Source organism: Dendropsophus ebraccatus, chromosome 4 (genome assembly GCF_027789765.1).
Source record: "Dendropsophus ebraccatus isolate aDenEbr1 chromosome 4, aDenEbr1.pat, whole genome shotgun sequence".
In the NCBI taxonomy this organism is placed as follows: Eukaryota; Metazoa; Chordata; class Amphibia; order Anura; family Hylidae; genus Dendropsophus; species Dendropsophus ebraccatus.
Genome location: NC_091457.1, coordinates 46,464,671 through 46,536,759, shown reverse-complemented (window position 1 = coordinate 46,536,759; position 72,089 = coordinate 46,464,671).

Here is a 72,089-nt window from a genome sequence, read left to right as displayed (position 1 = left end):
CTTCTAAAAAAATGTAAGTGTAATTGGAAAATGAGGAGAGAAAAAAAGTATCAAAACTTTTGGTATGTTTCTAGGACACGTCAAAAGTTTGTTAAAATGACAGGTAGACATTAGAACAGTGGTCCCACATAGTGTCATCCTCAAGTATGGCACCAGGACTAATGCTAGAAAAAAGGCCCTTTACTTTCTTTTTCACAGTCACCTGCTGCTCAGACGCCTCTGTAATAGATCGCCATAGAAATTTTCCTGGGAATAAAACTGATGGCATAGTTTGAGGATAATCCACACCATTGTTGTTTATGGGGACAACCCCAGATACTCACATAATCAGTAGAGTACACTGTTCTTATGAACCAAGCTCTGTCCAGTATGGCAGCCCTTCTTCATTAACCTACTGGAGTAACTTCAACAAAAGGCCATGGGTAATCCAACAGACACCACATCCTCATTCTCATTCTCATGCTCTGTTTTTGTTATTAAGAGACCCGCTAAGGAAAGTAGACTGTATTTAACCAGAAGTCCTATGAGAATACTAGAACCATGTATTTCACAGTCCCCTCTGGTACTTTTTTTTACCTTTATTACAGGGACCTCCAAAACCAAAAGTACAACAAGTATTGAACTTAAGGGTATGTACAAGAAGATTAATTTATAGTATATCTTTGCCATCTCCCCAAAGAGGTCTAAGGGACAAATTTATGTTCTTCTTTTGGTAGCCAGCCAATTATCATACTGGGGAATAAGATGATGGATGAAAAACAAGGGAGGGGCAGATGTTTTGTGGGCATTAAAAGGTATAAACACAAAAGTGGAGTATAAGATGTCTTGTAAGTCTTGTCCATGGCACTCTCCGTCACCTGTTAAGTAATAATGGCATCTCTCTCTCTCTCTCTCTCTCTCTCTCTCTTGCGAAACATAAGTAATTGTATTATCATCTTGGATGTACCTGTCAGACTGACTGAAGCTCTGATTGATGTACTTTACCTGTGAGACTATTCTTACAGAGCAGATGAAAGCCGGGAAGCAGAAGCATCTGACATATTTCTCAGACATAGCGTGTGTTTGATCGCATGTTTTCATCTCATCTTATCAATCAATCCGTGTTCAACAATCCTTATTCCAAGAGATACCAAGGTATATCTCAGTGGGTCATTTTGCAAAGCTCCTCTGTCATTGTCCTAGAGCATGGGGGAACGGCAAAGAGTTTCGACTAAATTGCATATGTCATTATAAGGATGGGAGCTTAGTTGTTCTTCTACAAAGAACTAAATATATACCTTCTGTTCACTAAACTATCAAATAGATTTATTTCTGTAAGTCTGCAGCCACTACTAAGAGGAATTTATTGTTTAAGGAATTGCATAGCAAACACTGAACCTACTGTGAGCGCCTCCTAGTGTCGGCTGCAGGTAACTAGATTGTTATCATTTTAATCTGTGAAGGAAAACAGGGATTTGGAAATCTTTACTAGAAAAAAAAAGTTTTTTTTTTAATCTCAGTTGACTATCATGCCTTTAAGGCTGTATTAATGATTGCTAGATTATTTGTGTGTCCTTTCACTGCCACCAGCAATCAGCTGCACATCCCCTATTATTAAGAGAGAAAAAGAGCTGATTCTCTTTGATTCTTTGACAAGTCAAAGCAACCTCATCAGCTGGTAAACAAGCACCTCATTCTTATGCTTTGAGGCGCAAGGGAGTGTTTGTTTGGGTGAAATCCCTATCGGCTCAGTTAGTGCAGTGGTGTGGTATCTGTGTGGGTCTAGGGTCACTTGGGCACTTGTCACGGTAGCCTAGAATGGTATAGGACCCACCAGGACAGTTTGGCCCCTCAGCAGCACAAGAAAGAGAATAACCCAAGTGTGCAGATGTGTGTGCAGGTGCGGAAGAGATAAGGCAGAGTCCAGTGCTTTAGAAAAATAGAACATTTTACTTGGAATAACTAAGGTGCAATTCAAGAAAGTACTGGTGGCAATAATACGGTACTGTGCAATACAGTAGTTACAATCTTGTCATAACTCTTGTAGTTATGCTTGTAATTGAGGTAGAGATCAGATGCTTGTAGTAGAAAGAGTTGAGGAGAGGAGTTGCCAGAGGGGCTCTGCCCAATTTAGAAATGTACTCTGCCAGAATAGTAGAGGTGTGTAGAAGAAGAGAATAGAGAATACTCATACTCACGGATGACTTCTAGTCTTGACCAGCTTATGCCCTCTAGTTTTGAGCAACCTATCCTAGGTGGGTAATACAAGCCCCAGGCCTTGTTATCTGGGTTCAGCAGACTCCTGAACCTTCCCAGTTTTCCTGCGCTGCACAGTGGAATAAATAGACTTTTTTATACCTTTGTTCCACTGGGGTCAGTTCCTATGACTCTGAAGGTAACTGCCCTGCACTTTTTATTCTATTTGGGTAATACAAGCCCCAGGCCTTGTTATCTGGGTGGAGCAGACTCTCAAACCTTCCTAGTTGTCCTGCACTGCACAGTGGAATAAATAGACTTTTGCTAGTACCTTTGTTCCACTAGGGTCAGTTCCTATGACTCTGAAGGTAAAAGCTTGGGAAAAGCTTAGCACTGCATAGTGGTTCTTTTGCTCATGAAGAAGAAGCTGTAGCTTGCTAGCTGTGTCTCTGTCAAAGGATTTGGCCAAAGCCAGGCTTTGGCTTGGCTTCTGAAGAGACTGGTTTGTTGAGCTCTCTCACTGAATTCAAACGACAACTGACTACTCCTCCCATCAGGAACTAAGTCCTAACTGCAGGGATCTATCTCACCCTGTCTGTGATTGGTGGGCTGTGTGTGAGCAAAAAACAGAACAAAGGAGATAGGCTAGAGAAAGGAGGGAAAGCACCTGTGAGTGGTCAAAAAGGCAACACATGACACATAACAGTTAACCCCTGGAAGACTTTAGCTGTGCATAGAACAGGTTATACAGACACACAGTAATGACAGCTAGTGGGAAAAAATGCTAGTTAATGCGGGCAACTCATCCTACTTGTGTGAGCACGAGAAAGTTACCTTACTCAGGTGCAAAAGAACTTAGGGGCCTGTACCGGGTTACTACACTCAAGGTAGAATGATAAGTAGAGAGAGGTGCAGATTTGCCCCTTCTCCCTGGTGTCCGCCTCCCATACGCCCCGCTTGCCCAATCAATGGGCTGGTGAAGCTTGCAGGGGCGTGATAAGGCAGAGAGGAGGCGTGGCCTCCTCCCGCTCCTCATTTATCATGATTTACGCATGCCTGTAGTAGATGTAGATGCAGGTGTAGATTTTGTACACCGGGCGCAGATTTGGGTGCACGGCAGGTCAGATTCACTTAGAGGCGTGTGTCTCTTAGTTTATCCTACCAGGGAAAAGGGGGCAAGGATTTATACAAGACCTTGTACGCCGGTCTTTGTAATTCCCCCACAATGTGTAGAGGGACATTGTGGACTGGCTGAGTACCAATGGAGTACCTCAGCTTATGCTCTTTGTTCCACTGCAGACCAATCTTTTTCTTAGATAGGCAAGGTATATCCAGGTGACAGTTACCTCTGGGTTTAGCACAGCATAATTTTGATCTCACAAACTTTCACAGGAACTGTTCTCACTCTCTTCAACTCCAACTAAGTAGAACCCTACTACAAGAAACTAAGCAACCTTTATAGGGGTGACCAGGACTACCCTCCTATTGGTGGGGAAAGTGCTTGAAGGGAAGAAGTGCAAGAATGTGATAGGAGGAGAAGCGTGAAACAACTGAACCAATGATTTGGACAGAACTAAACAGTGAAGAAAATTAACTATTTGCACAGCTAAAGGAATGCAAATACTATAGGAAGAGTGAGACACCAGCAGGCTTGGACTGGCCCACAGGGAAACAGGAGAATAGCAGCACTAGGATAACATATAATCCCGCAGCACTGCTGTACATGCCTGCTACTCACTGCCTCTATATCATTACCTGGGTTTTCTTATTATTATATAGAGGCAGGGAGTGACCAAAGTGACAGGCAGCAACATGTAGTATGCAGAATCATAAAAGCTCCTCTCCTCTCCTCTGGGACCCTCCCCCATCTCCTCTAACATCGATAACATACACAGCTCTGTAAAAAGTTCTGGTGTATCTGGTGTATGCCAGGTGGGCTTCTAGAATTTCCCTGGTGGTCACAAGGTTCCCTAGTCTTACACTGGACACCAGGTGGTGCTAAAAGGCACAAATCAGCCCAGTGTGTGACACCTGACAGAGTTACCTTTTTACAGGTGAAATAGAACGTAGTGGCACAACTGTACTGGTACTCTACATAACAATGAATGTAGTACTTAAATATAGTTCTCAATACTTCCCACAGCATCTAATAAGCACATTTAGGACTGATTCATCTGGAATGGAGAAAAAAGATGCTAGAACCATTGGCATGTTATTTTCAATACCTTTCAGCCCACAGATGTTATTTACATCCCATGGGGAAATTAGTCACATACTCTGGATCTGAGGGGTAGAAAAGGTAGACAGCTACCTAGGGCACAAAAAAGGAGGAGGAGGTGTACATCTAATTGAAAACAACATTTTAAACCAACAATACTGCATCACTTACTGCTAGTTTTTGGCACCACTTATTCACCAGTTACTGACAATGCAGTGAGGGATACCCAGAGAGGAGCCAGTACTGCTATAAGAAGTCTGCCTGCTCTAACTTCCAGACTGCTGCTAAACCATTATTTATAGGTAAAGTTAAAATTGCTGACAATAAACCACTAACCAAAATGTGTGGTGCTCCCATGCAGACACAACCCTACAGCGGCTTGTCACAACAAATGCCATGGGAAATCCTGTTGCACAGTTCCTAGGTTGAAGCAACCTCACCTATCCCAAAATTACATCAACAATAGAGATGAGCGAAACAGCTCTATCATGTAGCATTGGATTACCGGTGGCTGAATAAGTTGTATGCAACCTTTAGGAGTTGTGAACAGGACATAAAGACCATCACCTGCCACCAAACCTGACGATCCCTTCTGGGCCATCACTTGACATCACGTGACATGGGAATTCTTCTTCATGGAAAAAAAAAAGACATCCCTTGAATATAAGACCTAGCACATCTTTGGGAGCAAAAATTTAATATAAGACACTGTCTTATTTTCAGGGAAACCCAGTATGTGGGTAAAATGGCTTGTATTACATATTTTTCGCATTCTTTTTTGTTAGATTAAAACAATGTACAGTGTGTTTCTTTCTTATTGTGTGTTGCCCTCTCACTTTTTGGAAGTGACAAGCATATTGCAACAGATATATAAGAAAGTTTTGTTGCTGTTTCAAATGGTTACAGAACCAAGGCAGATTGCTAGGTTATAGTTTTGCCCCCTGTTGCTGAGCTTAATAGAGAAAAAATGCCAAACCTAAAGTGTAGCATAGTGTAGGTATGGTAGTTTATATTGGCCCATGGTTTGGAGATTAAATAAAATATTTGGCTTGGTCATTTATTAATTGAGGAAAATAATCCGATATGACATGATCCAATATCACATATCTATTAAAACATCTTTTTTTTCCTATTATTTTATCTTTTGGCTAAAATTTAATAGGATGAACATATTATCTTAAGCATGTAAGAAGGGGAAATGTGGGCTTTATTAGGCTATATAAATGAACTTATTTTTCATTTACCATATCTGTTTGAGGACAATATTTGCACATATCGAGGTGAGAATTGGGCTGCAGCTCGATCAAATTTTTAAAATCTCAATCTGTTGAGTAATTTTCATAAGCAGCCAATAGGAAAATGTTTCTATTCTTCCTGCTACATCGGGTGGTATTTAGTGCAAATGTATTTTAGGGACTCAGTTGTCCAGCTGAGCTAATATTTCTCACATGAACACAGCACAGACAGGAAGACAAATGTGAACATTATTTTGCTCATTACAATGCATAATACACGCACAATGCACATAAAGCTCTGGTCATACTAGCCTCATTGCTATGGTTTTGAATGCAGTCATATTAGCCATGCTATATCAATTTTTGCTCAAATACCAACAATCCTTGTTGACATAGGATATGACATGTCATCATGGTTGCTGTATTGTTGATGGCCACAAAAATCACATAAGGCTGTTCTGTTGTCATCGAAAGCATCGGGAACTGCAGAAAGACCATTGTGAACAGATTTGATGTTAATAGATGTTGTTTTACAACCTATGTACAGTTATCTCTCAATTTACAGAGGAAGAAGATACCTAGAGTAGAATAAAATGGTGACTTGCTATAGATATACACGAACATTGGACACCTTGACAGAACTCACACTCACCCTATTAATTAGCATAAAATCAAGCCCCCAAAACTGCTTGATTCCCCATTTTTACTTGGCCTATACTTTGAGGTAATAAAGTAGGCAACCCTCATATGTCCATAGACCATCATTTGCTAAAGGAATGTATGCCAAAAGGATTTCTACGTGGTCAGTTTACTAATTCATTAAACATGGAGGCTGCAAGGGATTATGCATAATCCCAGCCATGCATACACGTGCACGTCTCTCTGTGATGTCGGCACACACCTCTCACACTCTATATATATACAGTAGTATGACACTTCCTGGATGTGTGAAGGGAAAAGAGGAAATGCTGCAGACACAATACTGAAAAGCAGGGAAAAGGGAGAGCGCAGTTTAGGAGAGAGTTACAGAAAAAGAGAGGTAGGTAGAGGAGAGTCTATTGTGGGTGGGTCTGTGGTTTGGTGTAGGTGAATGAAGTTAAGCCCATTGTTAACCCAGTGTGTGGGTGGTGTGGGTGAAAATAACCCAGTGTTCCATCTTAGTGGAGTTCCTGCTTGGTGGAGAGTTGAATTACTGCATAGTCATCTGTCTGTTCTGTTTATCTGTACTTTGCTGTAAAAAATATGAGAAAAAAATTAATAAACCACACACAAATCCCAATCAAACCTTTTCCAACCCCTGTACAATAAAGTCAAAGTGTGGCCAGTATTAGCGGCAGACGTTGCACACAAGTTTGTCCAAGTTGAACACAGGCCTGTGGGAGTGGTGTTCCAACCGGATTGGAGGAAGGTTGTAGCTTCTTGTGGGCAGGTGTTGACAGTTGACTACATCCTGCAAAGTTACAGCTCCACAACAGCTAGTAGCCAATCCCAGAGACAGCATTAATCGTCAGCATTGTCACATTTTATTGTTTTTGGTGACATTAGGTTATGCTCAATGCAACTGAGCAAGGTATTTAGGTTATGCACAATGTAACTGAGCCAGAGAGTTCACATTTCATTATATTGTTTCATAGTATATAGTAGTGTGTTGTATATAGCTCTATATAGTTCAATAATATGTTTTGGTTAGTAGAAGTTAAAAATATTTGGGGATATATTGAAATTAAATTGACACATATTGGTGCCACTTAAAGTAACAAGGGATACGGAGGATGCCACTCAAGAGAAGATAAAAGGGTACTCCAAGGGGGAACGGAATGTGTTAAATGGTTTATCACAAAGGGAGAGGGTGTGTTACGAGATGCTGGAGGCATGCAATGTGCTGCCCAAATACTGGCCCCAAATTAACCTAGGAGGCCAGAGTAGTGTGACCTTAATTCGGTGTTGCTGCCGCTGCTCCTATACTGGATCAATGTTTACTCAATGAGCAGCAGATACTCATAGCAATATTCCTTCTAACTGAAATCGAATATTTATTAAATTAATTATTAAATTAATCCTTAATTAAATTAAATTTGAATAAATTGGCAGTTATATTGGTGCCAGTTTAACTAATAGGAGGTACAAAGGGTGCTGCACAAAGGGAGAAGAAAGGGAGATTGGAATGTTTTAAATGATTTATTAGAAAGATTACAGATTTTACACCGCTGATCCACCATTGTTGAATTATGCAAATTGAATTTTTGACTGATTCATTAATCTCTACTTATTTCCAAATAAGTCCAAATAATGTTTGGACTTCCTTAAAAATCCTTCAAAACAGGTACTGTACATTTTGAACTATTGTGGAAAGTAAAAGGTGCACTGTGACTTGTTGTTATGAGCATTGAAGCTAGTTGAGGCTCAAAGATTTTGAAGAAGTTATAATTGGTGACAAACCAGCTCCAAAATACAGAATATATGGATATTTTCTGAAATGCAATATGGGAATTTTGTATCTATTCAACTGATTTACATAATTTGTTTTTGTACAGATGTGCTATGTTTGCTTATGTATGGTTCATAGCTACCTCAGAGATCAAATGTAATAAATGTCTGAGAAATGGAAGCATGAATAATCTAAACAGCACTTTATCTGAGAACTGAAATGACATAGGAGATGCATAAAAGAGAAATGAGCCTCCAGCGATTCCTGCGGCATCCTGACGAAAACAAATTATTTGTATGCAATAATAATATACCTAAAACCTTCTGTGCGGTTTGGTATAAATTATGTGAAGTGTTCCTGCAGAAACCTCTATAGGTTACAGAGGAAATAGATAAGTAGTACACAGACAAGTGTCCAGGTGATTAAATGAGCAAGCCACTTAGAGAATAAACAGAAATGCAATGGTGAATTCCAATGTCTAACATTGCTAGTATATTATTCTTCTGGACACAGTGTCTTTTTTTTCCCATTTAGGCATCAACGCATAACTTGCTTTTATATATAAACTATCTTATGCCATGCATAAAAATCATGCAATATTCTTAATAAGCATAGAAAAATGAAGGTAGTCAGCTCACCTATATGCAATTTGTGGTTGTGGTTTATCCAGGTGGGTGCATGATTCCAGCAGCAGTAAGCTGTAATCTTAAGGTGACAGTATATAAGGTAATGGTCTCAGCACTCCAAAGTCATATAAAACATTGTCTTTATTTCATATTAAAGTGGATAAAAAGTGCAAGGGTGCTACATAAACATTTACATAGTCATAGCATAGTGGATATACATAGCCACACATGTTAAAAACAAATAGCATCCTATCACAAAAAAGCTGCGCACATGTTAGCAATTGTATACTATCCAGCACTAAAGGGGTTGAATGCAATTGAATAAGCTGTTTAATGCAGCGCTTACACGTACCGATTATCGTGCGAATTTGCGCGATAACGATCAAATTTAAACGATAATCGTACGTGTAAACGCAGCGAACGATCAAACCACGAACATGAAATTTTTCTTTTTGATCTTTCAACATGTCATCAAATCGTCGTTCGGCGTTCGCAAAAAATTTGCCGGTCGCTCCGTGTAAACAGTCATCACGTGATAGTCCCGCCGCCCGCCGCCCGGCCCCCCGCTCGCAGCCCAGCCCCCCGCTCTTATGCAGCCCCCTGCGCCGGCTCGATCGCTGCCGACGTTCTGATCGCCACCCCCGCCGCCGCCACTCTGATCGCCACCCCCGCCGCCACTCTGATCGCCCCCCCCACTGCTCCGGTCGCCCCCCCCCCCCCGCAGCCGCCACCGCTTTCGTGCCCCTCCCTCGCTCCGGTCACATCCCCCCCTCGCCGCTCCGATCGCCACCCCCTGCTGTCGCTGCTCCTGTCGCCACCCCCCCGCCGATCCGATCGCCACCCCCCCGCCGCTGCTCCGATCGCCCCCGCTGGCCCACGGTCATACGTTACCTGCTCCGCGCAGCAGGTCTTTAGACATCCCCGACTCCGCTCTTCAGTGCACTGATTGGCTGAAGAGGGGAGCCGGGAAATTCAAACGCCTCGTCTTCAGCCAATCAGTGCTGCCTTGCATTGATCCGGGCTGCGAGCGGGGGGGCCGGGCTGCGGGCGGGCCGGGCTGCGGGCGCGCAATCGCAAAACGATTTTTCCGTACGATATATCGTACCGTCTAAACACTGATCATTATAAAAAAAAAAATTGTTACTCCGACATCGTTAATCGTACAATCGGGCCAATTATCGTTTCGTGTAAATGCAGCATAAGAGGGGCTTATTGTGTAGCTGTTGAAATATGAGCTTAGACAGCTGGAGGTGAGACTGGGAGACCCTAAGTATGTCAGGTGCTCTTTCCACACCTAGGAAAGGGCCTGCACTTCTACTGTTAGTGGAAATCCTTCATCCAGGAACCCGAGCAAATAGGCTTGATGACATTTGGCTGAAGCCAAGCTGACAAGTTCAAGGGGTAGTTTATACAAGGACTCTTGGACATTTCTAGGAACTGCACATAGTGGTTTTTAGCCTGGACTAGACACATATTCAAAAACTTCCTAGCTAACAGAGAAAGATGCAAACCCCAATAGAGAAATGCCAGGATTACCCCTAGTGCCCCACTCATAGTCACACAATCTGATTTCAGGCAACCATAGCCCACATGCCCACCAGAGACAGTAAAAAGTCACTAAAAAGGGTGCTGCACACCACAAGGCCCAGCCAACCACTCTCATGCTGCTGCTTCTTAGTATCCACTCGTTCCAGAACTACACAGAGAGAGGGAGGTCTAGCCACCTACAGCCTTTGCTACTACTACTACCACCACCAGGGGCCTAGCTAGGATTCACAGGGCCCCATAGCAAAAAACTGTAAAGCCACCCCCCTCTCCTATGCACAAGACAAAGCACTGCATATATATAGATTCCGTGATGTGGCCCAAAAATAAAATATCCTGCGGCCAGAGGCAAAATCCTGCCTGCAGCCACAGAATTGACAGGAAGAGCAGAGATCCAATGGCAGCTTGCTCTGTGAGTCCACTATACTTAACCCCTTAACGACTGCGGGCGTAAGTGTACGCCCCCAAAACCCGTGCCTTAACGCAAACGGGCGTACATTTACGCCCGCGGTTTCCCCGATCGCTGCGTGTACACACGCAGCGATCGGGGAAGATGGCCTGCTATAATGTATAGCAGGCCATCCCTGCTTGTCGGCACGGGGGGTGATTAACCCCTCCCGTGCTGACGATCGCCGCTATTGGCTGATCAATTCAGATCAGCATATGGCGGCGATCTGCAGCTTTCCGGGTCACCGGTGACCCGATGGCCCGGAAAGCAATGGCGGTCGGTGCTGTCCGAGGACGACACCGACCGCCATTACTGTTAAAAGTAACGGTGGCCACAATGCCACGTCCCGATCGCCGGGACCGGCCGGCCAGGAGCGGCCGGCCAGGAGCGGCCGGCCGATCACGGCGATATAAGTACCCCATGAAAGGGTTAAATACCTGCTGTGGACACCTCAGCTAGGTAGCTGAGGTGTCCAGAGCAGGTATTGACCCATACTCACCGGATCCAGCGTCCCGATCGCGTCTTCCGGGTTCCGAACGCGACTTCCGGGTTCCGAACGCGTCATCGTCTTCGTCGGCGTCTTCGTCTTTTTCCGGCGGTCCCCATCGGTAATCATCGGCTCCAGCGTCGTCAAACTTCGGCTTTTTCCGGAATTGGCGTTCTACTGCCCCCTAGCGGCTGATAAGTGTATATAATACACATATCAGTAGCTATAGGGTTGAAGAAAGATATATTTTTTTTTTTCCCAATTTTTTTTTTCTATTTTCCGCACCCTATCGCCGCTGAGTGCTGATCAGCATCGCACGTAAGTGCGCCGCTGATCAGCAACTCCTCCTTTTTGGCGTAGAGTGTTTTTTTCCTATATCCTACAGCCACGGTCTGCTTATAAGTGCCGCACATAAGTGCGCCATTTATCAGCAACACCGAAACAGCCAGTGAGGATGAATGGGGGGGTCCTTTGTTCCTCCATTCATCCTCATCCTCATCATCCAATGACGTATCTGGGGGTAGCGTAGCATACGCTGCCCCCCAGACACGTCTTTTCCGCCAGTACCGTCCCAACAAGAGATCACGGTATGGCGTGAAATTCTACAAACTCTGTGAGAGTACTTCAGGGTACACTTACAGATTTAGGGTACGTGCACACTGCGGAATGGCGAAGGATAACCCTTTGTGCATTCCGCAGCTGGCACCCGCCGGCGGACTGATGCAGGCGCGCGTCTCCACCCGTGTCATAGACTCCATGTTATGCTTGGGCGGATTCCATCGTCCGTCCAAAGAATGAACACATTTGACGGAGAGCGGAATCCGCCCGTGCATAGAATGGAGTCTATGACACGGACGGAGACGCGCGCCCGCATCAGTCCGCCGGTGGATGCCAGCTGCGGAATGCACAAAGGGTTATCCTTCGCCATTCCGCAGTGTGCACGTGCACTTAGAGTGTATGAAGGAAGGGACACCCAAATTCAGCCCCCAGATGCCCCCCCCCCATCCTCTGAGTTAGTGGGGAGATCGTTCGGGAACCGATCTTCCCACTGCTGGATAAAGGTTACCACCTGTACGGGGATAACTTTTATACCAGCACCCCCTCTTCCAGTCCCTCGCTGCCCTGTAGCTTGCGGCACGATCCGAACATATCAGAAGTAGTAATAGCGCCCTAATATTTAGCAGCCATGGAGCGGACCCAGTGCTTCTGGATATGAAGGACCCCGTATCGCACCAGGACAACATTTTCCAGGTGACGTCCCCCACACTGAAACAGGAGACCCCAGAAGAAGTGCAGAGTGTGGCGTAACAGGGGGATCAGGAAGGACGCCATTTTCCAGTGTGACGCCTGTCCTGATCACCCCGGCCTCTGCATACTGGATCGCTTCAAGGCGTACCACACGTCACTGGGGTTCTACATTATCTGAATTCTGTCCCTTATTCCTATTTCAGGGGTCACGTTGATCCGGGGATTATTCTGATCGCCATTATGGAGTCGGGAAGGAATTTTTTCCCTGTGATGAGGCTACTGTCGTCTGCCTTACGAGGGTTTTTTGCCTTTCACGTCACATTGTTCCACATTTGTGCCTGTCACCAGTGGGATCCATATGCTCACTGCACCCCTTGTTAGATTTCTTGAGGGGTGTAGTTTCCAGAATGGGGTCACTTGTGGGGGGTTTCCAGTGTTTTGGCAGCACGAGGGCTCTGTAAATGCGACGTGGCCCTTGAAATCCATTCCAGTGAAATCCAGCTTCCAAAAGCCAATTGGCGCTCCTTCCCTTTGGAGGCTCGTCCTGCGCCCGCTTGGCACTTTATGTCCACATGTGGGGTATTTCCGTACTCGGGAGAAACTGTGATACATGTTTTGTGGGTTTTTTTCCTTTTATCCCTTTGTGAAAATGAAAAATTGAAGTCTAGAACAACGTTTTAGTGTAAAAAATACTTTTGTGTTTTTTCACGCCATATTGTTGGGAAAATATGTGAAGCACCTGTGGGGTCCAGATGCTCACCGCACCCCTTGTTACATTCCTTGAGGGGTGTAGTTTTCTGAATGTTGTCCCTTTAGTGGTGTTTTTTAGGTTTTGGCACCCCAGAGCCTCTGCCAACCTGAAGTGGTACAGTCAGAAATGACCAAATATAACGGAGCCATTGAAATGCACTAGGCACTCCCTTATATCTGAGGCTTGTGGTTGCGTCAAATAGCGCAATACGGTCACATATGGGGTATTTCTATAAACTGCAGAAACGGGGCAATAAATATTGGGGTGCATTTCTCTGGTAATAAGTTTATAATTATGAAAAATATTGGATTACAATAAAATCTCTGCACAGAAAATTAAAATTTTCAAATTTCTTACACACTTAGCTTTTATTTCTGTGACTCCCCTAAAGGGTTAAAAAACTTTCTGGATCTGCTTTTGCAGAGTTTGGAGGGTGCAGTTTCTGAAATGGGGTGCTTTGTGGGGCTTTCTAACATACAGGCCCCTCAAATACACTTGAAACCTGAACAGGTCTCTAAAAATATCTGATTTTGAAATTTTACTGAAAATTTGGAAATTTGCTGCTAATGTTTTACGCTTTCTATTGTCTAAAAAAAATGAAATATAGTTTAATAAATGCTGCCAACATAAAGTAGACATGTTGCTAATGCTACTTAATATATAATTTATGTGGCATAACCATTTTCTGTATAAGCAGAAAAGGTTTAAAGTTGGAAAAATGCATTTTTTTACAATTTTTCACGTTATTTTGGTTTTTTTCATAAAGATTCGTTATAAGTATCGACTCCAATTTACAAGAAATGTGAAGTACAATATGTCACGAGAAAACAATCTCAGAATCAGCCGGATAGGTAAACGCATCCCGAAGTTATTAATGAATAAAGTGACATAGGTCATATTCATAAAATTTGCTCCGGTCCTTAAGGCCATTTTAGGCCCGGTCCTTAAGGGGTTAAAGGGGTTATCCAGCGCTACAAAAACATGGCCACTTTCCCCCTACTGTTGTCTCCAGTTTGGGTGGGGTTTTGAAACTGCAGTTCCATTGAAGTAAATGGAGCTTAATTGCAAACTGCACCTGAACTGGAGACAACAGTAGGGGGAAAAGTGGCCATGTTTTTGTAGCGCTGGATAACCCCTTTAACTATAAGGGTATATTAAGGGTATATGGATAAATACATAGGTTCAGGATCAGACTACCTTCTGCTTAACCCCTCATGTACTTCAGTGTTTAAGTGTCTCAATGTTTAGAAGACAAGGAAATCTTTGCTCTACTGCTGGTGCACTGATAACCCCTGACCTCTGCACAGCAGGCATTTAGAACAGAAGTCAGGCGTTATCAGTGCAGGGAAGCAAAGTTTTTTTTTGTTTATTTTTTGTGTTGCAGCTTGTAAGTAAACATTGGGTCACTTACACACTGCAGTACACAAGTGGTTAGGCAGAAGAACACAGGAGGCTCTTATCTTCTCCCCCAGGCCCTACTCCTGCTTGGGCCCCATAGCAACAGCCTAACCTGCCTCTATGGTAGCTACACCATTGACCACCACTGTAGTAAGTTGGGAAGTAATGTGTTAACTTGCTGGCTGCAAAATGTTACAATATTATGTGTCTGCACCTGCTCAGAAGAGAGCCATGCTGCTGCATTTAGCTGGGCCAGAAGTCCAGGACATCTTTGAAACCCTAGGAGATACAGGAGAAGATACAGACTACGAGACAGCCATGAACAGACTGAGTGAGTACTTTGGGCCAAAGAAAAATATTCCATATGAAAGATACAGGTTTAGACAGGAGTGTGCAAGAAGTGGGAGAAACCATTGACAGTTATGTGACTAGGCTGAAATATCTGGCAAAATGATTTTGGGACTGTAACAGAGGAGATAATCAGAGATCAGGTTATTGAGAAATGCACCTCCATACAGCTCAGGAGGAGATTACTGAGAGAACCCAGCCTGACACTGGCCACACTGCAGGAGATTGCAAGAGTCATTGAACTGTCCAGGCTTTACACATTATAAAGAAAGAGTCTGCAATTTCCATGCCATCTCCAAATCTCCCTATGATAATAGGAACACCAGGAATAGAAAAGAGAGTTTTCCAAAGAGAACTGTATGTGTAACCTTCAGTACCTGTGGTAAATGAGAGGGTCACACAAGCCAGGAGTGCACTGTGGTACAGAATTATACATGCTATGCTTGTGGAAAGATGGGGCATTTTGTAGCTGTATGTAGAAGTGCAACTACAGAAAATAAAACCAAGGGATTGACTGCAAAAGTAAATGTTATAGCTGCAGATAAAGATACTGCCTCAGATTGTGAATTCATTTTCTCACTGGGTTCACTGCAAGCTGGAACGTTACTCATTAAGATTGGTGATACAGAGATTACAGTACTGATTGACTCTGGTGCTGCTTGCAATGCTATGGACTCAGCTTCCTGGAACACACTAAAAAGCTGAGAAAATCACCTTAAATTGTGCAACACCAATAAACAGATTTATACATATGGCTCCAGTGTGCCATTAAACTTAAAGGCAAATTCTGCACATCTGTTCAAACACATGAGACCAGATGTTGTGGATGGCACAGGCTCACCTCTGTTAGGCAGAAAAACTGCTATGGAACTAGGGGTACTAAGGATTGGACTTAATGCAGACAGTGCAAATGTGAATATGTTTGGAAAGTTAAAGGATTTCCAGTTAGAGTTGCACATTGACCAACATGTAAAGACTATTGCACAGCTAACACCCTCTCCGCTATCCCTCTAATGTTCTGTCACACTCAGCAAAAAAAAAAAAAATTAAAACTTACCTATGGTAATAGTTATATATTAGCTATTATCCCTCTGAAATTTTGAATTTAAGGCTATAAGAGCCTTATAAAATCTATAACATGTGTATCATGAATGAAACTACAAGCAATTTAGCTTTTTTAACAGTCCTTAGCTCTTTAAAGTACTTCTGCGTTTAAGAAAGATTTAACCATGTTCAGTCCCTACTAGAGATGAGCGAACTGGGTTCAGGTTCGAGTCCATCCGAACCCGAACTTTCGGCATTTGATTAGTGGTGGCTGCTGAACTTGGATAAAGCTCTAAGGTTGTCTGGAAAACGTGGATACAGCCAATGACTATATCCATGTTTTCCACATAGCCTTAGGGCTTTATCCAAGTTCAGCAGCCACCGCAGATCAAATGCCGAAAGTTCGGGTTCGGATCAACTCGAGCATGTTTGAGGTTCGCTTATCTCTAGTCCCTACCCATTATCTAGGCTTGTTTGTAATATCTTTCTATTACATAAATTGGTCCGTTTGTCTGCAGCACATCCTGACTTATACCCTGAAGCTGCAGAAAATCCTCACTCCCTGGTCCACTCTTTATCCCCTCCTTTGTCCTCTACCTCCCTTCTGAAAGTAAAGTCCCATGATCTCTGTCTCTTCTTTTGCCAGACAAGCCATAACCCCTCATCTGAACCCTCACTCCCTCCACTGATATCACATCATTCAGTGAGCACCAAGCCAAGGGGCTCGAAAACAACAGAACAGTGACAGCCTCCTGAGCAGTATAGGAGAAGGGAGACACAGTTGTTTAATCTTTCTCTCTTTCTTTCTTTTTTTTTTTTATGATTTATAATTTTATTGCAGATTTTTTATAATTTTTCTGTACAAACAGAGGGACAACAACACGTTGTCCAATCAACTCACAAAACATAGTAAACCTACAAAATACAAGGTATATAAGACACATAAAACAATTTAACAAATAAACAAATAAACTAATAAACAAACAAATAAGTCATCTCTTTTCCAAATGAATAAATTATGACAATATGGGAAATAGTATTTTAGCAGTGCTAAACTGGTTGTCTCAATGTAATTCAAGGTAATAACATATCTTAACAGTCGGGGTCTACATGTCACAGAAGGGAATGTCACTAAACACATCACATGTACTGCACACAGTTCTAATCAGATGTAATCAGATGTAAGTGGAGAGCTTACCATTTGTGTGAGAAGGGATGGGGAGATCCATTTCTCCCAGTTGGATTTCACTTTGGTGAGAGACCCAAGTCTGGTAGCAATGGACAGTTCCATCTGGCAGTTATAGCTAACTACATTAAATATTTCACTAAGGCTTGGTGATGCTGTGCTTTTCCATACTTTTGCAATACAGTTTCTGGTAGCTAGAAGCATGTGTAGAACTGTAAGGTCGGGTAAGTCCCAATCTTCAGATCCTACGCCTAGTAGTGCCAGTCCCGGTGACCATATAACTTGGAAGTCGAGGATACGCGTTATAAGTGTATGCACCTGAGTCCACAGGGGTTGGATCTTTGGACATTCCCACCAAATATGGAGTAAATTTCCAATTTCTTTTTGGCACCTCCAGCATGATGGTGATGAGGTTGGATATATCTTGGACAGTCGATAAGGGGTTAGGTACCACCTGTATAGTAATTTACGTGAAGCCTTCAGATGATTAATACATCTGGACACTCTGGATACTATGGTATATATATGGTTCCACTGGACTTGTCAGATGGAACAGGGCAGATCCCTTTCCCATTTTACCAAACACGGGAGGGTGTATGCATCCTCTTGCAAGGCCTTATAGGCTCTAGACAATCCTTTAGGAGGTAAGTCCGGGTTGCGAAAGTATTGTTCGTACATAGGGTTAGTAGACTTGTTTGGTGGAGGGGCTGGGAGCTTTTGCAAGCAGTGCCTCAATTGGAGGTATTTATAGAAGTCTCTGTGGGGAATATCATACACAGATGCCAACACATTAAAGGGCTTCAGTACCTTATTGTCATACAAGTCCCCAATAGAGTGTACACCTTTAATTATCCAATCACCATAGTTAGAATCAGGAATCAGTGAATGCAATACTCCCAACGGTAGAGATAAATAATGTGATGGAAGTAATGAGAAGGATATAGAAGGAGTATTCCACATTTGTATACAGTAGCTGTGGTTATAGTGGGGGACGCGTGTTTCAAATTAGGAAATTGGATTCTTGAGGACTCCATATAATCCTTTAGATTTCCATCTGGGATGCATGAAGATTCAATGTCTACCCACTGTTTGGAGGTATCATTCGCCCACCAGTATCTAAGTTGGTCCACCAAGTTAGCATTGTAATAGGCCCTGACGTTGGGGCATCCCAACCCCCCATGCTGTGGAGGCAAGCATAATACCCTATCAGAAACTCTAGCTCTTTGTCCAAGCCATACAAAGTTGTTAATCACTTTTTGTATGCGCTTCAGCAAGAATATAGGAATTTTAACTGGGATATTCCTGAAGTGGTAGAGGATTTTGGGGAGTATAACCATTTTAGCAGAAGAGATTCTGCCTATCCAGGAAATTGGCAGTTTGGAGAATGCTGTTATATCTCTAGATATATTTAATATGAGAGTATTAACATTTTTTATAACCAATTTAGTCAGTGGAAAAGTAAGGGTAATGCCTAAGTATGGTACCGCCCCTTCAGACCATTGGAAAGGGTATGTGTTTTGTAATTAAGTCTTAAGAACTGTGGGGATGCCAATGTCTAAGATGAGGAACTTAGATGCGTTGAGTTTATAGTAGCTGAGGGAGCCGTAGTTGTGCAGTATTTGGGATATGTGGGGAAGGGATTCAGACGGGGACGAAACACACAGCACAATATCGTCAGCGAAGAGCCCAATGCGATGCTCACTTTTGCCAATAGTAATACCCTTAATTTCTGGAGCTGATCTTATAGTTTGGACTAGGGGCTCAATAGCTAATACAAAAATAGTAGGAGACAGGGGGCACCTTTGTCTTGTCCCGTTACTTATTTGGAAGGGGTATGATAAGGTACCGGAGGAAAAAACCTGGGCGGAGGGGAGGGTGTATAGGGCCATAATTGCTTGAAGGAAGGGACCCTGAAATCCAAATTTAATAAGTACAGAACTGAGGTAACCCCAATGAACCCGGGCGAACGCCTTCTCCGCATCCAGAGTAAGGAGCAGAGAAGGCGTTTGACGGCGCTCGACTTCAGAAATAATGTTTATCATTCTACGGGTCCCATCCACCGTCTGTCGTCCCTTTACAAACCCTACTTGATTGTGATGGATCAATTGGGGGATTATATCTGATAATCTGTAGGAGAGTAATTTGGAAAAAAAATTGAGATCTGTGTTTAAGAGAGATATTGGGCGAAAATTGGCTGGGGTATCCATTTTTTTACCTGGCTTGGGCAAAGTTACGATAAGGGCTTTTAGCATTTCAGCAGGGAGGGATCCAGAATTCATTATGCAGTTAAACAGTCTAACTAAGTATGGGGTTAGGATATCTTTGTAATGCTTAAAATATTCATTGGTAAATCCGTCTGGACCCGGAGATTTGTTAGATTTTAAAGTACGAATGATGGTAATTACTTCTGTGTTAGTTATAGGTTGGGCCAGTGCTTCCTATTGTTCCGGGGTTAGGGAGGGTAGAGAAATGTTTTCCAAGAATTTGTCAATTTCAGTTTGATTTGGTTGGGGTGTGGAGGGGTCTTGTGCGAGGTTGTATAAAGAATCATAATATTCTGCCATAGTGTCAGCTATGCCTTTGGGGTCCATTACTTTATTTTGCTTTTGGTTCACTAGATAAGGTATGCGCGATTTAGCCGCCCGATTTGAAAGACACTTAGCTAGGGTGGCTGATGGTTTGTTGCCATGACAATAGTAGTTCAATTTCATTCTTTTTAGGGCATAATCATGCTTATATGCTAGCAATTCATGTAGGTTGTTTGTAAGGGTGAAAATTTCCTCTGCCGTGGAAGTCATAATGCCCCTTATTTTTCCTGTGCAAAGCACCCAGTTTTTCTTGTATAGTAATTAGTAGCTTTTGTTTGGAATGTTTATCATAAGAGGCTTGTTTAATGAATTGGCCCCTAATGGTAGCTTTGTGGGCGCACAATAGAGTGTATTCTGAGACTGTGTTGCTATCATTGATGGAAAAGTAGTCTGAGAGAGAGGCAGAGATAGTCGGGGAGTATGTCGGGTAGTTATTTAAACGCCAAACAGTGTTAGTAGGGGATGTGAATTGTTCTTCCACGCTTAAACTGATGGGAGCATGATCGGACCACAATATGGTTCCCACAGCAGAGGAAATAACACGGGGAATGCTAATATGGTCCACTAAGAAATAATCAATTCTAGAATATGATCGGTGGGTATTAGAAAAGAAAGTAAAATTGCGTTCTGCATGCTGCAGGCGCCAGATATCATAAAATCTATGGCTATGTAGAGTTTTAGTAAAAGAGAAACGTTCTGGGAGTGGTCCAGGGTTGGTGGAGTCCATGGAGGGCCATAGGGTTTTATTAAAATCACCCCCTATTACGGCTTCATGTTTTATTGAGTTAATTTTAGTCAGGTGATGTGTCAAGAATTTATGCTGTTTTTTATTTGGAGCATATGCAGCCACTAATGTGTGTGGAGAGTTGTTAAGTGAGCATTGTAGGATCACGTACCTGCCTTCAAAATCTATTATTGATTTAAAAATAGATAAGGCTACAGAGTCCCTAATAATAATAGAAACCCCACCTTTTTTCTTAACTGCTGGTGCGGATATCACAGTAGGGTACCTTTTATGCTTCAGGCGGTCGGTATCACCATAATTTAAATGGGATTCTTGTATATAAAGTACATCCACATTTTGGGACATAGCTTCCCTCCATAAAAGAAAGCGTTTATAAGGGGAATTTAACCCTTTATCATTAAGGGATAGAAATTTAAGTACCATTATGATTGAGAAGTAAGAGGGGTGTAGCCGCGTGAAGAAAGAAAGGTGCCCATAAGTCAACAGTTCGGTACCATTTCACAGTATCTTGTGCATTAGTTAGCGGAAAGGAGATGAAAACAATAATATAACCTTCAAACAGGAACTCAATCTGTCTCAAGTAGACTAACAGTAACATGAAAGTTAGTGTAAAGACCATCGGTCTGTCCTAAGGGGGACAACTGAGGGTGAACTCAGCGCAATCCTGTCCCAACAGCCTTCATGGGGACTAAAAACACCCAACCTGTAACAAAAAAAGGGTTATGAAATAGCCTACACCATAACAAGTAACGAGGAATGCCATATTATGGTGAGCGCCTTCTGCTTGAACCTGTGGTTGTCCATTCTTGATCCAACCTCATAGGAGATGATCTTTTCTCCAGGGCTGTAGATGGGGGATTGGGAGCAAGATCCCATTCTTTGCATAGGCGTAGGGCTCCATCTGGTGTACTCACTATGCGTACCATTTCAAGAAATGATCAATTTCACTGGGAATCCCCAGCGGTAAGGGATTCCATAGTCACGGAGCAGTCTGGTACTTTGTGCAAACGCCCGTCGTCTCGCCATGGTGGCCGCAGAGAGGTCAGCAAACATTGCGATGTCACTAAATCGCTCAGGGAGATCAGGGCGACGTCTGGCTGCGTCCATTATTTTCTCCTTAACATGGTAGAAATGAATCCGTAGAATTACATCCCTTGGTATATCGGCAGCCATACTTCTAGGCTTGGGTAAGCGGTGGATTCTATCTATGATGAGGTCAGAATCTGTCAAGGAAGGCAGTAAAGCAGTGAAGTAATCTATTGCATAGTCCAGTAATGCATCTGGTTTAACCGATTCTGGTATGCCACGTAAACGCAGGTTGTTCCTGCGGGAACGATTCTCCACATCTGCCAGCTTTAATTTTAGAGATTCTATCTCCTCCTCTATGTTGTTGGTAGTGTCCGCCATAGCATTATGGGCTGTAGTGAGCTCCGCCATTTTGTTTTCCACATGAGAAGTGCGTTCTCCCAGACTATCCACATCTTTATGGAGGGAAGAGCAGGCTTTCATAAAATCATTGTGGATTAAGGTTTTAAGTTCCTCTAACATGTGGCGCATCATGTTAACCGTTAAGGGTGCGTCCCCTGCGGTCGCCATGCCCTGCGCACTTGTTATGGACACTGGTGAAGAGATAAACACCTGGCTCCTTTGTGGTGTTTTCCACAATAGTGGGGTAGGAGGCAAGGACGGGATATCTAGGTCCACCAGATTCTTTCCCTGTGAGGGAGAGCAGCTGCCTACACTGGGAGGGGACGCCATGTTGCTGTCCTGGCTCGGGCTGGCCGACGCCAGACTGCTATCTGTGGATGGCGGCAGGGAGAGTAAAGGCTCCGGTAATGTAGCGTGACCGCTTACCTCCTCCATCAGCAGGTTGTGTGGGGGAGACCCCGAGGGTGATGTTTCTCAGTTAGGAGAAGCTGTGGTGGGTGGCGTGGCAGGCAGTGTCGGGTCCGCACCGGCGCCATTTTGTGCAGCTATCGCGGCCGGAGTGAATTCTTTCACTGTCAGAGGGCTCTTCTTGTTTTTACCCCTTGTCATGGCTCTAGGGATGATGAGGAGTAGTTGAGGCTGCAAATCGTCCACTTTGTGTAGTTCGGGTGTCGCTTTGGAGCTGGTTTAGGGCCGTGCTGTGCAGGAGCTCAGCTAGCACACGTCTTTCTCCATGAGCGGCAAGGACATGCCCCCAATCTTTCTCTCTTTCTAATCTATGTTGATAGATAGATAGATAGATAGATAGATAGATATTTTGTTTACAGTGTAAAGTAAAAGCAGAGTGAGCCAGTGATGGGCAGATACTACAAGTTGAGGTGGATATTTGGCAGTTTGCTCTGAGATGCAATACACACAGAGATGTACAGTAGTTTCCTGGCCGACGCCATCTAGGATATAGACCGGCTTTCAGAAAAAAAAGTAACTCAGGAAAGGTGGCAGCTACAGTATAAACACCAAGTCCCCGTGGCTCAAAATACTCACAGGGACTTGGTGTGTAAGCATAGCTAGGTCTGGCAGCATTTCATTTTTCAGCTCCAGGATGGAGTACCCCTTTAAGCTACCTAAAAATATGGGCCCAGATTTATCAAACTTTGTGGGGGGAGGGGCGGATAGTTTGCCCATAGTAACCAATCGCAGTACAGGTTTTATTTTACCAGAGCTTGTTTGGATATAACAGCTGATCTCTGATTTGTTGCTGTCTGTAAATTACACTATTATTCTGTTTCACATAGATTGACAAATTTAAACCACAGTTCTTTAACCTGAATGTTCATCTTTTTTTTCTTTTTTTTTTTTACTAAGTGCCTATCCATGTTCCAAACCCCTGCATAAGTAAAAGGTTTTTTTTTTTTTTATAACTTTCAACGAATAGACAGAGATTCATCTCATCCATTATTATTATGAATAGGACACATATCCAGCAGCAAATTATTTATCCATAAGATCATCGTCAATGCCATGTAATTCTTGCCCTCACACGGTATCCTATTAATACAATATGATGTATGTGCTGATCAGGGGACCATTACTATTTGACTTATTGTCTCTGTTGACATCAGAACACCTTTGCAAAATGTTAGACTCCATAATTTCAACATTTCATATAACTGGATAACCTTTAGTACAGAGACATCATTCATCCTAATGCAGATTACAATTTAATTTAACTTTTCTTATATTTAATTCTGGTAAGCTACTCACATGTGATAAGAATTCATTTACTCATAATTAAAAGTGATTCATAAGCACATAGTCAATTAGAGCCGAGAATTAAAGGAGAAACATTTGTAATCAGCTGAAAATGAAATAATTGAGGTAGCTGAACACTAAGCAATGGTGCCGTTGTCATTCTTCTTGTGAAGCCATATTAAAAATTCATATTTTTTTACTAGCTCTTTTTACAAAAAACATTAAAACAGTTATGAAGGCATAGAAAAAACATGGCAGCTTTCTTCCAGAAACAGCACCAATCTTGTTTCCAGTTTGGTGTGTAATTTTGTAGCTCAGTTTCTTTAAAGTCAAGGGAACTGAGTAGTAATACCACAAACAACCTGAGGACAGGGCTATTACTGTTTTTGCAAAAAAAAAAAAAAAGTGGATTTTCTGCAGTACTGCAGAAAGCCCTTCGAGTCCATCCGAACCCGATCGTTCGGCATTTGATTAGCGGTCGCTGCTGAAGTTGGATAAAGCCCTAAGGTTATCTGGAAAACATGGATATAGTCATTGGCTGTATCCATGTTTTCCAGACAACCTTAGAGCTTTATCCAAGTTCAGCAGCCCCAGCTAATCAAATGCCGATCATTCAGGTTCGGATGGACTCGAACCCGAACCCGGTTTGCTTATCTCTAGTAATTTTATTTTAAGATGTTTTTTACTGTCTTACTTTCTCTCCCCATTTATCCATTTCAGTGAAAAACAGATAGGCATCTATTTGTGCTTCCCTAATCATGTTAATCCATGTCATTCCAACTTCATGTTGCAGAACATGATGACCTGGTTGCTGATGCTTCCATCCCTAACTCACAGTGTGGTGCAAAATATTTTTCCTACCTGCATAATGGTTATAGGCATCTTGTTAAGGTCTAATACACACCCGGGCAAAGTATTGCTGGAGGGCCACATGCAGCCCGATAACCAAATCTACCCGCTGCCCCCTATCAGCATCCCTAAAAGCTGTGGCCGCTAAGTTTCTAGGGATGCACCACTGCTGTTATGTTCAGTGCACTCACTGCAGGGTAAGTGGGCTTAACATAAGGAGAATAGGGAAGCAGGATCTGTCAGCCTCCTGCCACTCTATTCATTTGTCATAGGGTTTGGGCACTTCATGCCCACAGCCTATGAGCAGCTGGGACATTATCATGCCTTCTGTCAAGCTGAAGACACTGGAGCCAGAAGATGGAGGGTCTTGCTTCATTCCTGGAATAGGTGAGTATCATGTGTTTGTTTTTTTTATGTCGGAGCACAACAGTGGGCATTATTGTGAGTGGGGTTGTATACAGCAGTGGGCATGATTACTATATGTGAGGGATGCATACAGCAAGGGACATTAATACTCCAGGTGGGAGGTTGTACATAACAGGGGGAATTATTACTAAGGGTGGGGGGTGCATAGCAGGGGTATTATTACTATGGCTGAGGGGTGCATAGCAGGGGACATTATTACTATATGGGGCACAGCAGGGGACATTATTACTATAAGGGGGTCATAGAAGAGCGGGGGAATGGGGGGGGGGCGCGGACTCAGAGTCTGCGTGATTTATAATTTTTTCAACTAAAAGATACGCCGAAAACCTACTCCACCTTTCAGGTGGCGTAGGTTTTCGGCTGTGCGCACCGACGCGCATGGGATTTATGTAGAGGCAGTCCACCTCTACATAAATCTCCGTAGCGCCGGAGATGCGTGGACATTTATAAGTCCGGCGTAAAAAAACGTCGGACTTAATAAATGTCCCCCTATGTGTATACGCTTCGGACGGGATTCCATTCATTTAAATGCAACATATGTTTTGCATAATTCACGGCCGTTGTTGCAAATAGAAAATTTATCTAAAACATACGTTGTGTGAACATGGCCTATTAACATGGCTAATGCATATGGCCTCATTAGAGATCTGGACAAGACATACAGAGCTGTAATATGTCACCCATAAGAACTCAATGGACCTGGACTGCACCCAATAGGAATTATTTTTCTGATGGATAAATAAGAGCTGGGATGCAACTAGAACATATTCCACTGGCTCTCTCTTTATCATATAAGAACACACCAATATTATAAATTTACAAGTAGTAGCCCTTCATGTCACACAGAAACTTTATGTTATGGGGTCTTCATTTGTATAAAGCCAGTTTGGACAGTTTCTCTTCAGTTAAAGGGGTAGTGCGGCGATTAACTTTTATTCACTAAATAACACACATTACAAAGTTATACAACTTTGTAATGTGTGTTATTTAAGTGAATGGCCCCCTTCCCCGTGTTCCCCCCACCCCAAAAGTGTTGGCGCATTATACTTATGTGTTCGCTGTCAACCCTGGCCGCCACCTTGCATCGACGACGTCATCTTTGGGAGGCCGGCCGAACGGCTCCAGCCGTCCCTCACGCCCCCCTCTGCGGCATCATCAGCTGCTCAGCCGCAATTGGCTGAGCATAACTGTGGCGGCTGGGGTCGACAGCAAACACGTAAGTATAATGTACCAACACTTCCGGGGTGGGGGGAACATGCAGAAGTGGGACATTCACTTAAATAACACACATTACAAAGTTGTACAACTTTGTAATGTGTGTTTAGTGAAAAAAAGTTAAATGCCGCACTAGCCATTTAATGGGAACTTCTAATCTTTTACTGAGATGTGTACCACTTTAAGAGAAGAGCTTTAACAGCTTCTGAGCTTCCAATATTTCTTTTTAACTAAAAATCCTTTAAATTGGATTTATTAGGTGTTATGATGAATTTTGAAAAATGAAGGTGATGAAAACAGATTATTGTTAGAAAAAGGAAATTAAAGATAAAGAGATTAGCTTAAGGGCAGAAGATTCCTCTTTTTTTACGTTACAGTTTTACCATCACAATGTGATCAGAGAGTCATAATGATAAGAACATGTAACACTTAGACCTTTTCAATATTTTACAGTGCTGTGCTTGAAATAATCTTAAAGTAAAAGGACAACTCTACCTATGTAGGAGACACAGAAGTAGTAGAATATGTTGCAGTCACCAACTTGTAAAAGCTGAACCACAGGATGGGGCAGCTGATTCGTGGCTGTCTACTTTATTATGCCTCCAGAAGGCAATACCAATTTTTCTGAATGGATGTTTGCATTTCATAAGGGCCCAATAATAATCTTGGAATAATCCCTTACTGTCAAAATCTCCAAACTGATTTTTTTTTTTTTTTTTTTTTTTTGCACGAAAGCCATAGTAAAATAGCAAGTCATATTTGCCATAGAGAAACACAAGTCAGCTGACTAAATATGGCAGACTTAAACTCTGGACTAAGGGCGTATCAGATGGCTTGACATTACACTTTGAGGCTATGTTCACACTACGTATATGTCCGATCACATATTTTTCGCGGCCGGACATATACGTGTAAAACTCCGGCCGGGATTTACGCAAGTTGCGGCTGACTACGTACGGTCCGCAAACTTACGCCCGTAATCTACGTACGCTTCCCGAGCGGCGTACGTAGCGATCTGACAGCGGTCTTTTACTTGGATATCTTCGGCTAGCCCCAGACACCCCACAGAACCTTTTGGATCGGCAAATCAAAGTGTAAAAATGAAGAAATCACCACTCCGTACGGGACCGCATGCTACACTACGGGCGTAAGTTACAGCATTTCCGTCCCGAAACAATGGTCTGGTTCATTTTTTTTACGGCGCCGCATATGATCCGGGCGTAAGTTCTTACGTAGTGTGAACTGTGCAGCCGTAGATCCTATACTTTCCATTGTACGCAAACTACGTAAATCTACGGCCGCTTATTCACGAAGCGCGCTACGGCCGGAAACTTACGTAGTGTGAACATAGCCTGAGCATGTGCTGATCTGCTAGATTGGCACTTGCTTACCTAGCCTATAAGCTGCTTTATAATTGTCTGTGAGGGCTGCACAAACATTATTAGCAATGTCTCTGCAGCCCTTGCTTTTACATAGAAAATAATAATGAACTCATCATCCTCCTTCAATGTCCTGCTGCCTTTTCTCTGCGTTGCTCACTGACCATCACTGACCGAGATGGGACAGCCCCACTCTGAATGATTGGCTTAGCAGCCTGTCATTGAAGAGAAAGGGCCAGAAGTGTCAGCGGCGGTTGCTGTGAACAAAAAAATGGACAAAAGACAGCAGGACATCACGGGAGCCTGGACAGGTAAGTATAACTTTAATATATTCTTTACATTGTCATCAGCTGCTGACCGTGCATCACTATTTAAAGGAACCATGATGAAAACGGATGTTGTTTGCAATTAAAACAGCTGTTTTCATCATATAAAATGTGTTGCATTGAAGTCAATGCAAACATTGTTTACACAATGTATTGAACAGCGCAATGCAATTTTCACTGCAACAACGGCCATTGTTTGACACTCAAAGTCAAATTCACACATTTGTTTCACCACATGCAAATATAGTTTTGTAAAGCCTGTTTACATAGACAACCCTGTATCACTGTACAGATTTTTGATGCTTAGCATAAAGGGAATTGGGGAACAGAATATTTATTATGTGTTCTAGACACAGTGGCCTTCGAGTGCCTAGTGGTAGATATGGTCATTAATGTTTCTCTATGGTCATAAGGACATATAAAGGAAGATGAAAGAGCACACAAGGGAAGCCACACTTAACCCTTTTTGGTCCAGACTGAACAATGTGGCCCCCAGGGGGTTAAGTGAGGATGCATGGCATCCACAATTTACCCCATGGGGGTCAGATTGGTCTCATACTGTACCCATCCTAGCAAGGAAATTGGTTAAGTTCCCAAACAGTTGCCAATCAGCAGAAAGGTCCTGACTCAGCGGCTGGTTGAAGAAGACAGGGATAAGACCAGGGGGTAAGTGAACCCACCCCGCCTCTCTCCAACAGTTCATTTAACCCCCTGGGGACCAGACTGTGACATTCTGCCTCCCTCCCCCCAGTGACCCAGCACACAACACTTTGCCAGGTATGGTGCCTGCTCCAGCAATAAAAGGGTCACTTAACCCCTTCCTTTCTGGAGCAGTTGCATTTGGGGCAGTATTTTCACCCGAACACAGACTTCAAAAATGAAGTCCATGCACAGGTAAAAAAGCCGACCCAAAAACGCCAAAATAAAAAAAAGTTACTTCACACGCAAAGTGAAAAACACAAAAAAAGCCAAAAAAAAAACCTGCAAACACATAAAATAACAACTTCCATGCCCCACATTGTTTTTTTTTTTTTTTGTGGTTTTGTTTAACCCCTTAACATCGGGCGTAGGTATACGCCCCTGCAGGGTGGGCTTTAACGCAAACGGGCGTATACTTACTTACTTTTAATGTATAGCAGGCCATCTCTGCTCGTCGGCACGGGGGGTGATTAACCCCTCCCGTGCCGACGATCGCTGTTATAGGCTGATCAATACAGATCAGCATATAGCAGCTGAAAACAGCTTTCCGGGTCATCGGTGACCCGGAAAGCAATGGCGATTGGTGCTGTCCGAGATAGCACCAATCACCATTAGTGTCCCCACAAAAGATGGCGCCGGTGCCACCCCCACGATTGCCTTGATAGGCCGGCCAGTACCGGCCGGCCCATCACGGCGATCATACTGTAAAAAAAAACGTTTTGCCGGGTTCTGGGTTGCCGGGTGCAGAGCAGGTGTGTGTGGTGCAGGTGTACTATACTCACCTGATCTGGGCGTCCGGAGTGACGATCTGCGGTCCGCGCCGTCCTCGCGTCTTCGTCGGGTCACTTCCAGGTTCGGTCGTCCAGCGCCGGAAATCTTGGGAAACACTCGGGTCCTCGGGTTTGGAGGGCCTCTGCAATCTCCGGCAGCATCGCTCTTCTGCCCCCTAGAGGCTGATCAGTGAATATCGTTCACTGATCAGTTGCTTTGGGTTAAAAAGATTTTAAATTTTTTTTTTCCAATTTTTTTTTCTCCTTTTTTTGCGCCCTAATGCCGCTGATTGCTGATCAGCACCGCACTTAAGTAGGGGCATTTTTCCCCCCCTATATCCTACCACCACTGTCTGCTGATAAGTGCAACTCCTTTCTTGGCGTAGGTATATTTTTTCTTACTGTAAAAAAAACATTAAAAAAACACTACACCACACTACATGAAATAAAGTTTTACACTACACCACTACACATTTACATGTTCCACATATGTGCCCGTCACCAGTGGGGTCCATATGCTCACTGTACCCCTTGTTAGATTCCTTATGGGGTTTACTTTCCAGAATGGGGTCACTTGTGGGGGGTTTCTACTGTCCTGGCAGCACAGGAGCTTTTTAATTGCGACATGGCCTCCATCCTCCATTCCAGCCTCTAGATGGCGCTCTGTCCCTTTGGTGGCTTGCCCTGTGCACATATGGCACATTATGTCCACATGTGGGGTATTTTCGTACTCAGTGGATATTACCCTATACGTTTTGTGTTCACTTTCTTTTTTAACCCCTTGTGGAAAAAGAAAAAATCAAGGCTAGACCAACATTTAGTGTAAAAAATGTTTAATTTTTACACTAAATCATTGATCTTGTCTTGGTTTTTTCATTTTCACAAGGGGTTAAAAGATAAAGAAACTCTAAATGTGTAGAGCAATTTCCCCTGAGTACGAAAATACCCCACATGTGGACATAGAGCGCCATGCGGGTGCAGGGTAAGCCTCCAAAGGGAAGGAGCGCCATTTGGTTTTTGAGGCTGGATTTGGCTGGAATGGATTTCGAGGGGCCATGTTGCATTTAAAAGGCCCCTGTGTTGCCAAGACAGTTGAACTTCCCCACAAGTGACCCCATTATGGAAACTAAACCCCTCAGGGAATGTAATAAGGGGTGCAGTGAGGATATGGACCCCTTGATGACGGCCACATTTGTGCCATGAAAGTGAAAAAATGAAAATTTTCCCTTTCACGTCACATTGTTCCACATTTGTGCCCGTCACCAGTGGGGTCCATATGCTCACTGCACCCCTTGATAGATTCCTTGAGGGGTGTAGTTTCCAGAATGGGGTCACTTGTGGGGGGGGGGGGTTTCCAGTGTTTTGGCAGCACGAGGGCTCTGTAAATGCGACATGACCCTTGAAATCCATTCCAGTAAAATCCAGCTTGCAAAGGCCAATTGGCGCTCTTTCCCTTTGGAGGCTCGTCCTGCGCCCGCTTGGCACTTTATGTCCACATGTGGGGTATTTCTGTACTCGGGAGGAACTGCGCTATACGGTATATGGTGTTTTTTTTTTTTTTTCTTTTATCCCCTTGTAAAAATGAAAAATGAGTTCTAGAACAACATTTTAGTGTAAAAAATAGAATTTTTCCTTTTTTAAGCTCGATTCACACGTTGTAAGAGTGCGGCTGTATTTGCGGCTGTAATTGTGCGGCGGTATTTTTGGTGGTTCGTGTGTATGCTTGGAAGTATAGGATATGCGGCTGCACAGTGCACACTATGTATGAATCTACGGCCCTATCGTAAACGGACCCGTAAAAAATGAACAAGACCATTGTTTGCGGCTGAACATGCGGCCGAGGATTGACAGGCGGTCCGTACGGAGTACTTCAAAAATAGCCAGCAATGATGCCGAATGCCGATGCCTCTAATAGTTAATATATTAAATTAATCAAACACATTTTCTTTGTAATCAAGACACTTTCGTTGATCAATAATTTATTTCTAACGAATCCATCATTTTGCAATTAAATATACTGTTAAAAAAAATAGATATATAAATAAATGTATATTTATCTATATATTTATTTTTTGACAGTATATTGAATTGCACAATGATGGATTCGTTAGAAATAAATTATTGACCAACGAAACTGTATTTATTTCAACGAAAATGTGTTTTATTCATTAAATATTAATTAGTACAGGAAGCTCTATAAGCCGGTAATTCATATGCCGGCAATAGAGCATTCTGTACTAATCATCACTTTACTTTAATGAAAACATCAAATGTTTCTTCTAATTATGTTATCACAATAGCATTATTAGAAGAAACATTTAGAATTATATGTGCGCTCAGCTGATTGGCTGATCGGCTGAGCGCACATATAATGAGCCGGTCCGCAGTACAGTGACTTCATTGTGCTGCGGACCAGCGAAGAGGACACATCGGGACATCGGATGGTGAGTATAGAGCTCTCCACCCCCTCCCCAGCACTGCACCCATCCCAGCAAGGAAGGGGGGGGTCAGTTAACCCCTTCCTTGCTGGGATGGGTGCAGTCTGACATCAGTCTGGCCCCCAGGGGGTTAAGGGGGATGCAATACATCCTCCCTTAACCCCTTGGGGGCCAGACTGTAAGCAGCGATCTGTAAAGATGCTGCATACTGTAAGGTGCACAACACCGCTCACAATGATGGGTGTTGTGCTCCTGTTTGTGTGTTTTTGTGTGTTTCTCCCTTTTTGTTTTTCAGATATCGGTATCCTGGGGATTACGTCGGATTCCATGGACTACGTCGATGACCAGCGTTTTTTTCATGTTTTTTTTAATAAAATGGTCAATGAGGGGTGTGGGGGTGTTTTTATTTGAATAAAAAAATTTGTAAACTTGTGTCTTATCTTTATTTTTTTTTTTAATTATTTTTTTAATTATTTATTTATTTAAAAAAAAAACGCATAGGGTCCCCCCTATTTTTATAACCAGCCGGGTTAAAAACCAAACGACAGCAGCCTGGTAACACCAGGGTGGGAAGAGCCATTGGTTTAGGCCCTCCCCAGCCTAAATCTTACCAGCCTGCTGCCGCCCGGTCCAGGAGCGCCAATTTTGACGCTCCGGGACCACTGGCACCCGGCTCTTCCCAGTACCCCTGGTGGCATTGGGTACTGGGGTAATAATAGGGGGTTAGTGTTAGCCATTTTATACCGGCTAACACTAGGCCCCGACTTAGTAATGGATTCCGTCTATTAGACGGCTTCCACTACTAAGTCTATAAAGTAAAGAAATAAAGACAAGACACAAGTTTACAAATTTTTTTATTCAAATAAAAACACCCCCACACCCCTCATTGACCATTTTATTAAAAAAAACATTAAAAAAACGCTGGTCATCGACGTAGTCCATGGAATCCGACGTAATCCCCAGGATACCGATATCTGAAAAACAAAAAGGGAGAAACACACAAAAACACACAAACAGGAGCACAACACCCATCATTGTGAGCGGTGTTGTGCACCTTACAGTATGCAGCATCTTTACAGATCGCTGCTTACAGTCTGGCCCCCAAGGGGTTAAGGGAGGATGTATTGCATCCCCCTTAACCCCCTGGGGGCCAGACTGATGTCAGACTGCACCCATCCCAGCAAGGAAGGGGTTAAGTGACCCCCCTTTCTTGCTGGGAGGGGTGCAGTGCTGGGGAGGGGGTGGAGAGAGCTCTATACTCACCCCGATGTGTCCTCTTCGCTGGTCCGCAGCACAATGAAGTCACTGTACTGCGGACCGGCTCATTATATGTGCGCTCAGCCGATCAGCCAATCAGCTGAGCGCACATATAATTCTAAATGTTTCTTCTAATAATGCTATTGTCATAACATAATTAGAAGAAACATTTGATGTTTTCATTAAAGTTAAGTGATGATTAGTACAGAATGCTCTATTGCCGGCAATATGAATTACCGGCTTATGGAGTTTCCTGTACTAATTAATATTTAATTAAGAAAACACATTTTCGTTTAAATAAATTCAGTTTCGTTGTTCAATAATTTAATTTAAACGAATCCATCATTGTGCAATTAAATATACTGTCAAAAAATAAATATATATATAAATATACATTTATTTATATATATATTTATTTTAACAGTATATTTAATTGCAAAATGATGGAATCGTTTACATTTAATTATTGAACAATAAAAGGGACTTTATTAGACAGAAAATGTGTTTTATTAATTCAATATATTAACCATGAGAGACATCGGCTATAGTGCAGAGGATCGCAAACCCCGGTAATAGCGATTCATGTAAACTGTGTTCCCTGCTTTCCCAGATGCATCCAGAGGTGTTTCCATCACTTTCTTAACATTTTATTTGATATTTTTAGTTGAACCAGATTTCCAAGTAAATGACCGTATGTTTTGAGCCGCATGTCTATTTTTTTCCACGGCCGGAGTTTCACCCGCACATTTACAGCCGCATAAAAAATACAGCCGCACAGTTACAGCGTGTGAATCCAGCCTTACACCACATTGTTCTCAAAATCTGTGAAGCACCTGTGGGGTCCAAATGCTCACCGCACCCCTTGTTACATTCCTTGAGGGGTGCAGTTTTCTAAATGGTGTCCCTTTAGGTTTTTTTTTTAGGTTTTGGCACCCCAGAGCCTCTGCCAACCTGAAGTGGTACAGTCAAAAATGACCAAATATAAAGGAGGCGTTGAAATTCACTAGGCGCTCCTTTGTATCTGAGGCTTGTGGTTGCGTCAAATAGCGCAAAAGGGCCACATATGGGGTATTTCTATAAACTGCAGAAACGGAGCAATCAATAATAAGGTGCATTTCTTTGCTAATAGGTTTATCATTATGAAAGATATTGGATTACAATAAAATCTCTGCACAGAAAATAAAAATTTTCAAATTTCTTACACACTTAGCTTTTATTTCTGTGACTCCCCTAAAGGGTTAAAAAAACTTTCTGGATGGGTTTTTGCAGAGTTTGGGGGGTGCAGTTTCTGAAATGGGGTGCTTTGTGGGGCTTTCTAACATACAGTCCCCTCAAATACACTTTGAGGCTATGTTCACACTACGCATATGTACGGGCGTAGTTTTTACGCGGCTGGAAATGTGCGGCTGAAACTACGGCCGTGGGAAAAAATAGACATGCGGCTGAAAACATATGGTCATTTACTTGGAAATCTGGTTCAACTAAAAATAACAAATAAAATCTATAAAAAGTGATGCAAACACCTCTTGAACGCATCTGGGAAAGCAGGGAAACAGTTTACAGGAATTACTATTACCGGGGTTTGCGATCCTCTGCAGTATGCCGATGCCTCTCATAGTTAATATATTTAATTATTAAAACAAATGTCCGTTGTTCAATAATTAAATTTAAACGAATCCATCATTGTGCAATTAAATGTACTGTTTAAATAAATAAATATATATATATATATATATATATATATATATATATATATATATAAATAAATGTATATTTCTATATATATTTATTTTTTGACATTATATTTAATTGCACAATGGATTAATTAGAATTAAATTATTGAACAACGAAACTGATTTTATTACAACGAAAATGTGTTTTATTAATTAAATATTAATTAGTACAGGAAGCTCCAGTAAGCCGTTAATTCATATTGCCGGCAATAGAGCATTCTGTACTAATCAACACTTTACTTTAATTAAATCATCAAATGTTTCTTCTAATTATGTTATGACAATAGCATTATTAAAAGAAACATTTTGAATTATATGTGCGCTCAGCTGATTGCCTGATCGGCTGAGCGCACATATAAAGAGCCGGTCCGCAGTACAGTGACTTCATTGTGCTGCGGACCAGCGAAGAGGACACATCGGGACATCGGATGATGAGTATAAAGATCTCCCCACCCCCTCCCCAGCACTGCACCAATCCCAGTAAGGAAGGGGGGTCACTTAACCCCTTCCTTGCTGGTATGGGTGCAGTCTGACATCAGTCTGGCCCCCAAGGGGTTAAGGGGGATGCAATACATCCTCCTTTAACCCCTTGGGGGCCAGACTGTAAGCAGCGATATGTAAAGATGCTGCATACTGTAAGGTGCACAACACCGCTCACAATGATGGGTGTTGTGTTCCTGTTTGTGTGTTTTTTGTGTGTTTCTCCCTTTTTGTTTTTCACATATCGGTATCCTATGCATTACGTCAGATTCTATGGACTACGACAATGACCAGCGGTTGTTTGGTGTTTTTTTGTAATACAATGGTCAATTTATTCACTTGTGTCTTGTCTTTATTTCTTTACTTTATAGACTTAGTAGTGGAAGCCGTCTAATAGACGGAATCCATTACTAAGTCGGGGCCTAGTGTTAGCCGGTATAAAATGGCTAACACTAACCCCTAATTATTACCCCAGTACCCAATGCCACCAGGGGTACTGGGAAGAGCCGGGTGCCAGTGGTCCCAGAGCGTCAAAATTGCCGCTCCTGGACTGGGGCGGCAGCAGGCTGGTAAGATTTAGGCTGGGGAGGGCCTTAACCAATGGCTCTTCCCACCCTGGTGTTACCAGGCTGCTGCATTTAAAAAAAATGCATAGGGTCCCCCCTATTTTTATAACCAGCCGGGTTAAAAACCAAGCGACAGCAGCCTGGTAAAACCAGGGTGGGAAGAGCCATTGGTGTAGGCCCTCCACAGCCTAAATCTTACCAGCCTGCTGCCGCCCTTAGTCATGGAGCGCCAATTTTGACGCTCCGGGACCACTGGCACCCGGCTCTTCCCAGTACCCCTGGTGGCATTGGGTACTGGGGTAATAATGGGGGCTTAGTGTTAGCCATTTTATACCGGCTAACACTAGGCCCCGACATAGTAATGGATTCCATCTATTAGACGGCTTCCACTACTAAGTCTATAAAATAAAGAAATAAAGAAGACACAAGTGAAAATTTTTTTTTATTCAAATAAAAACACCCCTACACCCCTCATTGACCATTGTATTACAAAAAAAACACCAAACCACCTCTGGTCATTGTCATAGTCCATCGAATCCGACGTAATCCACAGGATACCGATATCTGAAAAACAAAAAGGGAGAAACACACAAAAAACACACAAACAGGAGCACAACACCCATCATTGTGAGCGGTGTTGTGCACCTTACAGTATGCAGCATCTTTACAGATCGCTGCTTACAGTCTGGCCCCCAAGGGGTAAAGGGAGGATGTATTGCACTGATGTCAGACTGCACCCATACCAGCAAGGAAGGGGTTAAGTGACCCCCCTTCCTTACTGGGATGGGTGCAGTGCTGGGGAGGGGATGGGGAGATCTTTATACTCACCATCCTATGTCCCGATGTGTCCTCTTCGCTGGTCTGCAGCACAATGAAGTCACTGTACTGTGGACCGGCTCTTTATATGTGCGCTGAGCCGATCAGCCAATCAGCTGAGCGCAAATATAATTCAAAATGTTTCTTCTAATAATGATATTGTGATAACATAATAAGAAGAAACATTTGATGTTTTAATTAAAGTAAAGTGTTGATTAGTACAGAATGCTCTATTTACCGGGAATATAAATTAACGGCTTAATGGAGCTTCCTGTACTAATTAATATTTAATTAATAAAACACATTTTTGTTGTAATAAAATCTGTTTTGTTGTTCAATAATTTAATTTAAACGAATCCATCATTGTGCAATTAAATATACTGTCAAAAAATAAATATATATATAAATATACATTTATTTATATATATATATATATTTATTTTAGCAGTATATTTAATTGCACAATGATGGATTTGTTAGAATTAAATTATTGAACAACGAAAGGGACTTCATTACAAAGAAAATGTGTTTTATTAATTTAATATATTAACTATTAGAGGCATAGGTATTCGGGATTATTGCCGGCTATTTTTTAAGTACTCTGTACGGACTGCCTGTCAGTTCCGGCCGCAAACAATGATCTTGTAAATTTTTTTGGGTCTGTTTACGATTGGGCCGTAGGCTCATACGTAGTGTGCACTGTGCAGCCGTATATCGTATACTTTCTAGCGTACGCATCAACCTCAAAACTACGGGCGAATATTCGCGGCTCGCACTACGGCGGTACATATACATAGTGTGAACATAGCCTAAACCTGAACAGGTCCCTAAAAATATCTGATTTTGAAATTTTACTGAAAGTTTGGAAAATTGCTGCTAATGTTTTAAGCTTCCTATTGTCTAAAAAAAATGAAATATAGTTTAATAAAATCTACCAACATAAAGTAGACATGTTGCTAATGCTATTTAATATATAATTTATGTGGCATAACCATTTTCTGTATAAGCAGAAAGGTTTCAAAGTTGGAAAAATGCATTTTTTCACAATTTTTCACGTTATTTTGGTGTTTTTCATAAAGATTCGTTATGAGTATTGACTCCATTTTACCAGAAATGTAAAGTACCATATGTCACGAGAAAACAATCTCAGAATCGGCCGGATAGATAAAAGCATCCCAAAGTTATTAATGAGTAAAGTGACACAGGTCATATTCATAAAATTTGTCTCTGTCCTTAAGGCCATTTCATGCTCTGTCCTTAAGGGGTTAATAAATAGACATTAATACCTTACAAAAAAATCTTGTAAAAAGCTAGTAAAGCAAACAGGAACAAAAAGTTTATATGATGGAAATGTTACAAACAAACCTTCACAAATACAAAATGAATGATATATTGCTTTGCCATGTTGGGTTAAGTAGAAAAGTAGAAAATATGAAAATATGCACTTCACACTAACCTGTTTATACCTTCTGTGGTTAAACAGTCTCATTATTGTAATGAATCACCTCTCTTTCGGTGATCTGACATACAGTTCATGGACAGGAGAGCAAACAGCAAATTATTCTTATGGATACTGAATATTGATTTTTTTTTTACCCGTTTCACTAGAAAAAAATAGAAACATAAAAGTATAAATGCATACTTTTAATGTCCCACAAGGTTTGGCCAATATATACATGTAAATGAAAAGAGAAAATAAAAATCAATTAATGAAAGATAGATCTAAACTTTGAACCTTCATGTATACCTATAATTTCATCAGAACATCTTATTATACAGTACAATGCCTGAACAGTAAAATTCACTGATTCATAATAGAAAACTCAATTCCCTGATATATGAAAACGTTATTAAGCATGTCCTTAAGGTGAATGTGTTGCCTCAATTTTATTTATTTATTTTTTATATATATTATATTCAAATACTGAGGTGTTTTTTTAACTAATCTTTTTCAGTTTTCTAATTATAATTTATTTTATTTATTTTATTTATAGTATATTATAGGGGAAGCCCCATTGATACCTACTCTTTGTATAGGGTAGGTTTTTAAACAAGCTCTGTGACTTGTGCAGAGGTTTTATGACTTGTTCCCTGTTTATAGTTTGTTCCTGCCTTTGGCTTAAAAAAATTTGTCATATAAATCTGTCTGTGTAAAGACACTCTTAATTTTAGGCTAACTGATACTCAATCACAGCCATTTCCTTTGCTGTTTGCGCATCAATGGTTAAGGGAATACTCCTGAGATTTTCCAACTGTTGTTAGAAAGTTATACAGATTTGTAAATTGTGGCTATTAAAAAAAAAAAAAGTACTAATCAGCTGCTGTATGCTCTGCAGGAAGTGATGTTTTCTTCCCAGTCTGATATGGCTTATCTGGTGAACTACTATGGGGATAAAGCTCAGTTAAAGAGTAGGGGCTTAAAGGGAACCAATCAGCCCAATCAACCAATCAGATATGGTTCCCAGGAGTGCCGTATAAAGCTCCTGCAGCAGCCCCGGCATGTACTGGCCACGGCCACAGCAGGAGCTTTATACCAGAGGAAAGAGTTTCATTCTGCGGGCGCGTGACAGGCATGGGCGGGAAAGTAGTCATCTTGGCGGCTCCCCAGTCACCGCCCTCTGCCTGTCAGCGCGCTCAGAGGGGATAATTGACAGGCAGAGAGGTCCGTTACTGGCCTCTCTGCCTGTCAATCACCCTGTGGAGCGTGCTGACAGGCAAATCGCGGTGACAAGACACGGGCGGGAGCCGCCCAGATGACTACTCCCCCCCCCCCCCCGTGTTTGTCACGCGCCCAGAGAATAAAACTCTTTTTTTCTCCAGTATAAAGCTCCTGCTGCGGCCGCGGTCAGTACATGCTGAGTCTGCTGCAGGAGCTTTATACAGTGCTCCTGGAAACCATATCAGCCCAATTGGGCTGATTGTTCCCCTTTAACAATCTTTATGTCCTATTACAGAAAGGACGGTAGGGGATGACAGAAGCTGTAGCCATGTTGTATAACAATCAGACAAGGGAGTGAGGGGGAGGAGGAGGAGGGGAGGGCATGGATGTTCTCCTGGGGCACATACAAATTACAGTATAAATAATTGTAATGTGAGATGTAATAAGATTTAAGAAAAGGAAGAAAATAAGGGGGGAAACACAGGGATTTTAATAGCTTGTGATATCTCAAATTGTCCATTGTAAGTATGGACAATAAAATCCTGACAATTTGCCATATTCAATCTGGGTTATAACTGGTGTCACTGCACTGATCACTTTCTAGCAATCGCTTCCTTATTACGTGCAGGGTTGCAATGAAAGTATCTAGACTAGATAGAACCTGGTCATTCACAATATGTGATGCTCATAGTTCAGCCGCTCATCTGCACAGTGACCTCTGTACAGGTCACAGAAAATGCCTAGAAACAGATTAGAAAAAAGGACATACTTCAGTGTTTGACTCTAGTCAGTGAGAGGAAAACCAGAAAAAAAAACACCATGGTAATTTAGAACTGAATAACTTTAAGTATTGTATATTATGCATTCTCCAAGGAGCATTAAGGTATGATAAATGTGTATTGTCTGGCTCGGACTCTTATCTGTCCCCAATTCCCCTGTTATGCATCAAACAAATTACCTTCTTAATAGCAAACATAAAACACTTCATACACACCAAGCCTCTTCATTAAATAATTTCTGGGAAATTCTTACATACTGGTCATTTTTATTGGAAAATAAAAGACCATAAACTGTTACAAAACCTAAAATTAGGATTAGACTACTATCAGACAGCAGTATTTTGCATCAGCAATTGTGAAACCAAATCCACTAGTGGATCCAGTCTTTCCATTATAGTTTTGCTTCTTGCAGGTTCCAAACGTAGTCTGGCAAATGGGGAAACAGAAAAAACACAGGGCAGAGCGCCTCATAAGGTGAAACTGTATACTCAGAAGCATGGTGGCGATGACGTTGCAGACAGGTTTAAGCTCACCTGATGTGGTTGTGAGAAGCCACAACCACTATAACAGCATGTAAATGGTATAATATACACTTGGCAGCTGCAGGAGACTCTCAGCCGCAGAACCCTCGGGTATGCGTAGTCATATGTAGAATCCAAATGAAAAAGGGAGATATGTCCCCGCGCAGACCATAAGTATAGAAGCAAATTTTATTGGTGTATATCCACAGGTAACGCGTTTCGAGAGTGCTGGGCTCTCTTTTTCAAACCTCCATGATACTTAAAACATGGTGGATATGCTAGCATCGCTCTGGACTACCACGTTGGTGTAGGACCTTTGCACATGTGCACTCCGATCAGCACCATGGTCTGGACTTTTAAATACTGATGCAAAATACTAACCAAAATACTACTGTGTGAACATGACCATAGGCTCAAAAATCAGAAATGAGTGGGGGGAAGGTATGTTTTATGTACTCCACTCCCAGGCATGCAGCTTAGAAGATTCCGAAGATGGTCAAGTCTGCCTAGGAGCTGTATGCATTTTTTTATGCAATCACATTATTTTAACCCCTTCATGACACAGCCCAAAATGGCCTAAATGACCAGGCCAATTTTTGTTTTTTTCCTCCACACCTTTTAAGGCTATGTTCACACAATGTATTAGACCGGCCGTTTTGTGACCGTATTAGGTACCGGCCAGATGATCTGTCCGGCCGCAGAGCTCTGATGCGGGCGCATCAGCGCGCACCCGCATCAGAGCTTCCCCCTGCACACTATGAAGCTTGCGGCCGGAGCTGCTCGCTTCATAGTGCGGGGCCACACGGGATCCCGGCCGGAGCATATACGATGTGTATACGCTCAGGCCGGGATCCCATTGAAAGTAAGGCATTGTTCCACCGTGCCAAAAGTACGCCCGTTGTTGCCATCGGCAACAACAGCCGCACTTTTACGTAGTGTGAACATAGCCTAAGAGCTATAGTGCTTTTATTTCTCCATCTACAGGGCCATGTAAGGGTGCAATCTTTCAATCTACCATAAGGGCGAGTTCACTCTAAACAAAACAGGTGGAAATTCTGAGCATAACCAGCACTGCGGACTTCACATGTCAATTCTTTGAGCGGAGAGCTGTAGAGAGTGGGGGCACGCAAGGCTTCACATTGAGACAGTGAGGCAGGTGGGATTCCAAGCAAAGTCTGCGGTGCGGGTTCCGTTCAGAATTTTCGCCTGTTTTAGTGTGAATATACCCATAAATGTATGACAAAACTCCCAAAATATTATATATGAGTTCCAGTGTCTCCCAGTTTCCCAGGACTGGAGCCAGCTTTTCCTGACACCAAGAGTCTAGCGTCAGGGAACGGAACAGAGATAATAGGCAGGCAGATGCTGATCAAAGTGATTCGCTTAGTTTAGACTAGAGATGAGCGGAACTTTCGGACTTTCGGTCCGAAAGCTGCTCACTCCAGTGCGATGCATGTGATCCCGGGTGCATAGTTGCGCTCCCGGGAATCTGCGGCTGGGATATTCCAGGGAATTCAAGATACATTCCCTGGAAATTTAGGGAATGTATCTTGAATTCCCTGGAGGTGGCGTCCTGGAGAGTGAGCAGATTCTGTGACTTTTTGGTAATATATGCGATTCTTATATGGGGTGGGACGGGTTTGTATTGCAAATATAGGATATTTTTCCAATGTGATAATCATGCACTTAGCACTTTATATCCGGTCCCAGTGTTCTTTTTTATGAATTGTTCTTTCACTACTATGTTATATGAGACATCTCTCCAGGATTGCCACCCTGTTTTATAGTGTTGATTAATTTTAGATTTTTTGATTTTTTTGGTATTTTAAATAATGTTTGAAATAAAATTATTGCTACATTACTCAATTTGTTTTTCATTGGTTTAGTCTGGCTATGTTTAGGTAGCATTACGGCTCAGGCACGATCCACTTATTTACATCCATTTAGGGATTATACACATAACAGTGGTTGCCATCAATTTATGTGATTTTGGCTAATATAATCATTGACATAGTCCACCAAATCCCACACAATTCATTAAATGCGATCTGAAAAACAGAAAAGAGACACACACAAAAAAGGCAGAAGCAGAATACACAAAATTTGAAAAGGTGTTCTGCCCTTTACACTATGCAGCATCTAAACAGATAGCTGCTTACAGTCTGGGCCATAGAATGGTATGTGGGTATGCTATGCATCTTCATTTTACCCCTGGGGCCAGACTATGCTCCATTAGCTAAGCTGAGTGCACTGTGCCTGCTTCAGCCTGAAAGGGGCTAGGTCAAGTAGCCCCTTCCTTGCTGGGGTAAGCGCAAAGGGCTCAGAACAGAAAGTAGAGAACAGTCTGACCTCCATGGGGTTAAGTAATGATGTGTTGCATATGTGCCAGACACAACAACCAAGGGGTGAAGATGTATAGCACCCCCACTTAACCCCTTGGGGGCCAAACTGAAGAGAACAGTTTGGGCCCCATTGGGTTAATTGGGGATTCATAGCATCTCCTCTTAACACCCTGCTGGCCAGACTGTGTTCCGTCATTGGAGAGAAGATTATAATTATATTATTTGGGTCTTTTTTCTTCAGTGACCTTGCACACACAGTACTTCTTGTGTGCCGAGCCACCTCCTTTAATTCATGCTCAGCCAATCAGAGCACCGCTTCAGGTATTGAATGGCTAAGCGGAGATCATAGGAGGGGGTTCGACAGACATGAAGCTTTGATTTTACTGGGTCGCTGAAGAAAGAAGACACAATAATGTAAGTATAACCTCCCCTCCACTTAGGTTAAGTGGCTGTCAGCAAAACCTCTGCTCTGCAGGGAACTCAGAAGGAGAGTGAAGGTAACCACAGAGTCTAACTATTCCCCTGTGGAATTACCAAGCTCTCTGAGCTCTGTATTCTCCTTCTAAGCTCCCTTCAGAAATAGTATTTCTAACAGGGACCTGACATATATTTTATTGTAAAGTGTGGCTTGCGTAGCTTATTGCACTAGCAGTGTTCGGAAGGGAGCTTGTGCTTCCATATGAGAGCCAAATATGTATAGATATATTGCAGTTTCCTTTTAAAGAGAACCAATCATGGCCGAAATGTAATTTTTTTTTTATATATATATAATTAGCTGTAAATTAATATTTTATTAATATTTGTAATTGGAATTATTTAATTTTACGTCCGCGTTTTTAAAATATACACATTCTCTTTTCCTGTCTTGCGCCGTCTCTTTTGAAAAGAGCCGGCGCGAGACAGGAAGATCCCGGCATGCCGAGCCTTTGCCGCCGCTCTGTAAATACACAGTGATCCCGCGCTATACAGCGCGAGATCGCTGTGTATGTCTATTCTAACTGGGCCTTATAGTCTGTCCCTGAAGATACAAACTGCCTGTGCAGTCTGTATCTTATTCTTTTACCTAATCCTGTATAGCGGAGCAGTAAGGGCGGGGGCGGCCATCTTGATGATGTCACTGGTGCGTTCCAGCGCTGGAACGCAAGGGACGTAATCAAGATGGCGCCCGGCTTTACTGCACCGCTACAGAGGACTGGGTAAAGTATAAGATACAGACTGCACAGGCAGTCTGTATCTTCAGAAATAAACTACATGAAGATACAGACTGCCTTTGCAGTCTGTGGCTGGGTTCACACTACGTATATTTGAGGCTGTATGTTTGAGGCTGTATAGCAACCAAAACCAGGAGTGGATTAAAAACACAGAAAGGCTATGTTCACATAATGTTGTAATTGAGTGGATGGCCGTCATTTAATGGCAAATATTTGCTGTTATTTTAAAACAACGGCTGTTATATTGAAATAATGGAAGTTATTTACCGTTATATGGCGGCCATCCACTCAATTTCAACATTGTGTGAACAGATCCTTTCTGGGTTTTCAATCCACTCCTGGTTTTGGTTGCTATGAGGACCTGACATGAGGACCAAATACAGCCTGAAATATACATAGTGTGAACCCAGCCTAGATCTTATACTTTACCCAGTCCTCTGTAGCGGTGCAGTAAAGCCGGGCGCCATCTTGATTACGTCCCTTGCGTTCCAGCGCTGGAACGCACCACTGTGACGTCATCAAGATGGCCGCCCCCGCCCTTACTGCTCCGCTATACAGGATTAGGTAAAAGCATAAAATACAGACTGCACAGGCAGTCTGTATCTTCAGGAATAGATTTAGGGAGAGATAATCTTTTATTATAGGGACAGTTAATTTGAGGTGATTGGTTCTCTTTAAGGTCTTTTAAAAATAAGTCTTCCTGATATTCTCTATATCCAAAATTCAGTGTAACCTAGCCTTTGCCAACAGCCAAGAAACAAATCATTACCCCCCCCCCCTCATTCTAATTAATTCATGAGTTTGTAAATAATTGTATAGTTTGTCCTAGGTTCTTATGCATCAACTAAATTTAATTTTACTATTGTTGTTATTAGAGTTGAGCAAATTTACAGTAGGAACAAAGCAAAGTGCTTCGTTCCTATCTGTATTCTTCTCCCAGTTTCCCTGGACTGGATCCATCTTTTCCCTGCACCTGGGGAGGAGTGCCACGGAGTGGTGCAGACTTCAAGCCTGCAGCCTGGTGAGCAGAGTGCAGGTAGGAACACATGGCTTTGGTTCGTTCCTACTGTAAATTCGCTCTTTTCTAGTTATGTTATTGTGTACCTCATACAATATAAATGATGTCATTTTTTTCTTTTCTTCTGTTCTACCATTTTTCAAGTAATTAAAATACAAAAACAAGGTAAAGTACATCTTTTATCTTCTCCGCAACCATTCTTCTTTTCTGAAGAAACCCAGAAACCCTTCACTATTCTGCTACTTCATAACATTATCACATTAACATTTACTTTGCATCTATCCAGCCTGACGACTCTGCTAGGAAAAGGTTGAGTACAAGCTAAATTGCTTTTTCCCTGTAGCCAAGAATGATTTGTTTTTAACAGGAAATGTTTTTGTTTCAATAAAAAGATACAATTTGCTGATTTCATGCAGAGAGATGAAATTCAAATCCTATATATTTTCGAAAGTGTCCAGAATGAGGTTGTCATGGTGATGCAGGCTCTAAAGTCTTCTTAATTCCTGTGAAGTTTTGTCATACTGTTTATATATAAGAGATCAGATGCAGTCCATTATATGCATGTAGGTGATTTTTTTTTTTATCACCTTTATTAAAAGGTTACAGTTTAAGGCTATGTTCACACAACGTTTATTACGCTTTGTTTAAAATTAAGTCCGTTATTTGAGTCTAAAATAACGGACGTCATTTAGCAGCCTGGCTCCCCTTAGTGCAATGACTGGTGTTGGTACATTATTCTAGTTTGGGTTACTAATTGAACTTTGAGTGCGGCTTAATTAAAAAGTCCATTAAATTTAATAGTAAAAACGGAGTAAGAACATTGACAAAAGAAAAACTGTGTGTGAACTACTAATGGAAAACGTCCGCTGTTTGCAAAAGACGTCCCAAAATAATGATCATTTTTATTATTTTGACGCCCGCAGCAAAAATGACGGTTATTTAATACACTGTGTGCATTGGACGTCATTGGACGTCTGACTGTGTGCAGTCAGTTAAAGCTAAAAATTTTGGATATGGACATTACATTCTAATGTTGTTATATTTTTTCCCCTCTGGTTGGTTATTCATGCACTGTGTAAGAACCTACGTTTTCATCATTTTTGGTTATTGTTAAAGGGAATCCACAAGATAGCTCATTAGTTGGGGTGCTGACTCCCGACACCAGCACTAATGAGCTCTTCAATAGTTGTTCTTCCCAACTCTTTGCCAGATTCTCTTATAATGCTTTGAATTATATTCTGCACACACAGAAATATAAAAGGCCAGATTTTTTTTATGCAAATTTGTGGTCAAAGTTGGACTATTTTACCATAATTGTGCTACTCGCTGTAAAAAAGCCCTATTTTCCTGCAAATTTGTGGCCTAGTATTGTGCTATTTTTTTAAGTGATATTACTTACCACTTTTCTGTGAATTTGTGGTAAAATCACAGTGAAGACATACAAAATGCATTTTTGACACAAACATAACGACTTATACAGCAAAAACTAATGGAAAAAAATATTGGAGACACACAGTATATATAATTTGTTTTTAAGAGCTTACCTGGATTGGAAGATTGCTGCCTTTCAGTCCAGGCGAGTACAGAGCCCTAAATCTCCAGACTGCACTTCCTGTATTTTGTCGAAGCAGTTCTGTTATAATCGATGAACATGCATTGACATCAGGCAGAGGAGCTCGAAAGGCGACAACTAGTGGATTATAGACTCCTTGCAGCTCTAATGCCTAATTTGAACAAAGTGCAAACTAGAAAAATTCCTTACTTACTAGAAAGAAATCCTTACTAGAAGAAACTCTTACTTTTGTGAGAACAATGGATCACATGCGTGAAAACATTCCATTCCATTATGCTATAGAACAACATGGTCACTTTCTTCTAGAAATAATGCCACACCTTCCTATGAGTTTTAACTGATATTAAAGCTTAGCTCCCAAAGAGTTAAAATGACAGATATGCAGTTATTAGCAGATATGTTTTGTTTGTTTTTAATCCCAAAAACTCCTATAGCCTGCTTCTTTAGAGATGGTCAAGAAGTTGATCAGCACCATATGGAGATGGTGGATTTGCCAAAGTTGGTGCCCAAGGGCCCTCACCAACCTCAACCTGGCTCTTCTTAAAGGGAAACTATCAACTGGTTAGACAAATCTAACCTGCTCACACCTCCCTTTTGTGCAATGGGTGAAGGTAATTTTCTTACCTTCATTCTCAATACCATTTCAGAGTAGTTAGTAGTTATATCCTTAAACTAATACTGCAATTTGGAACACTGGGAGCGATACACCTCCAGCTGGCCTGCAGCTCCTGATCAATATCAACTGTGTGGGCCAGCGGGGGGCACTCCAGTGCTTCCATCCACTGTATTAATTTACGATAAAGCCACTAATTATATTGAAATGGTGCAGAGGATGAAGGTAAGAAACTTGCCTTCATCCTCAGCAGTCCGTGTCCAAAAGGAACATGCAAGCAGTTTAGATCTTCTAAAGTTTCCCTTTAAATCTAAGGCTTTTAAAAAAAATACTGCATTGTAGCATGTGATGCTTGAATTATCTGCTCTAATTATCTTGTATTTAAATCCTAAGTAAACAACAACCTCGCCCAGTAGCCTCTAAAAGATTAAGCTCTGTAGTATACTTTGCCATTTTATAAGATTCTTGTTCTGTATCACAAACATTTTTATCCATATTTAATCTTTTATATTGACCAGAGTATTACATTTCTAACCAGTTCAATATCTTAATAACCATCTCGGAGAAAATGGGATTCCTTGCATTTTGAGAACTTTGATTCTTCCATGTAGGTCATTATTTATGTTCTGCTAAGAGTAACTCACAAGTCTCTTGTATAGATCGCAGTGTCTATTATATACATTAGAATACAATTCTTTGCCCTTTCTTTGAAGGTCAGACACTGTACTTTTTAAGTACTATGCCTGTAACATACTGAATACTATATTATATTTTTGTATAAATGTCATAAAACCACAAATAAGTTCCAGAATCTCACATTAGTTCTAGTGAAAAGCTAGAAATCTTTTTAGTTTGAATAACACTAACTAAGTGATAAAAATGCTCCGAACAGCAACAGTGAATAAAAAAAAGTGATGGCAGATGGAGACTTATATAGTAGAAAGAGTATGATCATAATAGAAGCAATGTATTGCAAGATCACATCTATTTAACTTGTATAAAGGAAAAATGATTAACTCTAAGCAAACATGAAGAAGAAAGTAGCAGGAAGTTAATGAATATGGTGATGTCTATGATGATAATGATACATTTAAAGGGGTCATCTATAAATAGAAAAATATAGTTGCTAGAGATGTTGCTAGAAGTTAAATATAGCCTTAAAGTGTCACTGTCGTTATAACTTTCAAAATCTAAATCAACAGTTGATGTAAAAAAAAAGGAAGTTTGCAATATACAATTCATTAAAGTTGACAGCTGCATCCGATTACCGTTTGCAGCGTCATCCCTGGTGTCTAGTGGGGAGACCGCTCTCCGTTACTGAAGCCGGACGGGGACCGCTCCAAGATGGTGCCGTTCCCGACTCGGCACTCGTTTACTTCCGTCTGCAGCAGCCGGAAGTAAACGAGTGCCTATCTCATGGATCTCTGCAGCATATCTGTGCTGCAGAGATCTCTATGAGAGATTAAAGCACTTATACTAGAAGTCCCCCAGGGGGGCTTCTAGTATAAGTGTAAAAGTAAAAAAAAAAGTGTTGTTATTAATAAAAAGCCCCCTCCTCTAATAAAAGTCAGAATCGCCCCCCTTTTCCCAGGTTATTAAAGGAGAAGTCCGGCCAAAATTAATTTTTGATATGTTGTTACTTATGAAAAGTTATACAAATTTCTAATGTACATTAATTATGGGAAATGCACATATACTGCTATTTCCCTTAATTTAGTAGATCAGGAAGTGTTAGAAATATCTCTGAAGAAGTGACGTCACGACCCAGGGTGTAATTCCTATGGAGTGTCCAGCAGGGGGCGCTCTCTATATAGAAGTCTATGGGACTTTATTGTTTCTATGGGTTTCTATGTAATGTAATGTAATGTAATGTAATGTAGTGTACAGTGCTTTATTGAATGAATACATCTATGGAATACTTTGGGGAGCAAGTGTCCTTGCTCCCCAAAGTATTGCATAAATGTATTCATTCAATACACAGTAAGCCCGCCGATCCGCCGAATTACCGCCGCATTCCCGCCGCATTCCCGCCGATCCGCCACACGCTGATCCGCCGCATTCCCGCCGATCCGGACCATATACATTGAACTACAGCTCCCATCATCTGCTTATAGTATGAACAGGTGATGGGAGCTGTAGTTGGGTAATGGATATGACATGCCGCCGGGCGCAGGGGGGAGCCGCTCAGTACACAGGAGCGCTCCCCCCTCCTCCTCCTCCTTCCGTGATAACTTCCGCCTATACCAATGCTGACTCCCTGCCTGGCCGCCGCTCTCCGCTCTCCCCCCCATACATACCGGCTCCCGATGCATCCTGGTGTCCGCGCTGATGCCGGGAGCCGGTATATGTGAGCGGAGAGCGGCGGCCAGGCAGGGACTCAGCATTGGTATAGGCGGAAGTTATCCCGGAAGGAGGAGGAGGAGGGGGGAGCGCTCCTGTGTACTGAGCGGCTCCCCCCTGCGCCCGGCGGCATGTCATATCCATTACCCAGCTACAGCTCCCATCACCTGTTCATACCAGAAGCAGATGATGGGAGCTGTAGTTCAATGTATATGGTCCGGATCGGCGGGAATGCGGCGGATCAGCGTGTGGCGGATCGGCGGGAATGCGGCGGAAATTCGGCGGAAATGCGGCGGATCGGCGGGCTTACTGTGTATTGAATGAATACATTTATGCAATACTTTGGGGAGCAAGGACACTTGCTCCCCAAAGTATTCCATAGATGTATTCATTCAATAAAGCACTGTACACTACATTACATTACATTACATAGAAACCCATAGAAACAATAAAGTCCCATAGACTTCTATATAGAGAGCGCCCCCTGCTGGACACTCCATAGGAATTACACCCTGGGTCGTGACGTCACTTCTTCAGAGATATTTCTAACACTTCCTGATCTACTAAATTAAGGGAAATAGCAGTATATGTGCATTTCCCATAATTAATGTACATTAGAAATTTGTATAACTTTTCATAAGTAACAACATATCAAAAATTAATTTTGGCCGGACTTCTCCTTTAATAAAAGTAAATAAATAAATAAACAAACATGTTTGCTATCGCCGCGTGCGTAATCGCCTGAACTATTAATCACATTCCTGATCTCGCAAGGTAAACTGCGTCAGCGCCAAAAAATCCAAAGTGCAAAATTGCACATTTTTGGTCGCATCAAATCCAGAAAAATGTTAATAAAAAGCGATCAAAAAGTTGTATATGCACAATTAAGGTACCGATAGAAAGAACAGATCATGGAGCAAAAAATGACACCTCACACAGCCCCATAGACTAAAGGATAAAAGCGCTATAAGCCTATAGAGCGATTTTAAGGAACGTATATTTGTAAACAATGGTTTTAATTTTTTACAGGCCATCAGATACAAGAAAAGTTATACATGTTATATATCATTTTAATCGTAACAACTTGTGGAACATATATAATGAGTCAGTTTTACCCCAGGGCAAACGGCGTAAAAACACATATCCACTAAAAACACAAAATGTGTTTTTTTTTTTCAATTTCACCACACATTGAATTTTTTCCTGCTTTTGCAGTGTACTTTATGCAAAAATTCAGCCTGTCATTGCAAAGTAAAATTAGTGACGCAAAAAATAAGGGCTCATGTGGGTTTCTAGGTGAAAAAATGCAAGTGATATGGCCTTTTATGCACAAGGAGAAAAAAACGAAAATGCAAAAATCAAAATTGCCCCGGTCCTTAAGGGGTTAATTTCTTATAGAAAAAACACTACACTTGCCCTGAATTTCTGCATTATTAGTTCCATTGAAGTGAATGCAGCTGAATAGAGATGAATGAACATGCTTGTTCAAGCTCACTATTCACTTGAGTTTTGTGGTACTCAAAAGTACTCAATACTCGCACAAATATCACGTGGTGCTTAAATAACATTGAAAATCTCCTCCCTGCATGTTTGGTGGTTTTATTAAGCCAATAAACATGCTGGGAAGGGGCTGGGAGACCCTGTTACGCAGAGGTTTTTTTGGCTGCTTGAATTGGCAGTGATTGGCAGCTGCATCAGGTGACCTGGGTGTATAATGACAGTGGTTTTCCATTAGTTGTCAGGGAGAGCCCCTGGAGCAGGGAAATAGGTAATGTAGGCTTGGTGGGGTTAATCAGGCAGGCAATTACATTCACCATGTACTCAGCAGTCCTTTCAAGGGCTAGTAGTCTGTCAGTATGAATGATATAGCACTGTCATGTCAAACTCTGGCCCGCGGTCCAAATATGGCCCGTGGTGCCATTAATTTTGGCCCAACAGGCAATTCAGAGTTGGAATTACATCTGGTTTACCATGGCTTCTATATAAGAGACTATGGGGGAGGCCTAGCTACTATATGAGACTACTGGGGAGGGCTGGCTACTATATAAGAGACTATTGGGAGGGCTGGCTACTATATAAGAGACTATGGGGGAGGGATGGATAATAAATAAGAGACTATGGGGAGGGCTGGCTACTATATGAGACTACTATGGAGGGCTGGTTACTATATGAGACTATTGGGGAGGGCTGGCTACTATATAAGAGACTATGAGGGAGGGCTGACTACTATATAAGAGACTATTGGGGAGGGCTGGTTACTATATGAGACTATTGAGGAGGACTGGCTACTATATAAGAGACTATGGGGAGGGCTGGCTACTATTTAAGACACTATGGGGGAGGGCTGGCTACTATATAAGATACTATGGTGAAGGGCTGGCTACTTCATAAGAGACTATGGCGGAGGGCTGGCTACTAGGGAGACTATGAGACTACTAGGTAGGAATGGCTACTATATGGAATACCTAGGGAGCTGGCTACTATTTGGGCACTATTGGAAAGGCTTGCTACTATATGAGACTACAGGGTGGGCTGGCTACTATAAAAGAGACAATTGGGGAGGGCTGGCTACTATATGAGACTACAGGGGAGGACTGTTTACTATGGGAATACAGGGGAGGGCTGGCTACTATACGGAACACTTGGGGAGCTGGCTACTATTAAGGCACTATTGGTAGCGCTGGATAATATGTGGGGCAATTTTGGTTGGGTTGGCTCCAACATGGGGCAATTTTGGGGGGGTTGGCTATGACTTAGGTTTGGCTTTAATCAAATCATAGCAATTTATCATGTTATTTATCATAGTGCATAGTGCTGGGAGACCCATATCACTGACCGCAGAATTTGTGCTTCAATAAATATCAAGGTTAGGCTGCGACTTTGTCCAATTTTTTTTATTTTGGCCGACAGTGTATTTGAGTTTGACACCGCTGATATAGGACAAATATTGTAAAATATACCCGTTGAGGGAGAAGGCGGTGACTCAAAGAGTTTCCCCACTGCTGGCATGATATTGGCACATTATGCCAGGTGGGGAACAAATCCATTACATTCTTTCCCCATCCAGGTTGTCTGCAAATCTGCAGACGTGTGAATGCCCCCTGAGGCATGCTTATTGCTCATAGTAGATGACCTTGTCTACTCTGTTAAGTCTAGGAACCTAATAAGCTTATTTTACTTTTATTGGGGGAATAAACCCTCATGAATTGAAATGACCCCAAATGGTCAAACATATCAGCTTGGGAAAGTTTTAATAAGCTCCCTTCTGACCGTGTTCAACTCACATATGAGCATGTGGCCTTGCTGAAAAGTTTGCTAAAAATTAGCAACAATTAAGTAGTCAACACCCCCCTCCAATATTGTCTAGCTGTAACGGACTTGAAGCTTGACGCAATTCTAGACACTCCCCCCCCCCCAAGAAAAAAATTAAATAAAAATAAAAAATACTTATAGGTCTCAGAATAGAAAGACATAAAAACATTTCTGTTTATTGTGCACGTAGTGAAATATAATATCTAATTACAAGGAATTGTGTCTCAAAACATTAAATAAGCAACACAAAGGAACAAAGATCCAGATATTGTAACAAGTATAGCGGTTTGTCAGACATTGCCACAACTTGTAATTTTCCTCCTAGGCTGTAATTTTTGCTTTCTTTTTACTGTACTCTTCCTGCCATCTTCGTGGTATTTGCAAGCTGTTAGATCAATATTTCACAGTCCTGATTTTTTCCCCCTTCACACAGAGACAGGAATAATTATGGCAGCCCCTGCAGTGATTGATGGTATACAGTACTTTCTATTTGTTGACATCTTTCATCTGCTAATTGTTAGTTACAAACTCAAATTATGGTGTAAAGATCAGTAAATCCAGTGTTCCTAACATTGTTTAGTGTACAAACTAGAAGCTGGAAATGGTAAATCAGCAGCTGTATATCACATGTCTAGTTCACATTTGGATATAGAGCTGAGATCTGAAAAACTCTAAAAACTTATGTTTGTGTCAAGTACGTTCAGAATATCTGCCAGTCAATGACTTTACATTTACTGAACTTGTCTTGTCTGTATGCATCGAGAGGAAGGCTGTACAGGGAACAGTCAGCATTGCAAGCTGCAGCCCAAATCACATCATTAGCATAGCTGAAGTCTGGAATAAATGTGCCATTGCAGTACTATTATATAAATATAACAGAAAACTGCAGAAACTTGCAGTAAGGCCTCATCCTCAATTCAATATCTCTGTAACATCACTGATTCTCCAGGATCACTAATGTCCTGTAGACAGGCACAGACTGGGCCACTGGAGCACCAGGGGAAAACCCTGTGAACCCATTGGTGGGCCTCTGAACAAGATCTTACTGTCATCTTATGCCCTCCAGCAGTCCTACTGTGATCCAGTGACATCCCTACTGTACAGATTCCCCCAACACTGTGCAGATGCCCCTCCCCAAATTAGTGACCCCTCCTCTCCCCACAACACTGTAGTAGAGATGCCCCTCCCCCACCCAACATAGTCTCCTGCCTCAGCACTGTATATATCATGTCCCCCCAGCCCTGTATATGTAGTGTCCCACTATGGGTTCTTCTATCTTCATACACTCAGGTACAATTAGTTCTGGCAGGTGCCACAGTCAGTGCAGTTTCGTGCTGTGTCCTACTCCAACCACCAGGTATCTCACTCCCCCTGTGCACAGCTACAGTTGAATGAGGAAGGTTTATCCATTCACATGCTCTCTCATACTTACCACTTTCTTCCTGAGTTTAGTTGAGTTTTGTTTTAGCTATGGAAGAGAGAGGACCTGTTTTCCCAGTGCCAGAGTCTACAGCAGTCATGCATGCTAAACCCAATCCTGAGGTAACTGGAGTTACAGGAGAAACCCCTTTGCCTTCACCATGGATTCCTACTTTGAACAGTGACCCCTGTACTGATCCACAGTAAAACACAGAAGCAAGTAAGCCACTCTCTACTGACTATGCTCGACTACATAGGGAGGATTATCCTTGTTCTCTTCACCTAGAGACAGAGACCTGGGACTTGTAATACCTATCAGGGTGGTTACTGATACTGAGAGACAGAAGGCGGTCAGATACAAAACAGTTATCTAAATGTGAGTAAGAGGAGTTTTTGAAATCACACACTTCACCCACACCGCAGCAGAGTACAAAGCTAATCCTATCCAGCCCCTATCTACTGCTACAGATTTTTCCTTATTCTAATTCACCTCAAGCTGCTGTTATTGTTGTTACTGATTATTGCACTAAATACCAAAAGCACTGCTTTATTGTACTGAAGATATTTTCAAGTAAAGTTAAGCATTGTTTAAGTGGGACTCTGTGTCATCTCTGTTGCCACACCCTTCATCTCACATTAGTTCTACCAAAGGTCTGGTGCCCGTGTGTCCGAGGGTGGGTGCTACCACTCCAGGCCATCATGACAATTCGTCCAAAAACAACATAGCCCCCCGGCTGTTTCAACACCACTTCCCAGCCCCCTGGGCCATGGATTCCCTCCCCCCAGCCCTGTCCATATATCTCCTCACTCAGTACTATATATATCCTCTACCTAGCCCTTATGTGGTCCAGATTGCTGTCCAGGCCCCATACATCTATGCAGCCTGTGATTGTTAGCAGTATACGGCGTGTCATCTGTGGGCTGCCCTAAATCATGGACTGTGCATTACAGAGGCATACATGGATGTGTTGAAGAGGCCATAATGTCATAAAAATGTTAAAAATGTCATAAGTTGTGATCAGCTGGGGTGTCAGTCCTGAGACCTCCACTGATGGCTGGAACATCACCCAGTCATCATGTTGTAAGTAATGGGCTCTATACACTATAATGATATCTTCTCCGGCAAGGAGTATCCAGCCCATCACTTGCAATATGACAGGTGAGTGATGATCTGGCTTTGTTGGGGTTCTGAAACTCTGACACAGTTTTAATGACCAATGATTTTCATGGCGGACATTAGGTCTTTTTCAAGCCCAACACTATGATGCGGTGAGGCTAGAATAAACCATCATGGGTCTTCTCTGCTAGACATTGAAATATAATGGTAGACCAGGGGGTTATTTTCTCCTATCTTCTATGTTTTTAAGGCTGTCTTCACACATGGTGTTTTTTTTTCCCTCAGAAATTTCAGTGAAGCTACTGTACATAAATGTTGCTGTTTTACCGCAATGGCGCAAACTGATAAAATAGCATAGTTTTACTGTAAATCAGCTGAAATTATGGCAAAATTGCATGCAAAAAATAATTAGGAATTATTCATTTACCTGGTAGCTTAGTACAATAAAACATAACATAACATAAGGTTGAAAGAAGCTGTTGCTTCACTTACCAGGAACCAGGAAGTGAAAGCAGTGCCAAGCTAAATTTCTGCCCCAGAAAGAACTGTACAAGTGACTGGCAACTCTATGCAATGTTGCTTTACTGAACGTGAAAGGTTTGGCGCTGGCTAAATCTGTGTATGTAGGGTGGGCCGCTAGAGTCAGTTTCCTTGGTGGGCCTAAGGTACCCCAGTTTGACCCTGCCTATAGAAACCATTAGTGTGGCATCAGTTTTTGCAGATAAAAAAACTCATAAGAGGTCAATAAAAGGACACGGGGTAGAGCCTGTCTATGTCATTGCAAAGTACCATTAATGGCACAAAAAAATAAGGGCTCATGTGGGTCTCTAGGTGAACAAATGCAGCCATTATGGCCTTTTAAGCACAAGGAGGAAAAAACAAAAAAGCAAAAATTGAAATTGGCCCGGTCATTTAAGGGTTAAAGGAGTTATCCAGAACTAGAAAACCACAGCTACCTTCTTTCAAAAACAGTGCCACCCATGTTCTCAGGTTGTGTATGGTATTAAAATTAAGCACTGTTCTTTTCAATGGAGCTAAGCTACAAAACCACATTCAAACTGAGGACAAGAATGGCTCTGTTTATAGAATAAAGCAGCCATGATTTTCTAAACCTAAAAACTTCTTTATGGAAGCAAACTTAAAAAGTTTTCAAGTCTTAAACCACCTTCTTTTTTTCAGTTTATATATATATATATATATATATATATATATATTTATTTATATATATATATATATATATATATATATATATATATATATACTGTAGATATTTGAACAGATGGTCCAGTTTAGTGACATATTCATGTATTATTTGGATGTGTTCACGTGTAAAGGCCACATAGTTAGATTAAAGTATATTCATTGTGAGTTTCCAATATCTGTCTCGCCTGTTCTAGTATATATAAACGTGTGATAGCAATATTAATGCTATATCTATGTGAACAGGTAGTTAATTGATAACAGAGGACACATACAACATTAAAACTGTTTCATAATATTATTTATTTATGCAAATTTAGATATAATTAGAAGGGAACAATTATTCTATCAAGATAATTTCTACTGTTTAAAATCCATCTCCTCCTCCAGGCATTTATTCACCTTGTGCATATTCCTTATGCAGATTATGAAGAATACTTGATGTTCACCGGTTATCATTACTACTCATGTCAATTAACCTTTATCCGATTTGTCCTCAGAAAAAAAACCTCATAAGACACCCTGGTCCTGGAGGTCCACTCTGCAGAGCTAATTTGGCTACCTGCATCTGGAGCCATTACCCAGTTTATAATCCAGTATTAGATTGACCTTATTAATTCTGAATTTATATTCATTTGGTTATAATTAAATAGCTTTGACATCTTGCGCTGCAGTTTATGTCACACAAGGTTTGCAAATAAAGCCATAAATACCTGAACTATAAAAGTAATTACCAACCAAGCAGGTCTGCCTCTGCTCTAATTCTAAATACTGACAGCCTAAAAATATCTGCCCTTATTATCTTTATAATATATCTCTAAGGAGGTCACTCTTATTTTTTCTGAGACAAAATTTAAAGGGCTTGAAGGGGTTGCCCCACGATTACATCTTAACCACTATCTACAGGATTGGAAATAAATAATGGATCATGGGAGTGGGCTCTGGCAAGGACAAAACTGTGGTTATGCTCTATTCATTGTAAATGGGAGTTACCAAAGAGCACTGTAATCATTTAAGAGGTCCTGTTTTTGAGAAGTTCTACTGATGGCTTTCCTGTGGATAGGCAATAAATTGTACTGATATGATAAAACCTTTGGCTATGTTCTACATTTTCTTTTTTTTTCTTTTTTTTTTTTTTAAATCCTTTTTATTTTTATTGTATATTTTGGAATCATCAGCATATAAAAATTACATTACAAAAAAAAAAAAAAAAAACACTTTTCCCCCATACATCTCAAAATACCTTACAAAAAAGAGCACACACAAAAAAAAATTCCCTCTACCACCACCCCCCCTCCCATCCCCCCTCCCATCCCCCTGCCAAGAGAGTACTACTCAACAATTTATCTCATATAACATTTCTCATATCTTGTCATACACCTTTCTCATTCTTTAATATTTGGAACCCCAGGGGCCATCCATCCTCTAGCTATAATCAGTCTAGCATAGAACAATAACCTGATTATTTTCTGTTTTGTTTTTCTATTTGCTTTAACCTCCAAGGTTTCTCCTAATATACTTAACCTTGGCTCCAGCTCCACAACCACTCCTGTATATTTCAAAATATTATCATGAACCTGAAGCCAAAATTTTCTTAACTCTATACATTCCCAAAACATATGCAAAAATCCAGCTTTCTTTTGGCCACATTTAGGACATTCGTCAGTTTTCCTTTTCTTGATCCTGTATAAAAAACTTGGGGTATAATATAACCGATGTAGAATTTTAAACTGAATTATCTGGAAGTCCATTGACACTGAAACCATCCTCATATTTTTAAGTATATTATCCCATTGATTATCCTCAATCCATCCTAGATCTTCTTCCCATTTTTTTTTACTTTTCTTACTCTGGTCCTGATCTTGTCTTAAATTATTATACATTATTGTTAGCCCTTTTTTCCCTATGTTCTGAGTCCTAATTCTTTCAATAAATTTATTCGGTACCGAGAAACTTCCCTCATTTTTTCTTATAGTCAGATCTACAGCACTTTTCAATCTAATATAATCAAACCAAACTCTCTTGTGTAGATGAAATTCCCCTCTCAGTTCTTCCCAACTTTTAATTCCCCCCCCCCCCCTGATTATATCCCCGATGTAATTTATACCTGCTACCCTAAGATTCTTCAACTCTCCTAACTTATATACTTCCTCTAAAAATTTATTTTTCCAAATAAGTGCAAAATTGAGGATACCTTTTACCTTCAATATCTTTTTAATTTCCTTCCATGTTCTTACTAAATCTTTTACCATTACCCATTGCTTCCATTTATCCTCCTCCAAATAACCTGCTTCCAAAATTTGAAATATGTCACTACTCTCTTCTCCTATTTCCCCAATCAGAAAATTTAAAAATCATATTTCTTAGAATTAAGAAACCAAACCCCTTGTGCAGCTACAAAATATTTATATAAATCAGGTACTCCCAGTCCTCCCTTTTCTTTTAACTCACATAGCCCTTCCAGTTTCATTCTTACATGTTTCCTACCCCAAATTAATGCGTTCAATGCTCCCCTTAATCTCTTAAAGTAATTATTTTCAACCCATATAGGTGCTGCACTAAACAAATATAACAGCTTGGGTAAAATAATACTTTTTATTAGCACAATCCTGTCTGCATTTGATAGCCATAATTTTTCCCATATATTGATCTTATCCTCAATTGCCTTCACCACTACTTTCGTGTTCAAAAGATTAAACTGTTCAATCTTCCTAGATATCTGAATCCCTAAATATCTAAAACTCCCCCCCTTCCCCAAGATGCGCAGGGGAGCATAAGATTTAATCCTATCTTCATCTAACACCATCAGCACCGATTTCTTCCAATTAATAGCTAGCCCTGAATAAGACCCCATTTCCTCAACTAAATTAATAACTTTTGGTACACTAATCTCTGGATATTTAAGAAAAAATAACAAATCATCCGCGTACAGGGATATTCTATCCCCTCCACCCCTCGCCCCAAAGCCTACCATTTCAGGATCTTCTCTAACTTGTATAGCTAAAGGTTCTATTACCAGGGCGAAGAGCAGAGGGGAAAGAGGACATCCCTGCCGGGTGCCCCTACTCAAATCAAAGGAGGCAGACTTCTCTCCGTTTACCAATACCACTGCTTTTGCTTCTTCATACAGAACCTAAATCATCCCTATGATTTTTTCCCCAAACCCGTATCTCCTCAACACACCCCAGAGGAATTCCCACTCCACCCTGTCAAAGGCCTTGGTAGCGTCCAATGACAGGATGGAATGGTCCCCCCCCCTCAGCTATCTGCATATTCTCAAAGACTCTCCGGATATTACTTCTCGCCATTCTCCCAGCCACAAAACCGCATTGATCAGGGTGAACTAGTTCCCCCACCACCTTTCCCACCCGGATCACGAGTGCCTTTGCATAAATTTTTGCATCACTATTTATCAGAGATATCGGTCTATAGGATTCACACTCAAGGGGATAGTTATCTGGTTTCTGTAGCAGAACTATTGTTGCTTCTCTCATCGATACGGGCAATTTACCACTCACTAAGGCTTCACTAATAACTTTATAAAGACCCCCTACAAGGGTTTCCCTATACTCTCTATATATTTCATATGGGATTCCATCCCCTCCTGGTGTTGAATTCCCTTTTATACTATCCAGGGCCCTATTTAATTCTTCTACCGTAATTGGTTGATCCAGCGCTTCTCTCAATTCCTCACTTATTCTGGGGAAAGTAATTTTATCCAGATACCCAGCAAGATCCCCTTTTTCCCTCCTAAACTCTGAGGTGTACAGTTTCTCAAAATAACTTCTAAATTCCTCTCCTATCTGTTCCTGCGCATTAACTATAGCCCCATTCCCCCCTCTCAACGCAGATATTCTTTTTTTTTCCCTTTGGTTCTGCACTATAGCCATAAGTTTTTTATTCGGCTTCCCAGAATTCTTAAATCTATCTTCACCAAAAAACTCCATTTGATTTTGTGCCTTATCTAATAAATAATTCTCTAATTCTTCTGACTTAATTTTAAAGTGTGCTCACTCTCTTGTGTCTTTTCTCTTATATGTATTTCCTCAGCTTTCTTTAATTTCCCCATTAACTCCCCTTACTTCTGTCTAAACCCTTTTTTTAATTTAGTTATAATGAAAAAAGATTTTCCCTCTTAAAATAGCTTTAAACAAGTCCCACACTATATAGCCCGGAGCAGTGCCCCAATTAAGTGCCCATAATTCTTTAAATTCTTCTTTTAACTTATCTTTATCTTGTATTAATTCTAGCCAATGTGCATTTATACGAATCGGTGTATTTATTCTTACCCTAGTACTAACTAACTCCACAACCACTGGTGAATGATCAGAAAAACACCTTTTTAAATAATCTATTCTCCAAACTTTTTGCGCCATTGCTTCATTACCCATCACCAAGTCTATTCTGGAAAGAGTTTTCGCAGTTTTATTTCAACAAGAGAATTCTTTTTTCATAGGGTTTTTCTCCCTCCATAAATCCCGCCAGCCAAATTCTCTAATCAATTTTGCCAGTCGGGATCCACTTATACCCCTTACCGACTCAACCATCCTGGACCTGTCCAGGTTTTCATCTAACGTAGTGTTAAAATCCCCCATTATCAATATAGGGCATTTATTCTTTCCTGTAGCATATTCAAACAGGTTCTCCAGGATGGCTGACCTAAAGGGAGGGGGCATATAAATAAATGCCAAGATACAAATAAAACTTTCAATTTTACAGTAGAGGAAAACATAACACCCTTCTTTGTCCATCTTTTCATCTATCAGTTCCCAATCCATACTTCGATGGATTAGTACCGACACACCCCTAGCATAATTTGAATACACGGAGTGATAGTAGTGAGACCACCATCTTTTAGTGAGTACCCTATCCGTATTACTAAGCAAATGCGTTTCTAGGAAGCATACAACTGCTGGTAACATTTTTCTGATATAATTTGAAATCGCTAACCGTTTTAGTTTATCTGAAAGGCCCCTGACATTCCAACATACTATTCTATAAACCATTTATTCCGTAAAGAAAAAACACCAAAACACCCAACTTTGTAAATATACCCTCCTCCCCCCTCCCACATTCCCCTCTTGGCGGCCCACCATCCCCCTCCCTCCCAATCCCACCTACATTTTCTTTACTTCACACAATGTCAAAAAAAAAAGAAGGTGTCCCCTTTTTCTTTTTAAAAAGACGTTCGTTATTGCCGCAATATAATAGATTTTCAATTAAAGACACGCCCAAAGGCCAATTAGTCCACCTAATGCTGCGTTTACACAGAACGATTATCGTTTGAATTTTCCCATAAACGATTGTATTGTGTAAACACAGCAAACGATCAAATGACGAGCGAGAAATCTTTCATTTTGATCTTTCAACATGTTCTTAAATCGTTGTTCGTCGTTCGCTGAAAATTCGCAGATCGCTTCGTGTAAACAGTCTTTCACCGATTTACCCTATGTAAAAGATGGGCTTAAGTGATCTTAAAAATAATCGCAATAACGATTTTTCTTACGAATTTTCAAACGATTTTTCTAACCATTTATTCGTCTAAACGCTGATCGTTATAAAAACCAAATCGTTGCTTCAAAATCGTTAAACGATTGATTGGGCAAAATATCGATCCGTATAAACGTAGCATAAGCTAGAATAATGTACCAGCAGCCAAACAGAGAAATGACGGACTTCGTTTTTAACTCAAAATGATGGACGTAATTTTAAACACAGAGGAATAAACGTTGTCTGGACATAGTCTGAAATTGTATTGAACGCAATAGTAAACTGGAAGCTTGTTCATTCACACATTTATGTCATAGAGGTTATTTTGTTTCCCATACATTAAATTCTTAGCCAAAATACATTGGTCTGTATTTAGTCCATATTAGGCCCAAAATATAGTTAAAATTCAAATAGCTGTGCATAGGGCTGTAGATTTAACTGTAGCCTTAAGTTGACAGCTTCATCTGAAAACTTCATTGCAGCTTTTCCCTGGTATCTAGTGGGGAGATCGCTCCCCTGTGACGTTGTCACGGAGGAGCGACCTCCGTGTCTGGTGCCGGCTGGGGTCTGCGCTGTAATGGCGCTGAGACCGGCTTGGCATTCTATTGCTTTTGGCTGCAGCAGCCAAAAGCAATAGAACACTGATTTTATCAATCTATGCTGTATATCTATACAGCATAGATGTTAATGAGAGATCAGTGTGTTGATACTAGAAGTCCCCAAGGGGGGCTTCTAGTATAAGTGTAAAAGGAAAAAAAAAGTGTTGTTATTAATAAAAAACCCTCTCCCCTAATAAAAGTTTGAATCACCACCCTTTCCCATGTTATAAATAATAATAAATAAACATGTTTGGTATCGCCGCATGCGTAATCGCCCAAAATATTACTTTAATACATTCCAGATCTTGTATGGTAAACAGCGTAAGTGCAAAAAAAAATCCCAAATTGCTAAATTGTGCATTTTTGGTCGCATCAAATCCAAAGAAATTGTATTAAAAAGTGATAAAAAATTTGCATATCGAAATCAAGGTATCGATAGAAAGAACACATCATGGCGCAAAAAACGACCTCTTACACAGCCCCATAGACCAAAGGATAAAAGCGTTATAAGCATGGGAATAGAGCGATTTTAAGGGACATATATTTTTTTAACAATGGCTTAAATTTTTTACAAGCCATCAAATAAAATGAAAGTTATACATGTTACATATCGTTCTAATCGTACCAACTTGAGGAACATATATAACATGTGAGTTTTTCCATGGGACACATGGTGTAAAAATGAAGCCTCCCCCCCCCCCAAAAGAAAAATAATTGTTTTTTTTTTGTTTTTTGTTTTTTTTCAATTTCACCGCGCATATAATTTTTCTCTGGTTTTGCAGCATATTTTATGCAATAATTTAGCCTATCATTGCAAAGTACAATTAGTGACGCAAACAATAAGGGTTCTGTAGGTGTAAAAATGCAACTGCTGTGGCCTTTTAAGCACAAGGAGGAAAAAACAAAAATGCAAAAACGAAAATTAGCCTGGTCCTGAAAGGGTTAAGATAGGAGAAATTTTAGTCTTTCCTTTATGACCTGTCCGATAAATCTCTCTGTGTAAAGGCACCCTAAAAGGCTGTAGTGCTCTTTAAAGCATTATAGCTAGCTGTAATACCAGGTACAGACACAATCCCTTCAGGCTGGAATCCCATAGCAGTTTTTTTTTTTACTGCCATAGCAGTTTTTAGGCCAAAACCAGAAGTGGATTCAAATGGGATGGACAATATAAATGGAGGACTTGTAATTTTTTTTCCTGTTGGATCCACTTCTGATTTTGGCACAAAAACTGCAGTGGCAGTTTTTTTTTTAAACTGATGTGTGCTTCCAGCCTCAATTAGGTAATAAGTGGATTCTGGAAAGCAAACCCTGTCAGGTTGGGTATTGGTGGTTTATCCAAAAGATAGACCATTAGTAAAATTCCAATAAAACCCTTGTAATAATCTAATCTAATTTCCTGCAGTGATACAGAACATGGAGTAATACCCTTTAACCTTTTAGTCCTTTAACTCTAAGGCTATGTAAGCATACTGTATTACAACGGCCGTTGATTTGAGTGGCAAACACCAGCCTCTGTATTACGTGTTCCTCCAGTCGATATTGTATTATCATGTAGGAGCATTATTTCCCACCCATAGAATCTGCTGGTCATATGGGTGTGAATAAAAATCAATTACCCATTGATTTAATTCACACTACGGCTGCCAGGACGCTTACACAGTGTGTGAACTATCTCTTTTCTACGGCCGTTAATTGTGAATTGCAACCATAGAAAATAGATGTTCATTATTTTGTGCAGCCGCAGTAAACAATGGCTGTAGTTAACGCATTGCATGCACAACAATGACCATTGTTCTATTAAAATCAATAGAACTCGATGAATTCGGAAACCTACAGCCACTGTGTTCAATGCCAACTTTGGCCATAATTTCCCAAATTCAACATAGCCTTAAAGTGGTGTTCCCATCACCTAAACTTTTGTTAGGTCATAGGGAATGCAAAAGAAAGTTTGAGAAAAATTGCAAATGCTTTGCATTATCAAAATAGCTTTTTATAAAGTTTGTCCCCTTTCTCTCTCTTTACTGTTGTCAGCTTGTTGCCAAGGTTCCCAACCACCGCTCCCCACTCTGAGAGTACCGTTGGGGCTGTCACACACTGGGGTGACTGAAATTCTCAGGAGCAGTAAGTATAATTTCACTCACGTCCACTGTCTCCCACTGAGCTTACACAAATCTCTAGGGCTTTGATTGTCCAGGAACCAAGAAATAAAAGTGGATGAAATAACCCCTTCAATTCAGCTCCCACTTGTAGGTGGCTGTAGTAAATATGGTAAATGGATGTATAAAAATTTTTGCAGCCTTTTTCATGGGCAAGGCTTCTATGTTTTATTGATTAGAATTTAATGTGGTAATTGTAAAACCAATTGACTATTGCAGAGTCCTGGCTCCCGTTACACAGCTGATGTAGGCTTGTTGTTACCAGGTGGCTGGCTAGGACTTTATTCCATAATATGTTTCATTATGCCACACCCTATTACATGTATGAGACTATGTCAGACTGGTCACTCCCCCCCCCCCCCAAACACAAACATTTAAATCTTCTCATGTCTCCAGGCCAATCAGAGCCTTTATTACCTCATATCTCTTCACCAATGGGGAAAATACCTACGATCCATAAAGAGTGGACTGAGGCAGGTCAGAATTAAAATTCAGTCTTCAGGACCTGGCCTCTGGCCACTGTGCATGTCAACTAATCAGACAATGTAGTCAGCTAATCAGCAAATCAATACCAGTCCACACTGTGATGAATCTTCTTCATCTACATCTAGACCAGGGTTAAAGAAACTGCTTTTGCTTCCGGGCCCCCTTGCTTTGCCATACTCATCAAGGCCTCCAGTCGGAGATGGTACTGATCAGCTTCCATTTTGGTGATCATGCTCCTTAGTACATTCCTCCGCACAGTTGTTCTGTGAGTTCAATTCTTTTCTTTTTCTTAAATCACAGAAAGATGAAAAGGTCCTCGACAGCCGTGTCAGTGATCAGCTTGTGCTGTATGAAACTATATGTGAATTGGCTTCTGCACAGGAACTGTCCAGTAAAATTCAAGTTGTTTCAAAAATCTTTGTGTCATTTGCCTGCACATTGTAGGTATGGAACAATTCTTTTTTAAAGCCATGTGTGGGGTCATGGAAATCACTAGCATTACTCCACTCTGGCAGGTGACAATGGACTATAGCACCCAGATAGCCCTTTATTACACCATTATTTGCAGGCCCTTGTTCTCACTGCATTATGAAAGCCAGTTCTGATAAATTGCATTCTGTGTCAATACACAAATACATACAAATAAATCTACAAAACGTGTCGCTGATATGGAAATAGAAATAAATATACAAAAAAATCAAAGATGATGAGATAAAACATTCTGTCACGCATATTAAATCAGAAAATGTTTGAAAGTAGTTTTTTTTCCCCTTCATTGTAACTAAGTAACAGAAAGTCTGGCACATAATGTGCATATTTATGACTTAGAACTGAAAATGTGTCCAATGAAATAAAGTATCTTGATTATTTTCCTATCACTTCTTTTCAAAGAATAAATGAAGCTTTTAATATAGCGGTTACAGGAAACAGAGTTAAAAACAAGGGAAAAAGAGAAGTTTACATAACGCAATGCGGTTAAATACATTTCATGTGTTCATGAAAGTAAAAAATCTTTATTGTCCTGATAAATAATAGAATATAGTCATTAACCTAAACATGAAAAACACATTTTCACAGCATTAGGTAAGGAAGTGGCAACACCACACAAAACAATATGTCAGACACACAGAAGTGTACTAAGGAATATGAACACAAAGAAAATGTACATACAGTGCTTGTCGGGAGTGGAGTTTGCTATATAGAGAAATCGTATCCATTGACACAGTGCTGTGTGCAGAATATAAAGCAGGAGAAGTATACGTTACATTCTGTTATACTTTGTTACTAGAGATGAGCAAACCTCGAGCACGCTCGAGTCCATCCGAACCCGGTCGTTCTACATTTGATTAGCGGTGGCTGCTGAAGTTGGATAAAGCCCTAAGGCTATGTAGGAAACATGGATATAGTCATTGGCTGTATCCATGTTTTCCAGACAACCTTAGAGCTTTATCCAACTTCAGCAGCCACCGCTAATCAAATGCCGAACGTTCGGGTTCGGATGGACTCGTGCGTGCTCAAGGTTCGCTCATCTCTATTTGTTACAGTTACAAGTTTTCATTTATTTAAGGACCATGACTATGTTACTATCTTATTATGACAACAATAAGTGATTTTGAGGGCCCTATTACACAGATTATCTGAATTATTGCTGTGTGTAAAATAGAGACAACAATTAGCCGATGACAACAATCATTGGCTGATCGTGTCTTTAGGTCCTGACCTAAAATCATCGTCTGCTGGCCGTGCATCAGTCTGCGCCTAATAGTGATGTGTGGCCGATGGCTGATGACTGTGTAAGGAAAGTAATAAAGGTCTTTCATTACCTCTCCATGTGCCCTGGTGTTCTCTTCGCTTCTCTATGCTCCTCGCAGTGCCCTGTGAAACTTCAGAGGCAGTCTTTAAAATGACAAGCTGCTTAGCCAATCACTGGCCAGGACAGGATTGCCACAGCCAGTGATTGGCTGAGTGGCCTGTCACTTCTTATAATGGGATAGAAGCTTCATTAGGGGCTGAGAGGAGCATAGAGAAGACAGGAAGACATCTGGGAGCTAGAGAGGTAATGTAAGAACGTTTATTTTACACTTTAAAAGCAAGGGCTGCATGGACATTGCTAATGATTAGAAATGAGCAAGTAAGTAGTGAAATATTCGAATTTTCAAATATTGATTCGAGTAGATTCCAATACTCGAATATTCGATTGCATATCGAATCCCATTAAAGTTTATGGGAGAAAAATGCTAGACAATTGGAAATCAAAATTCGACTACTTGGAGGTCACCAGGTCCACAATGACCCCTCAGGAAATGATACAAACACCTCTGGACTATGTTCACACTACGTAAAGCTACGACTGTTGTTTCCAATGGCAATAACGGACGTAGTTTTTGCGGGGTGTAACAATGCCTTAGTTTCAATGGGATCCCGATGTGTATGCTCTCCGGCCAGGATCCTGTGCGGACCCGCAAATAACTGACATGTTAGTTTTCTGCGGCCGCAATTCGATAAATTGCGGCCGTAAGAAACCCTGTCAGTTCACACTATGAAGCGAGCGGCTCCGGACGCTCGCTCCATAGTGTGCAGTGGGAAGCTCTGATGCGGGCGCACGCTAATGCGCCCGCATCAGAGCTCTGCGGCCGGACAGATCATCCGGGCAGAGACCGGCCGTTCTGTGACCCTGCTGGGGTCATGGAGAGGCCGGTTGTTCACGGTGTGTGAACATAGCCGTGGAATGTAACTGGGAAAGCAGGGAAAGCATTCCTGGGTGCATCCAACACGCCAAAGTAGCAGTATTACACCACTATCACAGCCTATCAAATATACAAACCCATTATAACCGCTATGTAAAGTGAAAAAAATACATGGAAACCTTCTTTCCTTTACACTAGTATAGACAAAAAGACACATTTTAAGTAAAAAAACATTTTCATGCACTGCTTTAAATCATGTTGCCTATGACAACCACAGATGGAACAGGCAAGGGGGAAATCAAACAGCACCCACCGCTAACTGTCATTGTGTGTGTGTGATGCGGTCAGACACGTCCGCTCTACATTTTTAAACTTCCTCTCTATGACGTAACTGAATGCCTTACAGCAGGCAACAGGCGTTTCACTTTTTTATGTTGCGTACAGCATGCAAAAGAGTAGTACCATGCTTATATTTTTTGCCTTGGCACACAAGGAGTATACAGCCGTATACCCTCACTAATCTAGTAGAATGCCCTACAGCAGGTAACAGCCTCTCAGCTGTATACCTTCTATGACATATTAGAAGAATGCCCTACAGCAGTCGACAGGCTTTTGACTTTTTTCTGTGGCACACAGCACGCAGAACTGTAGCACCACACTTATATTTTTTACCTTGGCACAAAAGGAGTATACAGCCATATATTTTTTGCCTTGACACACAAGGAGTATACAGCCGTATACCCTCTCTGACGTATTAGAAGAATGCCCTACAGTAGGCGACAGCCGTTTGGCTTTATTATGTGGCGCACAGCACACAGAACAGTAGCATCACGCTTATATTTTCTACCTTGGCACACAAGTATACATCCATATATTTTTTGCCTTGGATTACAAGAAGTATACAGCTGTATACCCTCTCTGACTTATTAGAAGAAGGCCCTACAGCAGGCATCAGGCATTCAAATTTACTCTGTGGTGCACAGCACGCAGAACAGTAGCACAACACTTAGATTTTTTGCCTTGGCACACAAGGAGTATACAGCCTTATACCCTATACAGACAGATACACTGCAGCCTATTCCTCACAGTGAATACACTCCAGCTACCTCTCTGAACACACTAATGTGCTAATAGCCCGTTTAATATCAGTATATCCTTAGATAAATATATATTTTTTATCATTTTAGCCCTAACAAGGGCTTTTGGGGGTCCCTCCTGCCTAAAATCACCTGACTGTCCCTGCTACACACTGTCTAGCTCCAAGTCTTGTCTGAAATCGAATATCAAATCCAATATTCTATTAATGTGAAGGTCACATGGTTTAGCCAGCCAATGAATGTAGGTGATTTTTTTTCACTTCCTATGGGCTCCTTTTGCAAAAAAACGGATGAAAAAAACTGATTGCAAAAGCGTAGTTTGAACCCAGCCTAAGTAATATGGTGTAACATAAACTCACGGTATAGTCTTTCCAAAAATTTATTTAGAATAAAGAGTATACCCATGAAGGTTCTTCTACACTTGCTTTGGGGCTAGAATATAATTTTCACATCGTTTAAGTGTATTGGTAGAATGTATTGTAGATAGATTCAGTTGCTCACATGAGCCTGTACAAGGAGTTTCTAATTGTGAAAAGCCCCTTTAAGTATCAGTGGTTACTCTTATTAGACAACAACATAATATGAATTTGGCAGATTAATTGTTGAATATTGTTATATTTCTCCAACTCTGTATCTGTTACAGAGAAACAAAGTGAAGACATGTTGTGAGGGGAGTGAGGGAACAGGGAGAGGAGAGAAACAGACCATGCAGTTTGCCATATAGCAGCAAGCACAGCACTGCAATCTTACCTCACCAGGTTCCCAAACCAGCACTTAGCAGTCTGTCCCGTGAATTCAGAGATTAATGTGGCCAGTCTCCAAACTGCATGGGTTCGTTCACTCATTTTCCTGCTAACACATCCTAATTGGCCCCTCCATCCATAGGGTATAATGAACACAGCAAACCCATCTTCACTTTGCTTCTCTGTAATGTAGCCGCCTTTACATTGATAATGAACAGAGTTGGGGAGGTGGGAGGTTTCAGATAAGAGAGGAAGGAGGTGGGAGGTTTCCTTTCGAGCACAGAAGGAAACTCTTTTGCCTAATAAAACCTTTTACAGAGTTAAAAATGCTTTCACTATTGATTTCTGAAAAGTATTTTTTAATGAAAGTTTTATATATAAGTATAATAATACAGTAAAAAAAAATATTAACTTAACTTACTTAAATTACTTGTTCACGCTCTCGAGATTTTCTAACCATTTACGAACACACAGTATTATTTTAAAATAATAAAATTTTCAGCATTTTGTCATGATAAAAGCAATTTGTAGCTGTTACTATTCAGATAGGCTTTTGTTCTTAAAATTATAGAAAATAACACACAAAAGTGACTAATAGCACAAGGCTGTATTCTCATTATAAATCACAAAAGGGGAAATTTATACAATACAAACTATTCACGGTTAACCATTTTTCTGCACATATTTTGATAAAACAACATACAATAAAAATACAAAGTTCTTGGCTGCACAGCAAACTACTTCTATGTGCAGTAATTCTAGCTTGGTCAATAAAACATTCATTAGTTTTGTGCGAAAGACATGACTGCATTGAAATTGACGTCCACGTGAAACTTGTCCAAGCCAATAGTGCCCACCCAATATCACGGGAGCAACATGAGGCTTATAATAGATGTTGTGTAGTGCAATAGAGGTCTGGAGTCACAATTTTCTGCACTAAAAATTGTCATTATTGCAGTGATACCCTATCTACTAAACAATGCTAAAGTGGATGCTATATTACTAGTATAACATTTCAGCTGATCAGCAAATATTTGCTAATTCAGAATTTTTAAATCCTGTAATGTAGACCTTCTACATATTTTAGTTTAATGTCACTTCCAAGTATTGCACAAAGTTGAAAGTGTCTCTTAAGTGGTCACTGCCCTTCCAAAGGACTTCCCTCTGTTTTATCGTCTATGTAATTTTTAAAATCTTTGTGAATCATTTCAGTTATAAACTCTTGGTGTGTAGCTGTCTTTCTACTTTAAAATCTACTATTTACTGCTTGTTAGGAGCTATCCTTCTCTAGAAACAGACAGAGCAAGAAAGAACATAGGAAGTGGGGGCGGGACTTAGCATATTCTATGGGCAGAGGAGCAGCAGAGAGGTTGAGAAACTTTTGGTTGTGTACCTGCAAGCTGAACCAGTTTGTCTGACACAGATAATCCATAATCTTTCAAAAGGTAAATCAAGGCTCCCCTCTCATCGCTGACCATACAAAAAGAACAGTTTAGCTGTTGCTTGGGTAAATAGATGCTGTTTTACACAGTGCTACAGTGTCATTTCCATCCACTTTAGCTATGCAGCAGCAGTTCAATGCTTAGTGTAAACCTTTTCCCGCTGTGCTGTTCTTTCTTTTCTTTCTGCTCACATAACAATGTTGTCATTGTTCTGTGTTCATCAAGACATGTAAAGAAGGTCCTGTCAAATAGCTCAGTGAGTTGTGCAGCATGTTGAGGAATCCCAGGGGCTCATCAGCAGTCATTGCAATAATGTTATCTTGTCATCTCTCTAAAATTCATTTGAAAGGGTACAACCCTCTACACCTAAGCCCTCAGATATAGTTTGTTCTATGCTTTGGTAAATGATACCCGAAACAGGGACAGCAAAGAAAGCTGGGCCCTATAGCAAACTTTTAATTGCTACCTCCAACGACTGACCACTAAGCCGTCAAGTGTAGTCATAATGCATCACTGCAAGCGCTCATCAGGGGCTCTTGCAGTTAAAGGGACTTTTGCAGAGCCCGGGAGGCTCGCCTGGCCACAGGGTGCTGCAAATGATGACAGTTTAAGGGGCCCAGTAAATTGCAAGAGCAAGTCATCAGGCCCACTGATGCGGCGGGCCCCATAGCAGCTGCTATG